The 71,502-nt window shown below is 43.5% G+C and overlaps 1 protein-coding gene and 1 long non-coding RNA gene across 4 annotated transcripts; one reads left to right on the forward strand and one right to left on the reverse strand.

Moving 5' to 3' along the window:
• Nucleotides 1–25,926: 25,926 nt before the first annotated feature.
• LOC140632944 (uncharacterized) lies at nt 25,927–36,913 on the forward strand. Of its 3 annotated transcripts, none has more exons than XR_012030589.1 (4): nt 25,927–26,063; nt 30,050–30,167; nt 31,201–31,301; nt 36,642–36,911. It is a non-coding gene; the product is annotated as an uncharacterized lncRNA (long non-coding RNA). The 3 variants fall into 3 exon arrangements; XR_012030591.1 differs by lacking the exon at nt 36,642–36,911 and adding an exon at nt 33,708–33,880; XR_012030590.1 differs by having other exon boundaries at nt 25,940–26,090; nt 36,642–36,913.
• Nucleotides 36,914–57,690: 20,777 nt separating this feature from the next.
• On the reverse strand, nt 57,691–61,086 carry LOC140632945 (uncharacterized). Its single transcript, XM_072825094.1, has 4 exons — nt 60,843–61,086; nt 59,596–59,701; nt 58,933–59,046; nt 57,691–58,192 (listed from the first exon to the last, which is right to left on the reverse strand). The coding sequence occupies exons 1-4, from the start codon at nt 61,035–61,037 to the stop codon at nt 57,909–57,911; spliced, it is 699 nt and encodes a 232-aa protein (XP_072681195.1). The 5' UTR covers nt 61,038–61,086; the 3' UTR covers nt 57,691–57,908.
• Between the last annotated feature and the right edge of the window lie 10,416 nt (nt 61,087–71,502).

Raw genomic sequence — 71,502 nt, forward strand, 5'->3', positions numbered from 1 at the left:
GCCACAGCATGTCATTAAACCAAAGCCTAACCCAGGGTAAGCCCTAACTCTGTTATGTTCTGTGGAGGCTGAGAGAGGTGCAGAAGCTTCAGAAGAAAAGTTTGAAGTGAGAAGTTGGTTCAGAAGTCTAAGGAAAGAACCTGTCTCCTTAGCGTAAAAGTACAAGTGAGGCAGCACATGCTGATGGAGAAGCTATAGCAACTTAACAGAAGATCTAGCTAGGATAGAAGGTGGTTTTACCAAACAGATTTTCCGTGTAGACCAAATAGCCTTCTTTTGAAAAAAGATGCCGTCTAGGACTTTGACAGAGAGGAGAAGTCAATGGGTAGCTGCAAAGCACAGACTGACTCTTAGTTGCTAATGCATTTGATGGCTTTAAGGTGGAGCCAGTGTTCATTAACCATTCCCCAAATCCTAAGGCCCTTAAGAATGATGCTAAATCTCTTCTGCCCCTGCTGTATAAAGGGAAAAACAAAGCCTAGATAATAGCACATCTGTTTACATCATGGCTTACTGAATACTTTAAGTCCACTGTTGAGAAAATAAATTTCCTTTCAAAGTACTACTGCTCATTGGCAGTGCACCTGGTCATTCAAGAGCTCTGATGGGAATGTACAAGGAGATTAATGTTGGTTTTGTGTCTATTAACATAACATCCATTCTGCAGCCCATGGATCAAGGAGTCATTTTGACTTTCATGTCTTATTCTTTAAGAAATAGGTTTCATAAGGCTATAGCTGCCATAGATAGATTCCTCTGGTGAGTCTGAGCAAAGCAAATGGAAAACCTCCTGGAAAGGATTCACCATTCTAGATGCCATTTAGAACATTTGTGATTCATGGGGAAAGGTCAAAATATCATTCACAGGAGTTTAGAAAAAATTGATTCCAATCATCATGGACAACTTTGAGGGGTTCTTGACTTCACTGGAGGAAATAACTACATATGTGGTAGAAATAGAAAAAGAACTAGAATTAGAAGTAGAGCCTGTAGATTTGACTGAATTGGTGTGATTTTATCACATAAAACTTTAATAAATGAGGAGTTGCTTCTTATGGATGAGCAGAAAAGTGGTTTCTCAAGATGGAATCTACCAGTGAAGATGCTGCAGAGATTGTTGTGATAATGGCAGAAGATTTAGGACTAATTGGGTAGCTCAGTTGGTTAAGCATCTGACTCCTAATTCCTCCTCAAGTTATGATCTCAGGTTGTGAGATTGAGCCCAGCTTTGGGCTCCATGCTGGGCATGGAGATTGCTTAAGATTCTCTCTCCCCCTCTTCTTCTGCACCCCCTCCCAAAAATATTTAGAATATTACATAAACTTAGTTGACAAAAGAGCAGCAAGGTTTGAGATGGTTGATGCCAGTTTTGAAAGCAGTTCTATAGAGAGTAAAATGCTGTCAAACAGCAGCACATGCTACAGAGGAATCTTTTTTTTTTTTTTTTTCCAGAGGAATCTTTTGTGAAAAGAAGAATCCATTGATGAAACAAACTTCATTACTGTCTTGAGAAACTGCTACAGCCACTGCAACCTTCAGCAACCATCACCCTGATCAGTCAGCAGCCATCAACATCCAGGCAAGACTCTCCACCAGCAAAAAGATTTTAAGTTGCTTATAGCTCAAATGATGGTTAACATTTTTTTGCAATAACTATTTTCAATTAAGATATATACATTGCTTTTTTAGATATAATAGTGTTGCATACTTAATAGACTACTGTATTAGTCTATTACTGTATTAGTCTTAATATACTTCCATGTATTAGGAAACCAAAAAATTCATTTGACTTGTTTTATTGCGGTATTTACTTTATTGAAGGGGTCTGCATCCAAACCTTCAGTATCTCTAAGGTATGCTTGTAGAGTGATAAGGTATCCATGTAGGGCCTTGTAGGAGGGATCAAGGTCCCAGCAGAGTGAGGAACCTGCTCACGTGGGTGGGGATTGTCCAGCACAGGAGTCAGAGGGTGAGAAGGGTATCCAGGGGAAAGGATGGTGATGATACCAGGAAGAGTGATCAAATAAGTAAATATATTAGGACTAATGAGAGCCAGTTTTTCTCACTGTGAAAGAAGAGAGAATTAGGGAGAGGAAGAAAACTGAAACCCTGTATTATTGGATTGGAATTGGAGTTATCTATTAACTCATTTCAAAACATAGTTAGCGAGATTATCTATAGTTAGATATAAATTTCAAGAGTACTCAGGAATAATGACACCTCAATAGAAATGAGCATATCTTGCACCCAGATCTTGGCTTCTAAATATCATTTTGCCCTAGAAGGAACTAGGGCTCCTTAGAGAAATGGTGATTCCTTGGTTAGGGCGTGGAAAGTACAAGAAGAGCCTAGAACATCTTGTGCCAGTAAACAAGGATGTGTTTGAAATATAATGGGGAAATGTCAAGTAGACACACAAGCCAGCTTGACGGGGCTCCTACTGGGCAAGTCTGGGACAATATGAACATCAAAATAAATGACAGGGATTATAACCCACTGACTAAATTAGGAAATTATGACCCCATACTAATATAATTTCATAAGTGAATATTTACATAGTTTCAAACATTCTTTCCACAAGATATTTTTAAATTTAAAGGAGAAAAGAGTAACTTTTTTTAAAAAATGTATTTTATTTATTCCTGAGAGAGAGAGATTGAGAGAGAGAGAGAGAGATACACAGGCAGAGAGAGAAGCAGGCTCCACGCAGTGAGCCCAAGGTGGGACCCGATTCTGGGTCCCCAAGATCAGGCCCTGGGCTGAAGGCGGCGCTAAACCGCTGAGCCACCAGGGCTGCCCAGGAAAGAGTAACTTTACAGTGAAGTCAGGTAGACATTACATTAATCAAATGATCAAAGTGAACATCATCAGAAATGGGACAAACTGAAATCACGCTCCACTGATAGAATGCAGTAAGAACACAGCCTCATTTCTCTGATATTCTTGCCAAAACACATAAGCAGAATTTAATCATAAGGACTAAATTAACATTCTACAAAATAACTGACCTATAATCTTCAAAAGCACGGAGGTCATGAAGGCTAAGGACCTGTTCCAAGTTGAGGAGACTTTAAAGATGTTACACCATGTGAGATTCTGAACTATCTCTGGGCCACCGGGGTTTGGGTGCTCGAAGCTAGGCTCTTTTGGTCTTGGCTCCATAGTATGGGTTGAGTCTAGGTCTGCACCACATGTCTCTCAATACTCCTAGAATCTGGAGATAGCTGAGGCATATTATTTTCTCTTCTTTTCTTTTCTTTTTTCTTTTCTTTTCTTTTCTTTTTTCTTTTCTTTTCTTTTCCTTTTCTTTTCTTTTCTTTTTTCTTTCTTTTCTTTTCTTTTTTCCTTTCCTTTTCTTTTCTTTCTTTTCTTTTCTTTTCTTTCTTTTCTTTTCTTTTCTTTCTCTTCTTAGATTTTATTTATTTATTCATGAGGAACAGAGAGAGAGAGAGAGAGGCAGAGACACAGGCAGAGGGAGAAGCAGGCTCTATGCAGGGAGCCCGATGTGGAGCTCGATCCCCAGACTCCAGCATCACGCCCTGAGCCAAAGGCAGGCACTTAACCAATGAGCCACCCAGACGTCCCATAGGCACATTCTTTTCATGGTCGAAAAGCAAGTCACCCTCAACTGCACAATCATATTTGAGATTTTGCTCACTTCACATATGAAATCTCTAATTGGCTAATGCAGGTCACAAGATTGAGCCCAAAGTCAAGTGTGGAGACATGTTCTGCCCTCTATGTAAACATGGCAAAGGTATGGATGTATGTTACTGCTACTGTACGTAGGTAAAGAATCAAGACTAATAATCCAACATACTTTGTGCCTGAACCTTTTCTTGGTGCACTCTGGTCTGGGAATTTTCTTTTTTTTTTTTTGGAATTTTCTTTTTCTTTCTTTCTTTCTTTCTTTCTTTCTTTCTTTCTTTCTTTCTTTCTTTCTTTCTTCTTTCTTTCTTCTTTCTTTCTTTCTTTCTTTCTTTCTTTCTTTCTTTCTTTCTTTCTTTCTGATTTTATTTATTTATTCATGAGAGACATACACAGAGAGAGGCAGAGACACAGGCAGAGGGAGAAGCAGGCTCCATGCAGGGAGCCCGACGTGGCACTTGATCCCCGGTCTCCAGGATCACACCCTGTGCCGAAGGCAGCGCTAAACCGCTGAGCCACCCGGGCTGCCCCTCTGGGAATTTTCATGTCGAGTATGTGTTAGTACCAAACATGCCACTAAACTCGAGGAAGGTATTTATCATGACTGATTAATTGTTGCCTAGTGTGTTTCTATGTTGGGAAGGAGGCCAAAACTACCATGTCACTGTTCCCTACCTGTGTTGGCTCCAGGCACAGGTAGCCTCCCTGCTAAAATGTGAAATGTGTCCTCTTTTGGAGTCATCAGTTTCATTTCTCTGTCCTGGATAAATAATCACAGATGTGGTTAAAAAAAAGAGAGAGAGACTTGAAGAAAGTTGCTTCATACAGCATAGTTTATAAGAATGATAAAATGGAACCTCCCAAAGGTCCTTCAATAGAAGAGCAAAGTAAAATGGTATTTCCATGTTAAAAAGAACAAAGAATGAAGTACAGTTATGCCTTTGTATCAGTTCAGTTAGAAAAGAGGAACCAGAGGGGGTACAACATACCTCTGCGCGGGGAGGGAGAGCAAGAGAGCGAGAGAGACCTGGGTATTTGACTTTACACAATTGGAAAAGCTAGTTGCAGTCTTTTTGTAAGGCTGTCTTTCTCATCTGAAGCTGCAGGTTGAAGTCCACAGGTAGAGAAGAGTGATGTAAATAAAGTGGGGGGAGCAGGGATGAGCTGGAACCCACTAAAACCCATGTCAGCCTCATTGCCTCCAACCATGAGCCTTCAGGAGAAGCTCACCAGGCCCAGGAGATGGAGGACACAGGGAAGGCGGGGCAGCTGCAGGCCAGCAGATAAAAGGCGGTGTGCACGCCCTGCAAAAGCACTCAGTGACCCTGCAGTCACCTTCCGAGAGTTAAAAGGAACATGGTGGCTGCTTCACATCTGCCCTCCACATCTCAGCAGAAACGTCTCCTAGCCCGTTCTAACTGGAAACATACAGGGAAGGGAAATCCGGAGACTGCTTGAGCCTTGCCAAATTGCTGTGTTACAAAGCCACTACACTGCTGTTGGGGGAAGATTTCCAAGACCTATTGATGTGTGAAAAATGCAAGTTTCGGGGTATTATGGACATATGTTTTAAAAAATACTTCCACAAAAATTATTTCCATCTGTACACATCTAGGTATGTGCATGCATTGAGACAGATTTGGAAAGATAAACACTGACCGTGGTCACCTCTGGAAGGAGATCGGAACTGCTGAAGGGGGTGTCATAGGGACTGAGTTTATCTGGATTCAAGTGTAATTGGAAGCAAACAAAAAGGAAAAATCTTCTGTTTTAGTCTTCTCAGATCTGGGATGGGAGACTTTACCTCTTTATGAGGGCCCTACTTTTTAGTACTTTCAGAATAGGCAATGAAGTAAATCTTTCAGGACACTCCAAGGTATATGTAAGATGGTCAAAGGGTTATTCTGGTACCCCTTTATTCTCTATTATGAGCACAGTGAGGCTTTGTCACCCTAGTTTTTTTTTTTTTTTTTTTTTTTTTAAGATTTTATCTGTTTATTCATAGGAGACACAGAAGAAAGAGAGGAAGAGACACAGGCAGAGGGAGAAGCAGGCTCCACGCAGGGAGCCCGTCGTGGGACTCAATCCCAGGACTCCAGGGTCATGCCCTGGGCCGAAGGCGGCACTAAACCGCTGAGCCACCCAGGCTGCCCCTGTCACCCTAGTTTGCTTCTGAGAGGTGGGGAAACCCCCAGGACTTCGACCTAGAGCCAGTCAGCAGTGCTGACATGCAATCATCATGCCAGGACTTTCTGCAGGGAGTCCAGGGGCATCTCCCTCTGTTTTTTCAGTAGTGCTATTAAATAGCAACCCAGCAACATTTCTGAAAAGAGATTTCTCCCAAGACTCTGGTAGTGTTCCAGGTTCTATCTGGGGAATGTCTGGGCGTCCTGTTTATGTAGACCATACCTACAGTGCTCTGTAGGGTTTACTCAAGAACAGTAGTCTCAACTATTCAAAACAGAGAAACAAATGGATGGTGAATGTCAAGAGTGTCTAATCTACTGATGGTGACTCTGTGCAGGGGACCTCCAGACCATGTCCCAGGCCCCAAGCATAGCTTCTCTGTGGGGTGACCCCCATCTCCTGTCTTCTGGAAAGACTTCCAGTGCTTTCTCCCAAAGAAAGTTATCTCCCTTCTCTTTTTTTCAGTTGAAATCCCAACCATGCTTCAGTTCTTTGGGTGAGAAGTTTGTCAACAGCCTAAATGGGTTTGATTTCTCCTTCATCACTCTCATCTCCCTTCAGGACTGGACTTGCTGCCAGCTGTTGGGCTGTCAGCAGGCAGTGTCCAGCTGTCAACTCTCTCAAAGTCTGTCTTAGCTGCCGGGATCTGTCCCTCCCAGGGTCATGTCCTTGTTAGGGCATCCACATCTGGTGGCCTGGTGAGGCGAGGGTGTAAAAGCCCTGCAGTTGGGATGCCTGGGTGGCTCAGCGATTGAGCCCCTGCCTTCAGTCCAGGGCGTGATCCTGGAGACCAGGGATCGAGTCCCACATGGGGTTCCCTGCATGGAGCCTGCTTCTCTCTCTGCCTCTCTCTCTCTCCCTCTCTCTGTGTCGCTCATGAATGAATAAATGAAATCTTAAAAAATAAAATAAAATAAAAAACAAAAGCCCTGCCGTTGCCGCATGTTGAGGACAGTCCTGGAATAACACTTATTCCAGAGCTCCCCACTGGGTTGCCAGGCATTTGAAGGGCCTGCATGCAGCTTGAGTTTTCCCTCTGCTCGGTTCTGCTTATGCCCTCTTCCTTTTACAGGCATTGAGCTGTCATAAACACCTTGCACCCCAAACTTGTTATCAGCATGTGCTTCTGGAGAACCTAACCTGTAATAGTTGGTACAGGAATGGTCCATGAAAGCAGGTGATAAGGTATGGTTTGGAGCTAGATGACTTATCACAAGACTCCCCATAAATGGAGGTGGAGCACAGACATCCCCTGGGGTGAGGTGGTGGCCTAACTGTTAATTCGCCTGTTGGTGAAGTGGTGCGAGATGCACTGGTAGACATAGGAGATGTTTCAGAGGAATGGAGTTGATAGAACTGTGTGGATAAATGTATAGGATAGCTTTACTAAACCCTACTGATGGTCTCCAGAAACATATGGACCATCATGGATCAGTAACAGGCGACTAAAAGGCTGGTGTGAAAGCCAGCAGGCTTCTTCCTTACATAGAAGTACTAACCTCTTTCAGTTGAGGGCAGACAAACATTTCTGTCATGTCAAGGTCAAGACCCTGGCGAGAAAAGCATAGGACTCTGACATGGAATAGAGACACTTATGTGGCCACTCCAGCATATTGTAAGTTCACAGACTCTGCTGAACCTTCAGAGCACATGTAAGTGGCTCAGCTCTGCTAGTAAGAGCTAGAGTTCTCCTTGTGTTGGAGAACGGTGAAAGGGCCTATCTACCAAAGGCTACAGGTACCTCTAAGAGCAGCCCTTACCTTCCTTTCCTTGGCTTGAAATTAAGGTTAAGTCACAACATAACTCAGCTGAGGATATGATAGGCCTGATAGGGGAGGAAAGGGACCATCCCTCGGAGGGCCACCTGCTAAATGGAGTCCTGACCAAGATTCAGCTTACAGTAAGTCTACCTGAGTGCCACCACTACCAGTGGACATATCCACCCATCCCTACCGCAGCTCCCTACCCTCTTGATTCATAGTTTCTTAAGAATAGGACCAGTGTCTTTAAATTCCCCCTTACTGCCTGGCATGATGCTTGGCACTTATCATGGGGTAGGTACTTAATAACTACCCATTGCATTAAGGCTTTTCTTGACCATTCAAGAAAACTGGATGGGATCCATACCTCCTTCCAATGCTTAGAGTTTCTAACGTTTATTCTGCACATCTGGAGTTTTAACTTATATTACCCTTACTATTTTTTAAAACTTTATTATTTTGGAATTATAGACTTAAAAGAAATTGCAAAATTAGTACAAAGGGGTCCTGCCCATCCCTTGTTCCCTTCATCCAGCTTCCCCAATGGTAGCATCTTATATAACTAAAGTATATTAACAAACCAGTAAATAGACATTACTACCATACTTTTTTATTAGACTCTAGAACTTGTTTGGATTTTACCAGTTTCTATGTGCACTTTTGTACATGTGTGTAGTTGTATTAAATTTTTATCAACCGTGGATATATATGTGTGACCACCACCACAGTCAGGATACAAACTCTACCATCACCCCCAAGGAGCTCCGTCAGCTACTCCTTCATGGTTGTAGCCTATCCTCATCCCTAATCCCTGGTGACTGTTCTCCATCTCTGTAATCTTGTCATATGAACATAAGCTTTCATTCTTAAATGAAAGGATAAACGCTCAGGAGTTTGATTGCTGGGTCATATGGTTAATGTGTTTAATTTTATTAGAAACTGCTAAACTGCTTTCCAGAATGGCTAGACCATTTCCATTTTTTACTGCTAGCGTCTGAGAGCTCCCCATCCTTGGAGCACTTGGTCAAGTCTGTATTTAGCTGTTGTAATAGGGTGTAGGAATGTCTCTAAGGGAATGTCATTGTGGGTTTAAAAAAAAAAAATATATATATATATATATATATATTTATTTATTTATTTTTTCGAAAGAGAGCATGCAAGTAGGGAGAGGGGTATGAGTGGCATGGGGTTGGGGGGGGCAGAGGAAGAGGGACAGTGAGAATCTTAAGTAGGCTCTATGCCCAGCACAGAGCCAGCATGGGCTTGATCTTACCACTCTGAGATCATGACCCGAGTTGAAACCAAGAGTAGGATGCTGAGCCACTGAGGCACCCCATCACAATAATTTTAATGTGCATTTCCCGATTTGTTAATGACATTGAACACTTTTCCATGCGCTTATTTTCCATCTGCATGTTCTCTTTGGTGAAATATCTGTTGAAGTCTTTTGTCCATCTTCTAATTGGATCCTTCATCTTCTGAGTATAAAGAGTTTTTTTTGTAAAAGAGTTATTTTTTTATTCTGGATAGAATTCCTTTATCAGAAATGTGATTTGCAAACATTTTCTCACATTCTGTGGCTTGTCTTTTCATCCTCTTAACGGAGTCTTTGGCAGAGAAAAACTTTAAGTTTTGATGAAGTTCACTGATTAGTTTTCTTTTATGGATTGTGATTTTGTTGTCAGATCTAAGAGGTCTTCACCTGACTCTAGTTAATGAGGATTTTCTCCCATGTTTCCTTCTAAAAGTTTTATATTTTATATTTAGGTCTCTGATCCATTTTTAATTTTTTTATAAGGTGTGAGATTTAGCTTGAGTTTTGTTCTTTTTGTTTATGAATGTTTAAGCAGTCATTCTAAGACCGTTTGTTGAATACTCTTATTTATTAATTTTTTCCACATAACTATCTTTTCACCACCTCAATAAATATTAAGACCAAAAATAGAGACCACATCTTTGCCTCTTGGCATTTTTTGTGAACTTAGAATTTCATTCATTCAACAGATATTAAATTTTTTAAAAGATTATTTATTTATTTGAGAGAGAGAGTGAGGGGAGGGGCAGAGGGAGAGGGAGAGAGGTAATCTCAAGCAGACTCCCTTCTGAGTGTGGAGTTCAACACAGAGCTCAGTCTCACGACCCAGAGATCATGACCTGAGCTGAGATCAAGAGTGGGATACTTAACCCACTGAGCCACCCAGGCACCCGACAAATATTAATTGAATACACATTATGTGCTGGAAATTAGGCTGGGTGCTTAGAATATATCTGTTGTCAAGGAGCTTATAACCTAGTGGAGGAGACTGACAATAAGCAATAAAAAAATTACCTAGTTAACATTGTGATGAAGTGCTCTGTAGGAAAAGAAAACCTTACAATGATATAGAACAGTGAGGAAAAAAAGCTGCCAGGGTGCCTGGGTGGCTCCGTGAGTTAAGCCTCTGCCTTCGGCTCAGGTCATGATCCCAGGGTCCTGATCAACCATTGAGCTCCCTGCTCGGCGGGGAGCATGCTTCTCTCTCTGCGTCTCCTTCCTGCTCTGCTCTTTCTTGTTATCTCTCTCTCAAATAAATAAATACAATCTTTAAAATATATATATATATATACATATTTATATTTTTTAAAAAGGTGGCTGCCAACATGGTTAGGGAGGTACACTCAGAAGAAAGTTATATCTAAGCTAAAACCTTGAGATCTGTGATATTGTGAACATGATGAAGCAAGAGGGGTGAGGAGAAGCCTTAACTATTGTTCTAGTCAGCTGCTCATCTCTACACCATCCAAATCTCATAGTGGAAAAGGTATTTGAAAATATTTACCATTTTATATTCTAAAGTTCAAAATGAGCTCAGGGCAACCCTCTCGGATCCCCTCCGTCTTTGGGAGCTTTGTATTCTGTCAGTCAGTAAATTCATTATCGCTCAATAAACCTTGCTTTGCTGCCCACCAAAAAAAAAAAAAAAAAGCTCAGCTTAGGAAGAACATGCAGGGGCATCCCTAGCATCAGCTTCCTTCATGATTGGTTGTCTGCAGCCCAGCATGGTTTTGTGGTTCCCCTTGGATTTTGGATGTTCATAAAACAAGCTGCCAGCTGCCTGCCTGCCATGTGGGTGAGGTTCTATGGGACAGGTGCCTTGCTGGGAGCTGGGTGGGCTGATAGGGTCCAACACAGCCAGACTGTGAGCCTCCTGGTTGGCTACCTGGAGCACTTCCCCAGGGCAGGGAGGGAAACCCTAACCACCAAACTACAAACTGCTCCTACTGGAAAATGAGAAAACAGGCAGGCAGGATTTCACAATCTCATCTATTCAGGGTTCTCAGCAGGCTTCCAAAGCCTACACCCTCCCTAGGCTCTGCCTTCGGCACCCAGATGTCCAGAAGCCTGGTGGCACTTAGCACATGCCTGGCACAGAGAGGCGACCTCCTACTTTTCCAGGGTGTTCTCAGCCCATGTGTGTTTTGGAGGGTACAGGAATCTGGGGAGTAAGTATCAAACAGATTCTTTTTCTCTTATGAGTATTGTTAGCCAGTAAGAACTTTTTTTTTTTTTTTTTTTTTTTTTTAAGTAGGCTCCATGCTCAGTGTGGAGCCCAGTGCAGGGTTTGAATCATGACCCTGAGATCAAGACCTGAGCTGAGATCAGGAGTTGGACACTTAACCGACCAGGCCCCCCTAGCCCATAAGAACTTTTAAGTAGGGCAGCCCCGGTGGCATAGCGGTTTGATGCTGCATGCAGCCTGGGGTGTGATCCTGGAGACCCGGGATCGAGTCCCACGTCGGGCATCCCTGCATGGAGCCTGTTTCTCCTCTGCCTGTGTCTCTGCCTCTCTCTCTCTCTCTGAATAAATAAAATCTTAAAATTAAAAAAAAAAAAAGAACTTTTAAGCAGAGACAAAAACTGTTGCTTTTAATATTAGAGGGCAATCATATTTTTGCTGGAGGACCTGGCAGGGTGGGGAGAAAACAGTGGAGTCCAAATGCCTTGGTCCTGGCCCTTTGGGAACATGACCTGCCAGCTCTGGAACTGGGGGTTCCTGTTCCAGCTCTGTGGTCTCTGGATGACTCCGTATGACCGCCTTGGTTACACAGGCTGAATCTCAATGAGCCCACTTAACTCATCACCTCTCCCTGGGCTTGTTCTGACATGAGTGGGCAGCCTTATCTCCTGGCATTTTGCCCCCCTGCCCTGACTCATTTCTCTGGGTATGTGTCCCCCAGTTTCTGAGCACAGCCTGGGGTGGGGGTCAGTCTCTTCTTGCACTTGACACTTTCCTCAGACTTGACATTTATTCCCTAATGCCTTCCTGTCTTGTCTGGCCCTAATGGCAGGCCCTTATCATCCTTGGAAACCAGAGACACTAGGATCCTGAGAATGGCTAGGGACGGGTGTGGTCTACAGGTTACCAGCTGTGTTCATGACACATCATCTGCCCATTTCCTTGTAGCCCCTCACTGCAGGGACTCTGGTCATGAGGATCCTACACTGGTGTACCTCCCAATGGCCTAGGTAGTACCCTAAGCCTCAAATAAGCTCAAGAGAATTGGCCTTAGGGGCTTCTGGGTGGCTTAATCAGTTAAGCGTCTGACTCTTGATTTCTGCTTAGGTCATGATCTCAGGGTCATGAGATCAAGCCCTGTGTTGGGCTCCTAGTTGGGTGTTAAGCCTGCTTCAGATTCTCTCTCTCTCTCTCCCCCTCTGCCTGCCCTCCCCCACCCCCACCGCTGTTGCCGCCACTGCTCCACTGAAGTGTGCTCTCTCTCTGAAAAAAAGAGAGATCATGACCTGAGCTAGTTAACATTGAGAGAGAGAGAGAATTGGACTTAGCACCAGACTACGTAGTTTCTAACCCTGATGCCATTACTTACCTGCTTTGTGACTTTGGATAAGTCACATGACCTTGCTGAGGTCTTCTTGTGTAAGAGGAATAATAATAACACCGCCCCTAAAGGACTATTTTAGAGATTAGATAGGGTAATGTATATAATATGCTTAGCACAGTGCCTTGTACATACTCATGAATGGTAGTCATCATCTTTGTCGTTCCTTTCAAAATGTCCTCATCTTGTGTTCTCCCTTAGGATTGGTCCTCCTGCTCAATAACAACTAGTAAATTAGCTAAGACATTAATAGGACCAGTAACAACAGCACATCTCTAGATACACTTTCTTTTGGTCAGACACTAAGCTTTTGGTACTTCACTTAATTCTTCTAACCCCTCTCTAAGATAGGTGGTGTATTGTGCCCATTTAAAGTAAGGAATGTGAGGCACAGAGAGGTCAAGTGAGTTGCCTGAGGATACACAGCTAGTGAATCACAGATCCAGGATTCAGACCCAGGGAATCTGGCTCCCAGTTACAGTCTTACTAACCTGGCGTATTTGATTTGCTTCCCCCAGAAAACATAGGACACTGAAAGAACCTGCCTCAGTCATGGAAGGAATGAGGGTCATTCTGGGTTGTTAGTGCTTTTCCTATCACCCCACGCAGGCAGCCACCATATCTGCTTAGTGTCTGGTGTGTCTATAGCGGCTCACTGTTGGCAAAGCATTTTGGGATTTGCAGGGCATTTTCATACACCTGCAAATTATCTGCCTCTACTAGCAATCAGGTGGGGCAGGCAGGAGAGAATAATTGTTATTTCTATTTTACAAGGCTCAAAAAGGTGAAGCAACTTGCCCAAGGTCATGCAGCTAACACCAAATTATAGGTCTTCAGTTTCTGGATATAGATTCTCTCTCTTATATTATCCTGCCTTTTGTTGATGTCACGACTGCATTCCTACAGCTAAAAACCATGATATGACAATAAAATCCTGGAACTAGAAGGTCTCTTAGAGCCATACATTTATGTTTGAATATGTTTGAACACCTCCAATGAAGGGAAACTCAGTACCTGTAATAGTTAACTAGACAGTGGGTTCTGATGGTATACAGGGTGGGGGTGGCCAGAGGCATGGCTGGCCTTGGAGATGTGTACCCCACAGTGAGGCCATGGGATTGAGCCTCTCTGAGGTATGCCCCTGCAGCCAGGCCCATGAGGCCTCTCTCTCTGTCCTGTCCCAGAGCCTCTCCATCCTTCCTCCCTAAAACCACATTCCCCTCCCTCGGAAGGGAGCCCTTTCTGCACAGACTGGTTAAGGTTTATTAGCCCTTAAAATTCCTTCAAGATGAGTTGGTATTTATTTCTCTGCAAAGCTTATGTAACTGTAAGAGGATACTGGGGCTGCCAAAGCTGTCTGTGGTTTGGATGGGGCTTGCAGTGGTTTTTTTCTGGGAGCTAAATATTATAATGAATGATCTCATACTATCATTTTCTTTGGAAGTGAGTTGTGCTTGTCCCAGTGATACCTGGAGCTACCTCCTAGGCCCCTGGTGTTTTGCTTCAGGCTCATCCTGTGGGTAGGGTAAAGAGGACAGGGAGAGCACAAATTCATTTCTTGAGGCAACTTGGGCACTTAGCTGCTTCAGGGAGGCTCAGATCTGGGTGGCTCATGGCGATTGGACTGCCGGGGAGATGAAGGGGAAGGCCAGCCTTCTGGCCACCATCTTTCCAATCTGAGCTTTTATAGAGGCAGACTGGGAACTTGGAACAGGAGCAGGGTTGGGAGGGTCCAGTTGCTGGGAAATCACAGGTCAGTGCTGAAGAGCTGTCAGAGCTGGGGCAGTCTTGTATTGGGAGCCTCCAGCTGCTGAATAAGAGATGCCATTTATGGAGCACTTACTGCACACCAGACACCAACTTAAGCCCTTGGCCTGTATTCACATGGGGGCAGATAAGGCCTTAGGTGGGAGGGTAGACTGTAATGAGGATGGCTTGGTCTTGTCCCAGTTCTACCACTTAGTGGCTAGGTGACATTGGGCCCTGGTATAACCTGCTTGCTATCATCTCTGAAAATGGGGGGATAACAGCTCTCCTGGTATGATTGTTAGGAAGAGTAAATGTGGTAATGCTGACAAGTCTTTAGCAAAGTGTCTGGCTCTAGGAAAGAGCTCAAAAAATGTTAGCAGTTACCATCATCATCATCTCATTTAAACCTCATAACAGCCGTATGGGGTGAGGACAACAGGCGTTGTCAGTGGGAATCAGATTTCTGAGGCTTGAGAGAGACCACAGGAAGGAAGGCTTGTTGGGAGCTTTGAAAGCCCTAGTCATGTGTCTTGAATTTATCTTATTTATTTATTTTTAAAAGATTTTATTTATTTATTCATGAGACATACACACACAGAGAGAGAGAGGCAGAGACACAGGCAGAGGGAGAAGCAGGCTCTGTGCAGGGAGCCCGATGTGGGACTCCATCCTGGGTCTCCAGGATCACGCCCTGCGCTGAAGGCGGTGCCAAACCTCTGAGCCACCTGGGCTGCCCTGTGTCTTGAATTTAGTGGGAAAATACTTATAAACCATCTACTGGGTGATTGTAGTGTGCTCGGGGACCTTAGATGCAGCCTAAGTAGATATGTTCCTACCTCTGGAAAGCCCAACCTGGTGGGCTAAGCATAGCAGGCAGAGTAAATCAAATGAGTCATTGTTAGTTATAAATGATAATAATTGCTATGAATGCTCTAGGTAAAGAGATGATTAATAATGGGGAGGTGGAATTCCTATTTTTAAGTGGTCACAGCAGGAATCATGGAGCAGGTGATATTTGAGCTCCTTCAGAAACAACGTATGACCTCAAATGGGACTCAGTCATCCGTCCTGATGGTCAAGGGGGAATTTGAGGCTCTGAGGCTTGAGTAAAGCCACACAAAGGCATTTCTGAAGACCGTGCTTGACTAGAATCTTGAGTAAACGTTCTGTTCCCCCATAGGAGGCTGGGAATAATTAACAATGAAGGGGCAAAGAGAAGAGCTTAATTAAAGAAAGAAGCAGATGGCTCTAGCCCATCAGGTTAGAGGTGCCATACATTCCTGTTCCCTGAGGGCATGCATGAGACTTGTTTTTCCTTGTTTATCCACTAGGTTTAGGATCTTCTTAAAATATCTAAGTGTCTGCAGCGAAGCAGGAGGCTGTGAATTTTTGTTTCACTTTTTTTGCAAAGCATTTTCAACCATTTAGTGCTCTCTCTTGGTCATCATAGCCACACTTAGCAGGTCCTGTGGGTTCTACTTTTAAAATATATTTTATTTTATTTATTTATTTATTTTTTAAATTTATTTTTTATTGGTGTTCAATTTACCAACATACAGAATAACCCCCAGTGCCCGTCACCCAGTCACTCCCACCCCTCGCCCTCCTCCCCTTCCACCACCCCTAGTTCGTTTCCCAGAGTTAGCAGTCTTTACGTTCTGTCTCCCTTTCTGATATTTCCCACACATTTCTTCTCCCTTCCCTTATATTCCCTTTCACTATTATTTATATTCCCCAAATGAATGAGAACATATAAGGTTTGTCCTTCTCCGATTGACTTACTTCACTCAGCATAATACCCTCCAGTTCCATCCACGTTGAAGCAAATGGTGGGTATTTGTCGTTTCTAATGGCTGAGGAATATTCCATTGTATACATAAACCACAGCTTCTTTATTCACTCATCTTTCGATGGACACCGAGGCTCCTTCCACAGTTTGGCTATTGTGGCCATTGCTGCTATAAACATCGGGGTGCAGGTGTCCCTGCGTTTCATTGCATCTGTATCTTTGGGGTAAATCCCCAACAGTGCAATTGCTGGGTCGTAGGGCAGGTCTATTTTTAGCTCTTTGAGGAACCTCCACACAGTTTTCCAGAGTGGCCGCACCAGTTCACATTCCCACCAACAGTGTAAGAGGGTTCCCTTTTCTCTGCATCCTCTCCAACATTTGTGGTTTCCTGCCTTAAAATATATTTTAAATTCAAATCCATCCTCTTCTCTCTAGCTTTATGCTCTTCCGACCCCATCCCGGGGTCATCTATATGAAAGGGATTATACTTCCTTTATTAAGGAGATATTTTCTGTTTACCTACTGTGTGCTTGACCATGTGCAGTGAACAGGTAGGAGACAAGACCTCTGCTCTCATGGAGCTTGGAGTGGGGTGGACAAACAAGAGATACAGCAACAGTAAACAGAATAATTTTGGCTAAGAGTCCGGTCCAAAGCCAAAGGGAGTGGAAAGATGGGCAGACAGAGCAGGCTTCTCCAAGGAGGTGATGTTTGACCTGAGACCCAGAGGCAAGAAGTCTGTTCTACACAGAAATAAAAGAAGAACATTCCTGGCAGAGAGAACAGAGAGTGCAAAAGCCTTGAGGTGGGGAAGTCTTGATATGCTTGAGGAACAGGCAGTGGCCACAGAATGTATAATGCTGTGAGCCAGAGGGAGGGTGGCTGGAGTTGAGGTGGGGGTAGTAGTTAGGAGACAGATCTTGAAGGGCTCTTGAGGTCATGATAGAGTTTGAAAGCCTTTGAAGCCTTTTAAGTTAAGCAGGGGAATGATGTGATTAGATTTGTATTTGAAAAGATCCCTTGGGGATCCCTGGGTGGCTCAGCAGTTTGGCACCTGCCTTCGGCCCAGGGTGTGATCCTGGTGTCCTGGGATCGAGTCCCACATTGGGCTCCCTGCGTGGAGCCTGCTTCTCCCTGTCTGTGTCTCTGCCTCTCTGTGTCTCTCATGAATAAATAAATAGAATCTTAAAAAAGAAAGAAAAGAAAAGATCACTTGAAATTTCTGGGCTTCATTTTCCCCATCTTTTATTTTATTTTATTTATTTATTTAAAAATATTTTATTCATTTATTCATGAGAGACACAGAGAGAGAGAGACAGAGACACAGGCAGAGGGGGAAGCAGGCTCCCCTCTGGGACTCGATCCATGGACTCCAGGATCATGCGCTGAGCTGAAGGCAGATGCCCAACTGCTGAGCCATCCAGGGGTCCCTTCCCCATCTTTTAAAATGGGCATAATAAAGCATATCTCCCAGGGTTACTGAAGGGATTAAAGGACATGGAAGCAATAAGGAAATTGATTAATATGAATCAAGTGTGCCAGAAATGTTAGGGCCACCTTAGAAGAGAGGAAGTTCTCTCCTTGGGAGGGGTTGGCTCCTAAAGGGTTAATCAAACCTGTCTTGGGGAAAGCAGTCCCATTCTGCTAATATAATGGTAAGGGATGCAATTCAGGCTGTTTATATTTTAGAGATTCTGTACTCCTATTAAGCAATCACCCTGTTTATGTCACTGCTAATTGAAGTAAATTGCTTTCTGCAATCAAATCGGGAAGTTCCTCTTTCCGATCATGAGGGGACTTGGACTCCGGTTCCTGACTTCCAGTATTTAGTCTGCTTTGAGACTTGCCCTTTAATTAATTGCATACATTCCACTGCTTTCCTTAAACATGCCTTTGGCTTGCTGTTGGGTTGGCCATGTGTTGATTTTGAAATTGCCCTCTGGGATGAGACATGTGTATCCTGTCTTGCCACCCCCACCCCCACCACAGCAGGTTTCCCACTGATGGAGCTAATGGGGAGTGGGCTCTGAGCAGATGTGACAGGTAGAGGTGAGCAGCAGGTATACCTGCTGGTGATGGAATGCTGTTGGTGCCACTTCCTGATGGACAGCTACTCCGGTGCAGTGGGACCAAGGCCCCCGTAAAATCAGCCTGGAGGCGTTCCTGTATTGGTGAGCTCAGGCTTCTGCTCTTCGTTCTTCTGCTCTACCTCTGTTCCTGTGAGTGGCACAGGAGGAAAGCAAGGGCAAGGCTGGCAGAAGATGTGCACCGTAGTGAACCCTGATTCTCCTGGCTGCCCTGCCACTACCACCATCACCACCATACACACACATACCCAGGCTTTGTCATGCACACAGGCCTGCATAGAATGGGAATCCTGGGGACCAAGGGCTGTGGGGGAGTTCAACACAAGACAGAGGTACAGAGGCTAGGGCTGGGGGCATGGAGCTTGGGTGGGAAGGACCTGACACTTAATTTAAGGAGGGAAGCAGTGAGTTCTAAGGCCTGTTGCCCAGCCCCATGGAGGGGTATCCCAGGGCCTGCTTCTAGACGTGGTGCGCAGAGGGTAGTGGGCCAGAACTGTCAGTTTGGATGCTGTTGGAAGTCCTTCTCCTAGCTTTTACAGGGAGCAGAGAAAATAGGCATAAAGCATCCCCCATTATTTTTCCTCTGTGCCAAAAGAAAATGAAGGGCGCCCGGATTCAGTCCCAGGTGAAGTATCCTGCCTGATGCACTCAGCTAGGACCAGTCAATCTCTCTCTCTCTCTATCTCCATGGTAATTTCTGCTTCTGGGACAGCACTGCATACCTTTTGCCCTAAAGTTGAGTTTCTGAGACTCTGCTGGGTCTGGAGATAAAGACTCAGATCAGATACATTCCTTGCCTGCTAAGGAGAATCAGTCAGGTAATCGGGTGCTCAGGACGCTAGCTATAGTAAGTGGCATGTATTGGGCACTTAACCACGAGCCAGGCACTGTGAAGTACTGTGCATACATTGACTCATTCAGACCTCACTACACACAGACACTGTGGGGACTCAGTATTTTGAGTCTGTAGATGGTAAAATTGAGGCAGAGTCCATTTTGGAAACCAGTGTGGTAGATTCTTAAGGTTTACCATACAACCCAGCAGTTTTACTCCAAGGTACATCCCCAAGAGAACTGAGACAATGTGTTCACACAAAAACTTAGACACAAATGTTGGTAGCAGCAGCACTATGTATACTAGCTCCAAACTAGAAACAACTCAAATGTCTAGCAACTGATGAATGGATAAAAATATACATATTGCATACAGTGGAATATTATTTGGCAATAAAAATGAATAGAGTTCTGGTATACGTTAAATGAAAGAAGCCAGACTCAAAAGGCCATATGTTGCATGATTTCACTTACATGAAATATCCAGAATGGCAAATCTGTGGAGACAGAAAGTAGATTAGGTGGTTGCCTGGGGCTAAGGGTAGGAATGAGGATTAACTGTTAATGGGCACAAGAGAAGTAATGAAATCATAGAAAAGTCCTAAAATTAGATTATAGTGATGGTTACACAAGTTGGTAAATTTACTAAAGATTATTAAATTGCACACTTAAAAGGGGCAAATTTTATGATATGTAAATTTTACTTTAATAAAGTTTTTTTTTTTTAATTGAGGCTAAAATCTCATAAACTGCCTGAAGGAACTGACAGTTACAGGGTCAGTTCAGATGAGATTCACAGGAGAGATTCAGATGTAGGCAGCCAGACCAGAGACCGATTCTTAACCAGTAGGCAGCACTGCTTCTGTGGGACAGCTTTTATCTCAGCCTAAGCAGAGGGAAGCTCACAGGCCTGGGAGGAGGCAGGCATTCTTGGAATGTTTTCTGGAAAAGGTGGCAACACTTGGTTTGTGTCTTGAGGTCTTTGCATAAATTCTTCACCAGGAAGCTTTCTGGGCTGCCATCTTTGACCCTGACTTCCTTTAAAGGGCTGAATCTCCTTGAGTAAACAGAAGTGTGAATGCCTGAAGGAGGAGGAGGACATCAGCTATCTTTCTTGCTGAGGAAAATCCACGATCCGGTGTTTAATGTGGCCTCTAGAGACGTACTTAGCTGGAGCTGCAGACAGGTAGATGACTCACGCTTTGCTCCTGCTGATGCGTGGGGGCTGAGCTTCCCATGGGCAGAGGCTGTCCTCTGCCCCTCTTCAGGCTGGCCAGAGGGAAATCTTCAGGCCTCTTGGGAATTCTTTTTGGAAGCTCCTTCCAGAAGTGTTTGAATTAAGGCCTAGAAGTCGAGGGAAACAAGAGCTTTAAACAGTCTTTCAAAAACCCTTCCGGTTTTGTCCTCTCTGACTTAGTCACAGTGGTGTCCAAAGAGCAGTGTGGTTTGGAGCCCTCCCCCACCCTGTGCAGGCAATAAGGGGGTGCATTGTCTGCAGAGAATGGAAAGTCAAGAATGAAACCGAGGCAAAGGACTGCTTGCCATACACCAGCAATTCTAAACAATGTCTGTGATAAAATATTCCTCCCCACTGGGGCAGACTATTCCTCTGCCCTGCCCTGGTATGCTACGGTTTGGTCAAGTCAATTTAGTGGCAGGTTACACAGATTCATTACAAGCTGGCTTAAACCAAAAAGATAATGTAGTGTAAGGAAGTGGGGTCTCTTATGGAGAAGCCTGTGGGCAGTGCCTCTTTCCTTTCTCCAGGACCCTATGACACACCTGTAACTTTTCTGTGTCAATGTCACTGTTCACTCTCTGGCTTTCTCAGGTTTACTGAAGTGACATGGCCTCAATTCCAGGAACTGGAAGAGACCTACAGTTCTATCTCCAAATTCCTGGGAGGTAGAATCTAATTGGAGCGGATTGGGTCAAGTCACCAGTCCTAACCCAGTGATTGAAGGGAAGGTATATTGAAAACCAGGCTTTTAGAACCCATGGGGGATTGTGTGCTGTCCAGTCACACCAAAACACATCTACTGTATTTATTTGGGTGTAGTTCGAGAGCAGCTGGACAGTTCTTCATTTGGGACTCCCATGAGCCTGAATGTTTATATACTCATTTCCTTATTTCCTTTTTCACTTGAGTTACCTGGAGTGGATTTTTATTTCTTGGAACAGGGCAGTCCTTGGCCAAAAAAAGAACCTAACTTGATGGGCAAAAAGGTGGCCACATAAAAAAGGCAAACATCCTTGGTTGTGAATAACGAATTGGTAGATTGGGGGCAGGTACCCTCTGAATGAAACACACATCTACATGTTCATGTTTCTCCTTTTGGAAAATGAGACATGTTACCACTGTGTCAAGACCAAAGGCAGGGCCATCTGTCTTCCCTTTTTTGTCCTGTTTCTTTTCCACAGATTTTCCATTCTCCCATGCAGACAATAGTCAATGAGGAATTCCCCAGTCTGGGTTTTTCTTTTTTTTTTTTTAAATTTTTTAAAATTTATTTATGATAGTCACACACAGAGAGAGAGAGGCAGAGACATAAGCAGGCTCCATGCGCCGGGAGCCTGACGTGGGATTCGATCCCGGGTCTCCAGGATCGCGCCCTGGGCCAAAGGCAGGCGCTAAACCCCTGCGCCACCCAGGGATCCCCCCCAGTCTGGGTTTTTCTAAGGGCCGGCAAGCTTCTCTCTCTGCTGGCTGGGGACTGAGTCCTTGATCGGCAGGTAAGAGTGTAGGCGCTAAGGGTCTCTTGCCATCAAAGGCACCCTGAGGGAGATACAGTAGGTGGAACCAGCATCCCCCAGAAAGCATTCTTACTAAATGTGTTTAATCTGAATACAATGCAGCTTCTCCTTCCAGTTTACAGAAATAAGAAGGATATGGGGACAATTTAAATGACATCACAAAGGAACAGACAAGGCAAGAATATGTAATGTTCAGTAAGATATCAGGTCTGGACTCTTCAAAAAGCCACAGTCATTTAAATAAAAAAATTAGGTGGATGGGAGTTCTAGATTAAGAGAGACTAAAAATATGCGATGACTGCATGCCGTGTACACTTTAATTGGTTCCTGGTTCAAATAAAGAACAAAAGTAAAAAGATATTTCAGGGAATACTAGAAAAATTTAGCTCTAAACTATTTTGCTTGATATTAGGAAATTGTTAATGTTCTTAGGTGTGATACTAGGCTGGTTATGAGAATGTCATTATTTTGGAAGACACCTAAGAGAATATTTTCCCCTTATTTTTTTGTTTTTTTCTAAATACAAGTCTAGTATTTGTATATACATGTAAAGTAAATATGATAAAATATGTACGCTTGTTGAATCTAAGTGGTTAATATAAGGATGTTCCTTGATTTATTCTTTCAACATTTGTTTCATTCAAAAATACTCATAATGAAAAGTTGGGAAATAAAAATAGAGGAGTAAGATTAGACTTGAATCTGTATTCCTTCATTTAATAAGTATGGGCCTTGAGGCAATTACAAAAACCTTTTGAGACTCATATTTCCCCTCTATAAAATGGAGATAACAAGGGGGCACCTGGGTGGCTCAGTTAGTTGAGCGTTTGCCTTTGGCTCAGATGATGATCCCGGGGTCCTGGGATTGAGTCCCACATTGGGCTCTCTGCTCAGCAAGGAGTCTGCTTCTCCTTCTCCCTCTGTAGCTCCCCCTGCTTGTGGTCTCTCTCTCTTGTGGTCAAATAAATAAATAAAGTCTTTTTTAAAAAATAAAATGGAGGGATCCCTGGGTGGCGCAGCGGTTTAGCTCCTGCCTTTGGCTCAGGGCGCGATCCTGGAGACCCGGGATCGAATCCCACGTCGGGCTCCCGGTGCATGGAGCCTGCTTCTCCCTTTGCCTATGTCTCTGCCTCTCTCTCTCTCTCTCTCTCTCTCTGTGTGACTATCATAAATAAATAAAAATTAAAAAAAAAACTTAAAAAAATTAAAAAAAATAAAATGGAGATAACAATAGTACTTACCTCATAGAGGTGTTGTAAAGATTAAGTAAGATCATTTATGTCATGCCCTTCATGCCCTTAATCCAATGCGTAGTGCATAAGGGCTCAGTGAGTTGACTTTGCCCACAAATAGCAACAACACAGAGGAACTTTCTTTGGCTTCATTCCCTATTAGCCTCATCCTTGGTCAGAAGCTGACTCCTCAGTCAGCCAGAAAATTTGTATGAGGGCTGGATGTCTTCTCTTTGCTCCTCCAAATCCAACCTCTCGCTTCTCTGTCCTGCTCTATGACTTGAAGTGCTGGCCAGGGTGGACCACTGCACCTAGGCTCCACTTCCCTCTGGTTTTTGGTTCTGTTCAGCCAATGGGAAGCATCAGCAGGGGACTGAAGAGAGGTGAAAGAGTGAGCTAGGTTGCCTTGGGTGGATACCATTCCTCCTCTGACCCCTTCAGGCCTAGGGACGTGTGGGATCCACTTTGGCTGGCCCTGGAATACTACACTACCTCTTGTTGTTCTTCTTCAGGTTTGTACATAGAACCTTTATTAAACTGTTATTGATCCAGTTTGAGTATTCTCCCTATTTCCTCCCAGAACTCTGACTGATACAGGGTCTACTATGTGCCAATCATCTTGCCAGATTCTGAGGGATATCACAATTAGTAAAACAGAATTAGTCCTATCCCTTCTGGAGGTCATTGTGTGTTCACCTCAGACCAGTCACCTTGGGGATTTCCGAGGTGATACTGAGCCCCCCATTCCAGTGGACTAGTGTACACAACAAGACAAGCACCACTTCCCTACTTCTACCCCCTCAACACACATACACGGAGAAATCTGACTTGTACCCAGGGATATCTTGGCCTGCCCCAGATCCTCAGACCAACAAACCAAGAGAAATGTTGGCTGTGCCCCCTTTTTCTCTACTCTGTGTGTCTGGTTGCCTAAGAGCTCAACAAAACCTCCTTAAATGTCAGAGGTATACTTACTACAGGCAAACAAATGTGGTAACACTTAGCAGGATGCTGTGTGCAGCACTAGGCTTCATTAAATCAAGTTTGTGGTAAAAAGAACTCAGAAAGCACATTTGTGTAAGACAATAGGATTAGATTATGTTCTCAGATGTTTCCTTGAGTCTTCTAATATCTGTGTAAATGATCCCCAGATGAGACTAGGATTTAACACCTTTGAGAAGCTGGGTGTATAAACTCAGGGCCTTGTGTGTCTACTCTGAGAATGGTTTTCCCACTCTCACTGCAAACATGAAGAGGTGGACATCATTTGTGGGCAAAATTTATTTGCAACAGTTTGGACAAGTAAATGCAACAGTTCCCACTCTGGTCCTGAGCATGCTATGCTCAATGAATCCTTTGTTCTCCCTTTTGGGGAGCTCCTCAAGATGGGACCTGTATTTTTGTCCCAACACAGTAGACTAGTACACAGCTGATGAGATGTGAATTATCTCCTGGTTTTGTAGCTCGGAAAGGATCCTCTCAGGGAGCCCAGTGACATAATGAAAAAACCTTCCTGGGTGGTGCTTCTCTAGGACCTCAGAAATCTGAAACATATGGAGAGTTTGTCTGCACTTGGGTCCCATCCCCTGGCTCCATGTGTTGGCTGCAAGGTTGCGATTATAACTCCTAAGTATGAGCCTCACCCAGAGGTTCCTCTGCATTTGTGGTGAGCATATGGACAAATGGAAAATAAACAGCCCAAGGAATTTCTGGTTTGGGAGCTGGCTCACAATCAGATGTTACAGAAAAGGGAGCATTCAGGGCAAGTGGAACTTTTCTAAGTATATTGTAAGCCAGGAGAGAGATTCCTTCCTGTAGACAGCTGCCCCCAGGAGGAATGGCCCCATGATGACACCTGATATTTATTGAGCATTTATATTCCATGCCTGGCTCTGGGCCAAGCCCTTGACACATTTTTTTTTAATTGGAGCCTCATAACAATCCCTGTGATAATTAACTGTTACCCTTAATGGTAATGGTTATCTCAGTAATAAAACCACATTTTACAGATGAGGATACTCAGAAGGCTAGGAAACATTCTACTGTGGTTATACACTTCGCAAATGGGTAGAAACAAGCCTTGAACCCAGTCCTAGTTAGTAGTAAAAATCTTCCTCCTAATTACTGTATCATACCACAGCACTCCTGGCTGCATTGCCGAAAGGGGCTTTTTTTTTTTTTTTCTCACATAGACCTGATGCACAGATAAGAGCAGAAAGCAAGGAAAGATCTACCTCTTAGGACATAAGCTTCATAAGGACAGGAATCTTTGTTTAATTCACTGCTGTATCCCCAGTAACCGGCACATTGTTATTGGCTATTTGTCGCCTAACTTTAGTTACCACACCTCTGGCCTGTGAGTGTGTGGGGGTGATGACTATGATAGAGGAAACCGATTTTGGTTAGCAACCTACCCTATGCAGCTGAGGCCCTGGGAGTCTATGAGCTGGGGTCGGGTTCAGATTTTATTTAAAAAAATTTTAAACATTTTATTTATTTATTAGAGAGTGAGACAGCATGAACAAGGAGGAGGGGCAGAGGGAGAAGCAGCTCCCCGCTGAGCAGGAGCCCCTATGAGATGCTCGGGCTATCCGGCTATCAAGCGGAAGGCAGCAGCATAACTGACTGAGCCACCCAGGCGTCCCAAACAGGGGCCCCGGGGGTTCAGATTTTAAATCTTGGTTGTGGCTATGGTGTGCAAGAAAGAATGCTACAGAGAGCTGAGAGGCAAGCAGGGGCTGGCCACAGGTGGTAGCCTTGGGGTCCCCCTGTCCCCAGTCTGCAGACTGAAGGGGTAGAGGGTGGGGACTGGAAAGAGAGGGGTGGGGGAAATCTAGGGAAAGGAGGGAGGGAGAAGACACGACAACTGTTCGGGAGATTGAAAGGCCCCAGTCAGTGCAGCTCCGGCAGGTCAGACAGACTCTCAAGGCGCCTCCTTCCTCCGGCTCCTTCTCCCATTGTTGGGCAGTCTGGGTGAGAACAATGGGAATGGAATCCTTTTCCCCTCCTGCCTGGCGGGGCTGGGCCCACTTCCTCCTGGCCCCCCAAAAGGAATGCTTTCTTGTCTGGCTGTGTGGGACCCTCAGGGAAGAATGGCAGTGGAGGCTCCCCAGGGATGAAGGCTCTGTGGCTTGAGCTGATGACAGTTGAGTTTGGAGCAGGGAGGAGGCAGGTGTGGAGGATCTTTTCAGAATTCCTCTTGGGTTTCTAAGGAGTATTTCTGCTCTTTTTCCTCACTCATTATGGGGGCTCTGTTGGGAGGTGCTAAGTCAGTTAGGGCTCTTGCTGACTTAGGGAGCACGCCACTCAAGCAAATCTGTGAATCAGAGGGAAGGGGCCAACAGTCCCAGTGAAGCCCTTTGAGACAGGTTAGCGGGATCTGGGTGTCATCCTGGGTAGGACCGTGAGCCACCCGAACCCTATTCCTGGCCTCCCAATAGTCTGGAAGCCACTGCATTTTGTGTGAAACAGTTTCATTGCCATACCTCTTAGAAGGCACTTAGACACAGTTGCATTCTAATTTCTGCTGGTGTTGGCAGCAATGGGTTGGCATGAGCAGAGGACACTGAGGTTTGCATTTCAGATTTAGAAAACACAGAAACTGCTCTTGCTTTTTCTCCTCTCTTTTGACAGTCTCAAAGCAGTTGTTTGATTTCTCCCTTGCTTGGGGGAATGGATACCCATCACCTATATACCCTGGGTGTGACCAACAAGATATCAGGAATGGCCTGTGAAGATCAGACTCTGCCCTGGTTCCATTTCTCACTCCAGGGTTCAGGACCCTTGGGGACTTGTCATATCTCCCCCAACTTTCCAGAAAACCTTCTTCCAGTGTAAGGCTAGAAGAAGGTGAGAGAGGAATCCCCTGTGGCCCATAGTAGCATCAGCGTGGGAGTCTGAGTTGAGCCTGAATTGAGCTAACCAAGGGGAGGGAAGGGTAGTCAGGCCCTTAGCCTGTCTGAGGGGATACCACCTAATTTAACCAGTATATTTTATTGTTGAAATTAGGAAAGGGGGGTCGGTGAGGATGGGGTCAGAGGAGAGTGTCTCCCTGAGTTGGGGGAACCATTGGGAAATATGGAAGAAAATATGTTTGGAAGGTCTGGGTGAGTGTCTGGGTACTCAGCTATGGAACCCAGGGAAGGAGACATACTAATGACACAGTAATGAGAGCTGACAAGTATTGAGCTCTTTAGGGAACTAATTACTACACTTAGCTCGCCTGGCTGCCAGCCTTCTGGGGAACCCATGCAGAGCAGAGGGCTAGGGTGTGTCTCTGCACAGGGTATATAAACATCGATTTAATCCCACTGTTGTCTGCTGTGTTGCTGCCCCCAGGAAACAGACACTCTGTGTTTCCTTCTTCAGAGAGTAAACCTCCAGTGTCCTGTGGGCCAGCCTCAGGGAGGGCAGACCTGGGACCTCCCGGGGAATGGGAAGGAATGGGATCTGGCTGCACTGTCAACAGCCTTTCAACCCATTCTCCTGCGTGTAGGCTCCATCTTTGCCCCCGCTTCCAGAGATACTTGGTGCTGTCCCTCCTGAACCTACACCGTTGGCTTAGGGCTCAACTTTCTGGGGCCTGCAAAATTAGTGACCACTAGTTCATCTGCTTTCTAGCTTTCATTTTCTTTCTTTTTTTTTTCTTTTTAAGTCTTCATTTATTTTTTTTCCAGTATAGTTAGCATACAGTATCATATTATCTTCAGGTATACAAGGTATTGATTCAACAATTCTGCACATTACTCAGTGTTCATCAAGATGTGAATATTCCTTCTTTCTTTTTCTTGGTGCTAGGATATTTTATTTCTTTTTGCTGTTGTCCTTCAAGGTTTATGTATTTCAAAAAAAAAATCTGTTTTGTTTTGGTGGGCTTTGGTATTTTTTTGTTTTTTTAAGATTTTATTTATTCATGAGAGACCCAAAGAGAGAGGCAGAGACACAGGCAGAGGGAGAAGCAGGCTCTATGCAGGGAGCCCAACGTGCAACTCGATCCCCGGTCTCCAGGATCAGGCCCTGGGCTGAAGGCGGCGCTAAACCGCTAAACTGCTGAGCCACCGGGGTGCTCTTTGGTGTGTTAAATACATGTGTTCAATCCTCCATCTTTTGCTGGATGGAATTTATCCAGTTGGTAGATTTATCCCTTTATGAGTCATCTAAAGCTTTCAGGCTTTGAGTAGCAAAAATGTCCTGGCCCTTAAACACATTTCAGTTTGCAGGTTAATTTTGCAAGTAAGTCAGTGTATGTTCTTTCTCTTGGCTCAGCTCTCACTATTTTTCCCTACAAATTTTGGAGCCCCAAGCCTGGTTTGCCATCCTTAGAACTTGGTACAGATATGTCTATGTCTATGCCTGACTGAATGACTTTTTTTTTTTTTAATTTTTAAAATTTTTTGAGAGAGAAGTGACCCAAGGGCAGGGGGAGAGGCAGAGGGAAAGAGAATCTCAAGCGGGCTCCCTGCTGAGTGCAGAGCCCAATATGGGGCTCAATCTTACCACCCTGAGATCACAACCTGAGCCAAACCAAAAATGGAAGGCCTAACTGCATAAGCTACCCAGGCATCCCTGGTGGCATGACTTCTGAATTAGCCCATATCTTTTTTTTTTAATATATATTTTATTTATTTATTTGTGAGAGACACACAGAGAGAGGAAGAGACTTAGGTAGAGGGAGAAGCAGGCTTCCTGCAGGGAGCCTGATGCAGGACTCCATCCCAGGACCCTGGGATCACGACCTGAGCTGAGCCACCCAGGTGTTCCTAGCTAGCCCATATCTTAAGGAAGCTTTCATCTGAGAAGAACCAGCACATTGGCAAGATTAATTTTCATAAGCCTATACTTTATTTGTTGATTTTTTAAATTAAAGATTTATTTATTTATTTATTTATTTATTTATTTATTCATGAGAGACACACATAGAGAGGCAGAGACATAGGCAGAGGGAGAAGCAGGCTCCATGCAGGGAGCCCAATGTGGGACTCGATCCCGGGTCCCCAGGATCATGTCCTGGGCTGAAGGCAGGCGCTAAACTGCTGAGCCATGCAGGTATCTCTCTTTATTAATTTTTATTATAATTCTATACAAAGATGTCACAAAATCTATACAAGTTTGCACTCTACACACAAAGAAGAAATACTGCTTTACCCAGCTTTAATCCCACAACCTTATATACCCTGAGTACCTTCTTCCAATCACTCCCTCCCAGAAATAATCACTATTTTGGTTAATCACTTGCTTTTCTTTATAGCTTGACTATCTGTGCATGGAAACCTAAATAATACATTGTTTCCTTTTGAAATGTATATAAAGTGCTGGCTTCAGCAGCACATATACTGAAATGTATATAAATAGAATCATATTTATAGTTTTCTCTGATTTGCCTCTTCACTCACCATTTCTTTGAGATTCATTCAAGTTGACCCATGTTGTTGCAGTTCATTCATTTGATTATAATGTTCCATTGTAAGGTAACTCCACAATTTATTCTACTGTTGATGAATATTAGGTTTCCTCTTTTTACTCTTTCAAACAACAGAGGTGGGGCTATAGTGAGGCAAGAGAGACACTGTTATTTTCCTGTAGCTGTCTTAGCAAATGACCACAAATGGGATGGTTTAAAACAACAGAAATTTATTCTCTCTCAGTTGTGGAGATTGGAAGTCTGTAATTAAGATGTCTTCAGGGCCACATTCCATTTAAAGCGTCCAGGAGAAGATCCTTTCTTGCTTTTTGTAGCTTCTGATGGCTCCAGGTGTTGCTTGGCTTATGGCTGGTGGCTCTATCACTCCAGTCCCTGCCTCTGTCTTCACATGACCTTCCCTTTCTTTCCGAGTGTCTCTGTTCTGTGTATTTCCCATAAGGTTGCTTATTACTGAATTTGGGCCCACCCATATTATCCTGAATGATCTCATCTCCAGATCTTTAACTTAATTACATCTTCAAAGACTTTTTTTTCCAAATAAGATCTCATTCAGAGGTGTTAAGACATGTGCCTGTCTTTTGGGGAGCCACTATTCAAGCCCTACCCCCGTAGACATCATGGGTGCAATATTAGAGGCACCAGGCTTTAGCAACCTTGAGCCGAATGCCACCTTTCCTTTTGTGCCCTCAGAGCCTCTCTTCCTCCCTCAGGCCCTGGATCTGCCTAACAGCTCTGCTAAGAACCTCTGTATATGTCGCCTGGAACCCTTGGGCAGGAGTTTATCTGGGATACCTAACACACAAGTGGAATTGCTGAATGATAGAAAATGTGCGTATTAATCTTTGTTAGGTAAGGCCAAACTTTTTTCAAAAGGGTATTACCAGTTTATGTTACCATCAGCAGTAGATGGCAGTTCCTGATGCTCCACATTTTGTTCAGGACCTGGATTGACCAACTTTCTATTTGTAGTCAGTGTAGTGGGTACAAAGGAGTAGGAGTGGTAAGACCTGGTGAGAGGGGCTCTTGGATGGCTCAGTCAGTTAAGTGGTTGACTTCAGCTCAGGTCATGATCTCAGGGTCCTGGGATTGAGCCTCACATAGAGCCCTATGCAGAGCCGGAGCCACTCCTTGACTCCATGCTCAGCAGGGTGTCTGCTTGTCCCTCTTCCTCTCCTTCTGCCCCTCCTCTCTGCTTGTGCTCTCTCTCTCTCTCAAATACATAAAATCTTTAAGAAAAAAAAGAAAATGTGATGTGAGAGAGTATCCCATCCAAGCTTTAATGTGCATTTCTCTGATGACTAATGAGGCTGAGCATATTTTTACATGTTGATATGCTGTTTGTGTTTCTTCTTCTGTGAAATACTTGCTTAAGGCTTTTGCTCATGTTATTTATTTATTTATTTATTTATTTATTTATTTATTTATTTATTTATGAGAGAGAGTGTGTGTGTGAGGGTAGGGAAAGAGAAAATCTTTAGCAGGCTCCATACCCAGCAAAAGCCCAACAAGGGGTTCAGTCTCACAACCCTGAGACCCTGAGATCATGACCTGAGATAAAAATGAAGAGTTGGATATTTAATCACCTGTGCTATGTAGGCACCTCTAATTTATTTTTGATTTTTCCTTTTGATTTATAGAAGTGCTTTATATACTCTCTAAATTAATCCTTAAATCATTCCTATTATCTTTTCTCTTTTTCAAATGTGGTTGTTTTTATTAGTTGTTTCCTTTATCATTTGGGTGTTTTATTTTGTTTTGTTTTGGTTTTTTAGAGAAAGAACACACGCATACAAATAGGTGAGGGGGCAAAGGGGAAGAGGGAGAGAGATAATCTTTTTTTTCTTTTTCTTTTTTTGAATAGAGAGAACCTTAAGCAGGCTCACGCAGAGCCACACAAGGACTCAGTCTCACCACCCTGAGATCACAACCTGAGCTGAAATCAAGAGTCTGGTGCTTAACCAAGTGAGCCACCCAGGTCCCCCTGGGCTTTTTGTTCTTTGTTAGAAACTCCTCTCAATCCTTGAGCATATAAAAATATTTCATTATGTTGTCTTTTTAAAAAGATTTATTTATTTATTTTAGAGAGTGAGAGTGAGCACGTTTGAGAGGGAGAGAGAAAATTTCAAGCAGACTCCCTCCTGAGTGTGGAGCCTGACATGGGGCTTGACTGATCTCATAACTGGTGAGATCATGTCCTGAGCCAAAATCAAGAGGTGGGGATCCCTGGGTGGCGCAGCGGTTTGGTGCCTGCCTTTGGCCCAGGGCGCGATCCTGGAGACCCGGGATCGAATCCCACGTCAGGCTCCCGGTGCATGGAGCCTGCTTCTCCCTCTGCCTGTGTCTCTGCCTCTCTCTCTCTCTCTCTCTCTGTGACTATCATAAATAAAAAAAAAAACAAAAACAAAAACAAAAAAAACAAAATCAAGAGGTGGATGCTTAACTGACTGAGCCACCCAAGTGCCCCTCTTTATGTTGCCTTTTAAGGATTTTATTTTATTTTTTTTAAGATTTTATTTACTATTCATGAGAGACACAGAGAGAGGCAGAGACTTAGGCAGAGGGAGAAGCAGGCTGTCTATGGGAAGCCCAATAGGGACTCAATCCCAGGACCTGGGATCATGACCTGAGCCAAAGGCAGATGCTCAACCACTGAACCACCCAAGGGTCCCAGGATTTTATAGTTTTATCTTTCAGATTGAAGTCCCAGGATGGATTTTTTGGTATATAATATGAGGCAGGAATGCAATTTCACTTATTTCTGTGTAATTAACCAGTTGTCTCAGCACCATTTATTAGTCCAGGATTTATCTGCTCTCTGAAGTATCTTCTTCTTGGTCAATAAATCAAACTTCATGTGAACATGAATGTTGTTCTAGGTTCTCTGTTCTGTTCAGTTAGTCCATTCGTCTGTCCTTGTTCCAATGAACACTGTCTTTATTACTCCATTTTTAACCATAAATCATGGTATCTGGTTGAATAAGTCCGCACCAACTTACTTGTTTTAACAAGTGTCTTGGCTTTCTTGGATAGTTGCTCTACCATATACATTTTTGAAACAGCTTTTCAAGTCCTTAAAAGTATTTGTTGGGGTTTTAATAGGCATTACATTAAAGGTATAGGTGAGTTTTGCTAGAATTGATGTAATTATGATTTTGAATTTTCTTATCTGAAAACATTTTGTCTCCATTTATTTAGCTGTTTGTGTCATTTGAAGTTTAATTATTTTCCACAGAAGGTTTACATATCTTTTCTTGATTTATTCCTACATATTTAAAACATTTTTAGCGGCCTTTAGAAATGGGTGTCTTGGGCAGCTTGGGTGGCTCAGTGGTTTAGCGCCACCTTCAGCCCAGGTAGTGATCCTGGAGACCTGGGATCGAGTCCCATGTCAGGCTCCCTGCATGGAGCCTGCTTCTCCCTCTGCCTGTGTCTGTGCCTCTCTCTGTGTCTCTCATGAATAAATAAATAAAATTTTAAAAAATAGGAATGGGTGTCTTTTTCAGAAAATGACTTTCTTTTTTAAAAAAGATTTTATTTATTTGAGAGAGCTTGAGAGAGAGCATGAGTGGCGGGGAAGGGCACTGGGAAAGGGAGAAGCTGACTCCCCACCAAGCAGGGAGCACAACATGAGACCATGAGACTCAATTCCAGGACCCCAGGATCGTGACTTGAGCCAAAGGCAGACACTTAACTGACTGAGCCATCCAGGCACTCCACATTTCTTTTTTTTTTTAATAATTTTAAATTTTATTTAAAAAACATATTTATTTTAGAGAGAGCAAGCCTATGTGAGAGTGGGGTGAGGGGCACAGAGAGAGAATCTCAAGCAGATTATACCCCCTGAGCACAGAGCCTAACACAGGGCTCCATCTCATGACCCTGAGATCATAATCTCAGTTGAAATCAAGAGCTGGGACACTCAACTGACTGTGCCACCCAAGTATCCCAAGAAAATTGTATTTCTAAGTGATTATTGCTGATGAAATAAAATATATGATTTTTAAATTTAGCAATAATTACAGATCTCTCTTATTAGTTCAAATATTATATCTCTATATTATTTGGAGGTTTTAATGTAGCTCTTCATCAAAGAAACTTCCTTGAGACAAAAAAAAAAAAAAGATCCTTATGCCTCAGTTGAAAAAAAGAGCTAAAATTGGTGGAGGTTCAACCAAAGTGAGATATAAATGATCAGGAGTCTCATCTCCTCAGTCTGTCTTTGCCCAGCCTTCGAGGCACCCCTGATATACCACTTACTCCACAGAGCACATGTTCTGTCTACTACCTTTGTATTAGTCTGCTCAGGCTGCCATTATAAACTACTACAGAATGGTTGGCTTATATGACAGAAATTTCTTTTCTTCACAGCTCTGAAGGCTAAGACCTAAGATCAAGGTGCCAGCAGTGTTGGTTTCTGGTGAGACCTCTCTCTTCCTGGGCCTTTTTGATGTGTCCTCATATGGTCCCTTCCTCTGTGTAAACACGAGAAGAGAATGAGCTGGTGTCTCTTCCTCTTCTTATGAAGACACTAATTCTACTGGTGTAAGGTCCGACCCTTATGACCTCATTTAACCTTTTTTACCTCCTGATAGGCCCTATCTCCAAATACAGTCATATTGAAGGTTAGGACTTTGATGTAAGAATTGGGGGGGGGGGGGGGAGACACGGTTCAGTTCCTAACATCTTCCAGTCTTCCAGATGGAGTCACTGAGTCTCCTTAAAGGTCGATGATTCCTCCTAGCACATGTTGAAATTGGGAGCTGAAATTAAACCAGAGGCACCGACACAGATGTTCTGGTGACCTGCTGGCTGAGTGATGTCTAGAACTTAGCAGGGACCTCCTGGGCTCTGCTCAGAACCGAGGACTCCACCTGTGCCCTGAGATGGATGGGAAGCTCCAGGAGCACCTGTGTGAAGCACTGCTTGCATGGACAGTACCATGGATGTTGGCCATTTTTTACAAGGGGCTTAATGAGCTGAAGTAGAAGAGCTGAGCTGACCCTGTGTGGTGACCATGGTCCATGCATGTGGGACTCGGGAACACGCATGGGGGTCAGGGAGCTTTATGACTGCTGTTGCAAAGCAGAGGAGTCTCAAGGTAGCAGGCCTTTGGGGTTGGCTGTAGTCCCTCACTTTTATCAAGTTCTTTCCGTGTCCCGGCTGTTCCAACTGCTTTATAAACCTATCTTGTGGGACCCTCTGCCTCTCCTGTGAGATAGGAGCTCATGTCAGCCCTTAGTGTGACACATCTAGGAGTGGTGGGGCTGCCAGGCCTGGGGTTATTTGGCTCCAACGTTCGTGCCCTAATGCTGTGCCCTACTGCTTGGGTCCTCCCCATCTCTTCCTTGAAGCTCTTTTCTTCTTTGAGGAGAGAGAACAGCTTCTGGGTGATGCTGCTGGGCTGACCAGGCATCTTTCCACAGCCTGGTCAGGTTTGGATGTTTCTCATCTCCAGGAGGAAAGATTGGGAAGTTAAATGTATGTCATTGTTCTTCAGGCCCATCAGGGAGCCAAGCAGATCAAACTGGGTGGGGGCAGGGGGCTGGAATGTCCCAGGCTGCCTTTTCCCAAGTTGAGGAGCGGAAGCCATGACAGCTAAGAGGATTTGTGGAAATTCCTCCGCACATTGTTACCAGGCAGAGGAAGTGTTTTAGAGTGGAGTTCTCAATTTCTGCCCTGGGGAGCCAGAGCTAGTTTCCGCTTCTGAAACTTGTTTGTGGGAACGTGAAGGGGCTGTTTCAGATCCTCAGTGTGGGGGGTTCCACATACACTCCCCATAGGTGAAGGGGGCAAGGGGGTGCAGTGAGCTGGAGTGTGTTCCTCTTCCTTTTCCTTCAACTTTGAGGTGGATGGCTCAGAGCCGAAGCAAAAGAACAGAAACATTTTTTCCAGGCCTGCTGGTATTTGTTTCTGGCAGCATCAGCACAAGCAGATTAGAGAAATAAGTTGCATTTTTTAGTCTGTGTTCACCCTCTGGACTGGACCTCCTCACACTCCGTCTGTGTGGCCCTCCACACCCACTAGTCCATCCTAGAGAGATGGTTAGGCCTAACATCCCTGACATGGCTGTCCGAACTCTGCCAGCTGGTGAGTCAACTCCCACTGTCTTGGGAAGGTTGTAATGAACCCACCAGGAAAGATCTACATGCATCTCTACATGTGTCTACATACAGGGACACCCAGTTACAGTTGTACATGCGTGTGCTTAAGTGTGTCCAATGACTGCTTGTTCCCTTTCTACAGCTGTCCCTGTCCCTGCTTCCTCTGGCTCTCCTCTGTGATGCAGGAGCACTCTGGGAGGGTTCTCAACAGGACCCTGGAGGAAGGGGAGGCTAGCATGGGTTCCCCCTGGAAAGTCTTGCTGGAAGCCAGATGCTGAGGTCTGTACCTGGCTGCTCCACTCAGGCCCTGCCAGGAATGCACTTCTCCAGAAAATCACTTTTGAGAGATGACACAGACCTGGAGGGGAAGGAGAGGCTTGTGGGGCTACAAGGTCTTTCTTAGCCTCTGCACTCTCTCTGGTTGGGAAGTGAGAGTAGTCCAGCTTGGCTGAACAAACCAAGTGGGAGTAACCAGACTGTGAAAGAACTTTTACAGGATGAACTAACTGAGCAGGTGGTGCTTGCTTGTCTGCCTTTCTTTTTCCCTCCCTCTCTTCCCTCTTTTGTCCTTCCTCTCTTCCTTCCCCTCTTACCCTCCCCTCCTCTCCTTTCCTTCTCTCCTTCCCCTGTCTTCTTCCCTTCCTTCCTTTCCTCCTCCTTCTACCCCCTCCCTCACCTCCTCTCCTCTCCCCTCTTTCCCCTCCTCCTTCCCTTCCCTCTTTCCTTTTTCAGCTTTCTTTCTTCCTCTTATCCATCTTGGAAAAAGAGCACCACGCACTCCTCCCTTTTAATTTCTCATTGTATCTGGCTCAGTGTAAGCACCAAGATTAGAGGATATGACAAGCCACAGCCTGTGAATCCAAGGACTACAAAGTATCTCTCCCCTTCATAAATTCCACCTCTAGGTGAAGGCACCTATGTGGCTCAGTGGTTGAGCATTTGGTTCAGGTCGTGATCCCAGGGTCCTGGGATCGAGTCCTGCATCTGGCTCCCCATAGAGAGCCTGCTTCTCCCTCTGCCTATGTCCCTGCCTCTCTCTGTATCTCTCATAAATAAATAAATAAATAAATAAATAAATAAATAAATAAAATCTTAAACCAAACAACAACAACAACAAAAAACTCCACCTCTGGGTAAGACTTTAGGATGGCTGGAGATGAGCCTGTCCTTTCAGCCTGTCATCTCTTTCCTTCTCTTGCAGTGAGGAAAAGGCTATTGCAAAGCCCAAGCAACAGGCTAAGGACTGAGGATGCCTAAGAGAAATGGAATTTGCGGTCATATGTCAAGCAGCATATTCCATTTGGACGAATTATTATTTCAGAGTTAACAGAGTTGTATGTATGTGTGTATGTGTTTTAATGGTTTACATCCATAAGACTTCTGGGAAAGGGACAGTTTCCCAACGTGTAAAATATGAATTTTTCAGAGTCAACATTCCTAATGCTTAAATACACTTTAGGACTATGAAAACTTCATGTACAATGATATGTTGTTATGAACTAAATCGTACTGAGCAGTTAGTTGTAAGAGGGCATTTTATGTTTTATTTTTATTTCCATGCGTGGTTTATTTTTGCACTGACATTTTATTATAATTTCTTCCTACAGTAGGTGAAGTGCTTGGGAAGTTAATTTAAACCAGCCTGACTCTCTGTGTGTTTTTTAATATTTGTTTAAGCTTTTATTGAGCTTGTCAGGCCAGTCAGTGTGCAAAAATGCAGCCGAAAACCCCTTTTTCCTTCTGCGGTGCCTGCCCATTAATACTAGGTGGTGACAACAAGATTCGCGCACACTTCAAATGGGGGATTATTCGGGGTTTTCAAGGAAATTTGAGCCACCTGTTTCAGAAACCTCTTAGTGACTTAGCAGGATTTTGAAGAGTGTCTCCCTCCTCAGCTGTCACTCAGAGTTGCAGCTCCTCTGGCCCCCTCTGACCCGGCTGGGCCCTGCAGGGGCAGTTTGCCTCACTGGTTGGCAGCCTGTGCTCGAGATGTCTTCCCAGCTTGTGGCTTGGCCTCAGCCTGGGCCAGTGAAGCAGCTGCCATCTATCTGCCTCTGGGGAACTTTCCAGATCCACAGCAGGCTGGCTTCCCCTCCTTTTGGGCTGCCCAGTCTGGATCTGTTTATCATGGACAGCAGAACGACATGGGATCACCTTGAGGAAGTGGGTTGTGAGAGCCGATTGTGTGGCCTACGTGTCGAGGAGCCACGCTACCCACAGAATTTGGCCAAGGGAGAAATAGAAAGTCAACATTTTCCAGCAGGCTGAGGAGCAGCTGGGCATTTCTGGAGCCCACGAATCACTGGTGAAAGGGTCTTTGTGGTGGCAAAAGCAGAAAGGTGCTCAAGGGGGCACAGTGTGATCTTGGCCAGGCTTAGGAAAGACCCCCTCCTCAAACAAGAAGTTTCCTGGCCCACAGTCCAAACTCTTCATCCAATGTAAGCTAAAGAGTAGGCTAAACTCACAGCATGTTACGCTGGAAGGAGCCTTAGTGAAGAGCTAGACCAGTGCTTCTCAAAGTGTGTTGCTAGGTCAGCAGCTGAAAACTTGTTAGAAATACTAATTTTCAGACGCCTTTCCAGGCTTGCCGAATCAGAAACTCTGGGGGTGGGACCTAGTGGTCTCTGTTGTTTGAAGCCCTTTAGGTGATTTTGATGTAGAGGGCAGTTTGAGAACCGCTGGTCTAATTCAGCCCAATCATTTGATTGGGAGGACTGAGGCCCAGGGATGATTAGGAAGAAGGAGAGTAACATGTATACCAGCACTCAGTTTGTGGCAGAACCAGGACAAGTTCTCCCAGGCTGGATTTCTTTTTGCCCCTTCTTCCCCTGATGGTTCAGATAGGACAAAGCTGTGATTTCTGAAATCCCACCAGTTTCCATAGTTGATCTGTCCTCCCTCCCTGGGATGGCTTGATCCTCTGCTGACCATATACCCATCAGCAGGCTCCAGGTGGGATCTATTCTTCTTCTGTCAGACATGTTGATCATTCAGATTTTGGCTTTTTGGTCAGTGTTGTGAACCAGAGAGCTAGAATTCTGACTTTAAGAAAAGACCAGTCCCTCACAAGTTGAGTTGGCTAAGTTCTGATTCCTGCCTTGTTGCGTTCTCTTCTAAAGGAGGGCTCTGGGGATCCCTGGGTGGCGCAGCGGTTTGGCGCCTGCCTTTGGCCCAGGGCGCGATCCTGGAGACCCGGGATCGAATCCCACGTCAGGCTCCCGGTGCATGGAGCCTGCTTCTCCCTCTGCCTGTGTCTCTGCCTCTCTCTCTCTCTCTGTGACTATCATAAATAAATTAAAAAAAAAAAAAATAAAGGAGGGCTCTGTGCCTATCACTTCTACTGAGTGAAAAGCACATTTTGTTCCATGTGACAGTGTCCCATGGTCACTGGTAAGGATCCAGGAACAGGCCTCTGACTGAAGGGGAGGGGGCCGGCCACAGACTGGTCAGGAATCTGTAAGAATGGTAGACTTGAAAAGATGGTCTGGGCCAGTCAGAATCATTCCATGAGAGTTGAGAATTGGAAAGCTTTGAAGCCAGGGCCGTTAGTAATGGGGACCAAAGCTGAAAGGGTGTTTGAGATTGCAGGATGTAGAAGTCTAGGTAGCCTGGAGGAGCCTTGTGCAAGCTGAGGGGAAGCAGAGCCAGTTGAGGACAGCAGGCAGTGGAAGGAGGACAGAGAGGAGACAGGGAGAAGCAGAGACCCATTAGAAAGATCTGCACTTATAGTTTTAGTTCTATAAAGGCCTGATTTCTCTGCGACTTACATCTCTGGCATCCAACACATTGCCTGTTCTGTCCTGACCACAAAAATCCTTTGCTTGAGCTAACCTGGGTGGGTCTCTTTTCCTTGCCACTCAGGGTGCTAGATCAGGGATTGACATCATTTTCTATAGCGGGCAGATAGTAAATATTTTAGGTTTGCCAGCCTAATTTTAGCCTTGCAACATAGTCTGTTCAAACCACTCACTGCTGCCTTTGTGGAGTGAAAGCAGTCATAGACAATATGTAAATAAATGGGCATAGCTGTCTGTGTTCCAATAAAACTTTGTTTTCAAAAACTGCTAACCAGCTAGCTCTTAAGCTGAAGTTTGTCACCTGCTATGCTGGATTAAAATTTCAGTGTCGCATCAGGGTGCTTGGGTGGCCACAGTTAAGCATCTGACTCTTGGTTTCAGGTTAGGTCATGATCTCAGCGTTGTGAGGTGGAGCCCTGCATCCAGCTCCATGCTCAGTGTAGAGTCTACTTGAGATTCTCTCTCCTTCTCCCTGCCCCTCTTGCTTGTGTGCTGTACATGCTCTCTCTCTCTCAAATAAATACATAAATCTTTAAAAATAAAAAATAAATACAATTTTAGTGTCACATGGACTTGGGGTAGAAAATCTAATTCTTTACAAAGACTAAAAATGTCCTCCTATCCCTTTGAATTCAGCCCAGATCTCCTTTGACTGTCGGTTAAGAGTGAGTGGAATATGGGCCACATATTCCACTCTGTATCCTCTTTTCTCACAGGGCTCTTTGCTTCCCCAGGCTGACCAGCTACCCCCTGAGTCATGGTAGGAGCCCCAAACCCCAAAGTTGGTAGGAGTCAGGATTACCTAAGTGGCAGACTAAGCATATGCATAAGGTACCTGCAAAACAAGTACTTTCTAGACTCAGCTTCCGTGAAATTTCACAAAATGAAAATCTAGGAGGAAACCTTGTTATTTCAACATATTTATGAGTGTTGTAGTATTCTGAAACATCAAATAAAATATTTAAATTACATTTCCATAATTACTAACATGGCACAGGGTTTAAAAAATAGGCAATGGTTGAGATGCCTGGTTGGGTCAGTCAATAGAGCAGGTGATTCTTTATCTCAGGGTTAGGAATTCAAGCCCCACACTGGGCATAGAGCTTTCTTTAAAAAAATTAAAAACAAAACAAAACAACTGGGAGTGGTGGAGACTGGCAAACAGGTATGAAGAGGTAATGGATGCCCTGTCTAAAGTCGGTGACAGCCAGTACTCCGCTCTGGTTCACTGTTCCCTTTAAAAATACAAGCCATCTGACACTGGGTTTTCAATTCTTGGATATTTGAATTATTTCTTTCTTTCTTTTTTTTTTCCTAAGATTTTGTTTTTCAGTAATCTCTACACCCAGTGTGAGCTCAAACTCAAAACGCTGAGATCGCATGTTCTACTGATTGAGTCAGCCTGGTGCCCCTATATTATTTTAAATTTGAAAACTTCTGGCTTTTTACTATTGGTAACGAATTTAAATTTGGAAATAAAGGGCAGCCCCGGTGGCTCAGCGGTTTAGCGCCACCTTCAGCCCAGGGCCTGATCCTGGAGACCGGGGATTGAGTCCCACGTCAGGCTCCTGCTTTTCCCTCTGCCTGTGTCTCTGCCTCTCTCTCTGTGTCTCTTGTGAATAAATAAATGAAATCTTTTTTAAATAAATAAATTTGGAAAAAAAGTTGTTCTTAGCTAATAATATCTGCAAGTCAGATTCAACTCATGGGTTTATCCTTTCCCCCATGTCCTTGTTGGATTGAGCTTCCTTTGACCCGTTCACCTCACCCCTTAGAGAAGGAAAGCCCTGCATTTGTGTCTGAGCTCTGGGGAAGGAAACTGAGTCCAGAAAGAATAGGTGACTCGCTTATTATTTACTAATAGAACCAGAATTGAGCTGTAACTATACAGGCTCCCAGTTTTTACTTGAAACTTGCCCTGTGCTTCAAGCTGAAGCTGGCCTTTCAGACACTTTTCTCCACTCACTCACGCTTCCACTTCTGGCTGTGTTCACCGTGGTATCCGCCTGTGGTTGCTGTAGTTGGCAGGAGGGGCTCTGAGAAACCAGAAGAGTTGGTAGGATACATTTCATAAGTCAGAACATGAGCTGGGATCTCGTCCTGAGACCTGAGCTGCTCTCTGTTTGCCCTTTAGGGACATTTTGGGGAACAGACCTTTCCCTGGTCCTCATACAGAGTCACTCCAGGGTGAATCATAGGTTGTTTTTTTCAAATCCAAGAGTATGTTTTCTTCCTAAGGCCATAACAGGAAGAGATACTGTTTGCGAAACAAAAATTGTTAGAGTTTAATAAGACAAGAGACTAAAAAAACATGGACACAACTTCTGGAGGTGTGTGTGGACATTCTTTATCCAGAGAATCGTAAAGATACACTTTAAGATGAAATCAGGGCAGTTTGGAGGCCAGGGGATAGATCCTTTGAGGACCCCTTCCAGATAATGTCAGCTCTGGGTACAGGTTGGGGTCAAGTCCATGTAGACTGATGTAGCTACTCTGAAAGCATGTCTCTGGCTGTACACAGGAGCCAAATGAAAGTTTTTGGATTACCCAAAATGGTTGGTTTGTGTTTTTTTTACTATTATTATTTTTTAAGTGATCTTCATGCCCAGTGTGGGACTTGAACTCACAACCATGAGATCGAGAGTCACGTGCTTTTATGACTGAGCCAGCCACGTGTTCCTTCAGTGTTTGTTTTTTATTTTTTTAATCCTACTGAGCAGTGAACTCTTTATTTAGATATTTAGTCTTCAAGACTTATAAACATCTAGATTTTTTTTTTTTTTAAGATTTTATTTATTTATTCATGAGAGACACAGAGACATAGGCAGAGGGAGAAGCAGGCTCCCCACGGGGAGCCCAACACAGGACTCAATCCCAGAACTCCAGGATCACACCCTGAGCCGAAGGCAGACGCTAAACCGCTGAGCCACTGGGGCTGCCCCAGTGTTTGGTTTTAATGCAGGCGTCAGCTTCCTTCCATTAGGCCAGGTCAGCCTGTTATTATCAGTATTGGTTCAGTAACTGCAAGTCATCAATCTATTTCTCTGTGGCTGGTATAAGTGGTGTTTGGAGTCAGATAGTCTAGGTTCTAATTTTAACTCTACTACTTTTAGCCTTGTCGCTTTGGCAAATTATTTCAGCTCCCTGTACCTCAGCTCTCCCATCTGTAGAATGGGAACAATAGTATCTACCTCATAAGGTTCTTGTGACATTAAAGTGAAAAATGCATTTTTTCAATCCTAAGTAATTATTTAGCTTCTGCTTCTAGGTGCTGGAAATTTAGTAGAGAACTAGACAGGCAATACTTTTGCTCTTGAGATGCTAACATTCTCCCGTGTGCTCAGCAAATATTAGGGTGCCGCTCTTATTGATGGTGTTATGTTGATGCTGCTGCTGTTGCTGTTCTCACCACCTCAGTCATAGAGAGAGGGAGAGATAATCCCATTCTCTGACTTGTTAGTTTTCCTAAATAAGTGTTCTCTGGAAGATTCATTCTTCACTGTGACTTCTCAGTGTCTGCTCGGTGTCAGAGACAAGCTCCCAGAATACTTGGACATTGATGCTTCTTTGTTCAGGAAGTACAGTTTAACTAAAAAAATAATAATAATAAATAAGAAGTAAGGTTTTACTCCCCTCCTTTTGAGTGTGGGTTATTAAGTTATTTCTAACAAACGGCATGTGGTCTGAAGTCGGTGACCTCTAAAGGGGTGTATAACCTCTAAAGCAGATTCTAAAAGGCAATGTCATTTCCCTGTTGCACTGGCTGGGCTCACACCCTTGGTGGGGAAGCTACTGGCCATGTTGTGAAAAGGATACTTCAACAGCCTTAGGGAATAGCTCACACAGTAAGGAACTTAAGCCTCTGGCCAGTATCTAGCGAGCATCTGAAGTCTCTTGATAACAGTTTTGTCAGTGAGCTGTCTTGGAAGAGCACCTTCCATCTCCAGTCAGGCTGTCAGATGCATCATAACCATAACCTCAGAAGAGACCCTGGATCGGAACTGTACAGTTTCAATTGCTTCCAGATTCTTGACCCACAGAAGCTGCAACAGAATAAATGTTAATTGTTCTGGCCACTAAATTTTGAGGTAATTTGTTATGATAGCAGTAGATAACTAAACATTACCTTTACCTAGTACAGACTTTGGAGGAAGATTCTTTCCAAGTATTGGGATGCAAGTGTATTGAGTTATTTATATATCAGAATCTCAGTGGATTTCCACATTAGTACAAAGAGAAAATAAGAGAGTAGCAGAAGCTAGAAGATCTTGAGTGTAGTTGCAGACCTCATAATTTCACTGGCACGGAAGTCACCCACTCAGATTGAAATCAGAATGCTACAGAGTTTGTGCAGCATGACAGATTGATACTAATTGTATATTCCTGAGCATATCTGCATGAGCTGGAGATGTAAAGGAAAGGATTTCAAAGATTCCATTTCTGTGTGAGGAGATGGTGCCCAGTGTAATCGAGTTTTGCACTGATTCTGTTTGCTTGGTGATAATGTTGTCATAGCCAAAGGACTCCACCATCAAGAGAGGAAAGTGCCTCCGGAGTTGGCAGGGAAATACTTTTCTAGGGATGGGGGAAGATAGAAGCTGCAAGAAAGTGATAGATGAGTGCTGAAGCAATGACTCAGCTTTTTCTCCAACTGGGCAGCATCCACCAGCCTCTGGCTTCTCTAAAGCCTCCCCTCTCCGCCTCTGCTATTTGGTCCAGAATTAGGCTACTCAGCATCAATCTCTTCCTGGAGCAGGAGACCCCCTTTTTTCCCTTCCTCTGTCCCTTACTCCTTATCTGTGATGATCAATTTTATGTCAGCTTGACTGGGCCACAGGATAACCAGATGTTGGCCACAGATCATTCAGGGTGTATCTGTAAAGGAGTTTTTGGATAGGATTAACATTTGAATCCTTATACAGCAGATTGCCTTCCTGAATGTGAAGGAGTCTCATCCAATCAATTGAAGATCTGAATAGAACCAGAAAAGCCAGATAAGAATATCCTCTTCTTGCCTAACTGAATGAGCTGGGATATTGCTGTTTTCCAAGCCTTTGGACTCAGACAAAACAAGCAGCCCTCCTTGGATCTTGAGCCTGCCAGCTTTGGGACTAGAATTTATATCACTAGTTCTCCTGGCACTCAGGCCTTCTTCAGATTCAGACTGGAAATACACATCGGTTCTCCAGAGTCATCAGCATGGCGACTGCAGATCTTGGGACTTTTCAGTCTCCATAATCATGTGAACCATTTTTTTTTTTGTAATTAATCTCTTTCTATATAAGTATATACATCCTACTGGTTCTGTTTCTCTGGAGAAGCCTAAAATACTACCCATCTAGACCATCTACTTTTCTCCATCTCTGCGCTCACTTCCTGCCCTGGTCCACCATGATCCCTCATGTGCATCACCACTTTAGTCTCCTCGTTGGTCTCTGTAGTGGGGGAATTGTGCCCCCCCCAACTTTCCTGACCCCTGATACCTGTGAATGTTACCTATATGAAAAACAGGTCTTTTAAAATGTAATGAAAGTTAAGGATCTCAAGATGAGATCATCTGGATGGCCCTAAATTCAACAAAAAAGTGTCCTAAAAGTAAAGGAGAAGTGCAGGGACACCAAGGAGAAGACACAGAGAGAAGAACATGTGAAGACAGAAGCAGAGATGGACATTATGCCAGCACAAGCCAAGGAGCGCCTGGGGCCACCAGGTACTGGGAGACGAAATTCTCCCTTGGAGCTTCCAGAGAGAGTACAGTCCTGCTGACACCTTGATTTTGGACGTGTGCCCTCCAGACTGTGAGGGAATAAGTTTCTGTTGCTTCAAGCCACCCAGTTTGTGGTAATGTGTTATGGCAGCCCTGCAAACTGATCCGGTCAGTCGCCTCCTTCTGCTCTTGACCCACTGTGATCCAGCAACCAGAGTGATCTTTGAGAAATACAAATCCCATAATTTCTACTAAAAATACCAGAGTGTGTGTGTGCAACCACATTTAGAATAAAATACAAACCCCTACCCATAGCCTACAAAGCCCAGCTAGGCCCAGCCCTTACTGTCTCTGGGCTCTGACAGCTCTCACGACAGCCAGCCCCCACCACTCCCCCCCCCCACTCCCCCCCCCCCCCCCCCCCGGCCCAGCCCACTCCTGTTACAGTCCTTGTCCTAAAGCTTACTGAGCTCTCTCCTCCCTCAGGTCTTTGCAATGGCCCTTCACACTTTGGTTCTTTGTCACCCTTCAGATCTCCATTTAAATGTTCCCATCCCAGAGAGAACCTCCCTGCCACATCTAAAATGCTTGTTACCATACCCCTGTGCTACCCATATTGTCACCACGTTTGTTTCCTTTGTACTTTCTTGCCCTGTTTGAAATTAACTTGTTTATGTTAACTGCCCTCACCACGGAAGCAGGGACCGTGGGTGCTCTGATTCCCAGTGGGTCTCCCGCATCCAGAATAGTGCACAGAGTAGCTTTTGACAAATTCTTGTAGATGCATGCTTGCATGAGTTGCTTCCTTCTGTTCACTCATTCACTCAATAACTGTATATTGAGCACTTACTTAGTGCCAAGCATGTATCAGAACCAAGTTCAGTGACAACTGTCAGGTGTTTTTTCCTTTTAAACTTAAATTTTAAGTATTACTCTCTTCTTTTTTTAAAGATTTTATTTACTCATTTGAGAGAGAGCACTAGTAGGAGGGAAGGGCAGAGGAAGAGGGAGAAGCAGATTCCCCACCAACCAGGGACCCTGAAGTGGCTCGATCGCAGGACCCTGAGATCATGACCTGAGCTGAAGGCAGACACTTAACCTACTGAGCCATCCATGCACCTCAATGTTAAGTATTTCTTAAATTAGGTAATAATTTCAATGGAATAAAATTTCAGAAGTAACCCAGCTATTCAGCTAAAGCCTCTGTGCTAGTTACTCAGGTATTATCTCTCAGTTCCAAACTTTTCAGTTTTTGAATGTGGTCACTTGGGCTCTGTGTAATGTGTTTCTGCTTTGGTAGCTGCCTCAGGTGAGACTTTCCCAACAGCAGTGTCAGGGAGATTGTAAGGCCAAAGGTGAAGAAACTTACTCCTTCTGTGGCCTTCCGACTGCTTCCTATACTGTGAACATCCCCAATCCCCCAGCCTTACTTATTCATCTTGGCATCCTGAAGCAGCAGCTGAAACCAATTTGAAGTTTTTCTACCCTGAGCTTCATTGCACCCCTCTGAGAGACAACAGCACCAGACATGAGTGCAGCTCCTCAGGTAGTGCATGACAGGAGGTCCCTTCCCCCCTTGGCCAACAAGTCAGTTTCTTGCGTGTCCTCTAGAGAGTAACTGTGTTTTTTGAGTCAATCTTTCTAAATATGAAGATAAAAATCACCAAACTTTGTCAATAATTAAGGTAATAGTAACTGACTTTGTGATTAGTACCAGACTCTGGATTAAGAACTACTTCATTAGGGATCCCTGGGTGGCGCAGCGGTTTGGCGCCTGCCTTTGGCCCAGGGCGTGATCCTGGAGACCCGGGATCGAATCCCACGTCGGGCTTCCGGTGCATGGAGCCTGCCTCTTTCTCTGCCTATGTCTCTGCCTCTCTCTCTCTCTCTGTGACTATCATAAATAAATAAAAATTAAAAAAATTTTTTTAAATGTTTAGGGCAGCCCCGGTGGCCCAGCGGTTTAACGCCACCTTCAGCCCAGGGCGAGATCCTGGAGACCCGGGATCGAATCCCACGTCAGGCTCCCAGTGCATGGAGCCTGCTTCTCCCTCTGCCTGTGTCTCTGCCTCTCTCTCTTTCTCTCTGTATGACTATCATAAATAAATTTTTAAAAAAAATTAAAAAAAAAAAGAACTACTTCATCAAATGGGAAAAGTTAGGCAAAGAGTGATTAAATATCTCATCCAGGTCACATAGTTCCTGCATGTCAGAGCCAGTGTTTGAATCCAGGCTTACTGGCTCCAGCATCCTCACATGGGTCTGCTCCACAACATTGCCTCCACTGTGGTGGTGGTGTCCCGAGTGTAGACTAGAAATCTTGACTCCTATTTCCTGGCTTGTATCCTTGAACACATTATCTAATGTCTGGGCCTTATTCCCAACATCTACAAAATAAGTAAAAATAAATACCTTCCCCATAGGGCTTTTCTAAGATGAAGCAAGACAATATGTGGAAGCATCTAATATAGTTTGCAGCATGTAGTCCTTACCCCATAAACGCTCTTATAATTAACATTATCACTTTTCTTTGCTTATTTACTCAGTCTGTATCTGTTTTCCCCTGTTTTAACACTTCTAGGCAGTGGTGTGCTGGTGAATGTTCCAACAATGGGCTTTCTGAAAGTAAAACAAAGGCCTCATTAGTCATTTTTACTGATTTCTGTAGCGTTAATGCTCCCAGCACAGCCAATTTCAAGCTACCATTATGATGGCAGCTGGCTTTCCAGTTTCCTGAAAAGTTAACATTCTGCTTTTGGGAGCTGGTACAAGGAGATCTCCCACTCCACCCCATGTAGGGGTCTTGGTGAGAAATCTAGAATTGGAACGTTCTTTGATGAGAACCTTCAAAAACATCCACATTGCCAAACAAACAAAAGCATCCACAATTACCAATGCTTAGGGTTCAGGAAGGTGAATCTGAACTACTGAGAAGCTCCTGACTTCTGTTCATGTGTTCATGCATTCAGTAGATACTGTTGAGCTCCTGCTGTTTGCTGCCTCTGGAAGCAAGAATGAAAACCTGCAGCTGCCCTGTTGAATGGGCTTTGTCCTGGGCTGTGCTCAGGTTCCTGTCCAGGGAGCGTCCTTTCCCTCCTCAGCCCACCCTTCCTTCCTGTCCACACACCAGCATCTGTACAGGGAACTGTCCCCTGAAGCTGAACTTCTGTCCCCTGTGGGATCCTCTGCACACGCAAGCTGTGCCTCTCCACTCCTTAGTGCCCAGGTGGTTTTGGGGACTCTCATATTTGTCTGATGAACTGTTTGTTTACCTGACCTCTTTCCTTCTGTCTTTAAAACCTTTCATTTACTGTGCCATTGATCTCTCTGCCCCAAGTACAGTATCACTCACCAGACAGCAGGTCCACAACAGACCAGATGAGGACCCAAGAGGCTGATGTGGTGATGTGTAGTGATTTATAGCAAGTGATTTATAGCAAGTTACATGAAACTGGGCTCAGAACTCAGCTCTGTCATTTGCCAGTGATGTGCAGTTGGGACTAGCAAGGTGACTAATTTTTTTTTTTATGAACGTTTTTTTTTTTAAAGATTTTATTTATTTATTTATAGAGACAGAGAGAGAGAGAGGCAGAGACACAGGCAGAGGGAGAAGCAGGCATCATACAGAGAGCCTGACGCGGGACTAGATCCAGGGTCTCCAGGATCACGCCATGGGCTGCAGGCGGCGCTAAACCGCTGCGCTACCGGGGCTGCCCAATTTTTAAGTTTTTATTTTTAAATAATCTCTACACCCAGTAGAGATTACCCAGTGTGGGGCTCAAACCCACAACCCGAGATCAAGAGTCACTGCTCCACTGACTGAGCCCGTCAGGCGCTCCACAAGTTAACTACTGTAAAGCTTTTCTTTCTTTTTCTTTCTTTCTTTCTTTCTTTCTTTCTTTCTTTCTTTCTTTCTTTCTTTCTTTCTTTCTTTCTTTCTTTCTTTCTTTCTTTCTTTCTTTCTTTCTTTCTTTCTTTCTTTCTTTCTTTCTTTCTTTCTTTCTTTCTTTCTTTCTTTCTTTCTTTCTTTCTCTTTCTTTCTTTCTTCTTTCACTTTTTCTTTCCTACTCCCCTCCTCCGCATCACCTTTTCTTCCCCTGAGTTGCTGGCTGTTGTAGTCCATTCAGACTATTATAACAGAACATAACAGATTGGGTGGCTTATAAACAACAGACTGTTGTTTCTTATGGTTCCAGAGGCTGGAAGTCTGAGATAGGCCAGCATGGTCAGGGTCTAATGGAGGCCCTCTTTAGGATTGCAGATTGATGGCTTCTTGAGTGTCCTCACATGATGGAAGGGTCTCGGGAGCTCTCTTTGGGGTCCCTCTTTTAAGGGCACTTCCCATTCCTGAGGGCTCTACACTAATGACCTCATCACTTCCCAAAAGCCCCATCTCCTAATACTGTCACCTTGGACATTGGGATTTCAACATCTGGATTTGAGGGGTAGGGGATACAATCATTCAGAATACAGCAGTGGTTGTACCTTTATGTTTTGGTTAATTTTTTGAGTTAGTTTTTTCAAACATGGTTTCAAGTCAAGTACTTCTACAAAAGTTTTTTAAAAGGACCAGGTCTTCCTTAACCACATTTTCTCTTCCCCAGAGGCAACTACTTTGAAGTTCTTTATTTATTTTTGGTAATTACCTCTGCATATCTGAATAACATAATTAGACTGCTATTTCTTGATTTTTCTATTTTAGGTATTATCTTTGGCTTCCTACCATGGAACAGGACCATATGTATCATAATATAAACTGTATTTTTCTATTAGGCAGTATTTCACATGGAATAAAATCAAAAGGTCACATAGTTAGCTTAGCTTTCTGGATTGGAACATGAGGATTGCTCTTCAGGGTCTTCATCCCTTCCTACTGTGTCTATACTCCCTGCCCCCTTCCTGTCACCCAATATAGTTTTATTTAATGTTTATTAGATCAGTGTTCAGCGTTTATTATAATATAAATGCTATGGAATGCTGTTCACAGCTCAGCCATATGTAGTATTTTATGAATATTTTTGCTTTCTTCTATAATTGCTGTTGTTTTCCCTACTGTTAACACGAGGCCAGATTTTTGTTTGTTTGTTTCTTTGCTAAGTATTTGATATGATTATCATAAATTCAATTCAAAGAATCCCTAATATGAGTCTCCTCCTCTCAATACAGTAAAATATACAAGACATTTTGTCAACTTCACTTCAGAGAAATCCCTGCAAGACCCTCTGACCATGGGATCTGGCCTTGTTTCTTTCTGGGCTTCAAGCACAGCTGTTGTCTTGAGTCTTTCTGTATTGTCATCCAGTGCTCCGGTCACCTCCCTACTGGGCCCACCTTTAGCAGAATCTCATGCCTACTGGTAGATCCCATCATTCAGCAGCTTCCTCAGACCTTTCCTGTCTGAAGGGGCCTTATTCTACCCTTCCCTTTAAAAAGTGACAGTTTGGGTGAGGGATTTTAGGTTAGAGATCATGTCTTTTCAGAATTTTGAAGACAGGGCGGGGGGTGGGAGTGAATGGGTGACGGGCACTGGGTGTTATTCTGTATGTTAGTAAATTGAACACCAATAAAAAAAAAAAAAAGAATTTTGAAGACATGGCTTTGTTTTTTTCTGACTTTGCAAGTTGCTGTTGAATGACATCATGTCATAATGATTCTTCATCTGAAATCTGTTTTTCCTTATTTTCTCTTTGTCCGCAGTTTTCTGACATTTCACAGCAATGTGCCTTGATGTGAGACTGTTTCATCCATTATTCAGGGCACTCTGCAGACGCTTTTCATTAAAAGCATCTTTCCATTATGGTAAATGTTACTGAATTATTTCTTATGGTTGCTTTGTCCTATGTCATCTTAGCTAAGCTAGAACTATGTCTCCTAGAATTCCCTTCTTTACATGGTGTCAGGCTAGTATTGGCCACAAAGGACTTTTTGTTCCAGATCTGGAAGGTAGAAATGAAGCAGGAGCTGTACCTGCTTTATATCTACCTACCACTCAAGTTTGGTATTCAGTGCCAGGCACTGGGGCTTCTGCTAGCTCACGTGCTTGGTTTGGGACATCACAGGGACGCTTAACTCAATTAGCTCCCACCATATCTGTTCCTTCAGCCATTTCAAGCTTCTTTAGCTCTTTGCTGACAAAATGGTGCCAGATTCTGCTATCAGTCACCCATGACATACAGGTTAGAAGTAGTGAGAGAAACACAGGGTTCCGGTTTGCTCTCTTGGAAACTCTAATTCACATCCAGCTTTCTTTCCCAACTACCTGAGTCTCTAGAGATAAAGATTGGAGGCTGGATTTTGGAGTCATTAAAAAGCCTTCTCAGACTCATTCAACATCTGTAGCAGAACTCACTTTCTCCTTCTATGACCATCCATAGGCATTGAAAGGAAAGATGGATCTTTCTAGATGCTAGAGGTTTTAAACAGGTCCTAGCATGCCTTTGTTGAGGCACCCTCCAGAATGTTAGGTACAGCAGCTCCTGTTTCTATAATGATGACTTGAAAGTCAGATTTAACGGCCCTATTTCAAAGAAAATTGGTTTTGACTTTTTGTAAACTAGAAGCAGCACTTTGTGAGATGTTTATGCAGCGTTCAAGAGCCTGTCTTTCTACCAAACAATAAACTAGAAAGAACCATGAAAAGAAAAAAAAAAAAGAGAGACTTTGTAGAAACTTTTGGCTCAACAGAGTTGCAAAGCCAACAGTCTGCATAGACAATACTACCAGCTCCACAACTGTGTAAGCTCTAAGCCCTGTAATACCCCTTATCCTGTGTCACTTGTAGTTGTTCTGCATCTCTGCAAACCGTGACTGATTAATTTCTTTAATGATTTGCTCTCCTCCATTCCCCTATTCTTTCTTTCTGGAACTCCTCTACAAAAGATTGCCCTTCTGGGGATCCCCTCTACTTTTCATACCATTTCTCTCTTACTCTCCACCTTTGTCATTTTACTCTATGTCCTGGGGTGTTCCTTAGTTTTATCTTCCAGCAAGTGTATTGAGTTTTAAATTTGTGCTATTTGTAATTCCAGGAGCTCTCTTTTAGTCTCTGGATATTCCTTTTTGTAGCATACTGTTCTCTTTTCAGAGATGTAAAAATATCTTAACACTCTAAAAATAGTAATGATAGTTTTTAAAAGAGATTGCTTCTTCATGCACTATTTCTGTTTCCTCCAGAATGCTTTTTAAAATGTTTGTTTGGGTCTCTACCTTCCATTTGCCTTTCCTCAAATGTCTAGTGACCTTTTTCTGTTTATATTTAAGAATGAGGTGCTGTTGGAAGTTCTGAGCGTGTGGTACTTACTGACTGTGATCTTTGCTGTATGCTGATCTGGCTGGCTCCTTCACTGGGAAACTCCTGATTTTAGTATGTTGTATCTTTGCTCTTGGGCTAGTCATATGCCCCAGAGAAGGAGTTTTCATCTCCTGCCAAGAAAGCCCTAGACTGGCTGCTAGTTCTCTGGGCACAAACGTAGGAAGGAGAATGGGGGTGGGGGGGAATCTCAGCTTTCAGTATGTCAGTATCACTTGATCACTCTGTTTTTCATGGTATCCTTACCATCAGTTGTAGGGTTTTCTCTAATCCAGACTCCTCCTATTCTGCCCTCTCCTGAGAACACAGCTCAGTCTTCTGTTCAGTTGGGGAAGTAAGAGTCACAAGGCTGACAAATGTGTTAGGGATTTTGGAATCCATCGCCTTCTCTCTCTCTTTTTTTTTTTAAGATTTTATTTATTCATAAGAGACACAGAAAGAGAGAGACACAGAGAAATAGGCAGAGAGATTGGCAGGTTCCATGCAGGGAGCCCGATGTGGGACTCCATCCTGGGACTCCACGATCACGCCCTGAACTGAAGGCAGACACTCAACCGCTGAGCCACCCAGGCGTCCCTCCACCACCTTCTTAAATCAGTGAATCGCCTGTTTTTACCTCCATCCCACTCCCACTTTGGGGGATAGCTAGTGCTCCCTTTCCCAGCCGCTTGTGCTGAAGTCTGAGTTAAAATCTGGCATTTGTTTTGGCTTTCTTCTCTGATTTAATATTCAACTTTCTCAAGTCTGTAAAGTCCATTAGTATTTGTTCCATCTTTCAAAGTTTTGTTAGTGTGAGCTCAATGTCTATTTTATTTACCATATAGGTTTTTAGATTTTTTTCATTCATCTCTTTATTCATCTATTCCACAAATATTTATGAACCCATAGTATGTGCCAGACACTGGTTTGGCTTTTTAAAAAATCAATTTACTCTTTTAATGGAGTTTTGGATGGGAACAAACACATTTATGTGTATTAAATCGCTCATCGTTACTTGTAAGTCAATTTTTTTCTTTAATAAGTTAAAAAGGAGTAACATTATTTACCCATGGGGTTGGTAAAGACTTGAAATAATGCATGTGAAGTACCTAGCATAGTGCCCAGCACATAGTAAGTACCCAATAAATTGTGATCATTATGGTTATTTTAGTTTTTACTGGTCTAAGGTAGTCTCAGTCTAGATGATTAAGAATTATATAGACATTTTGTTTTGTCAAGGGCAGTTATGGTCAAGTAGATTATGTACATTATGGATTACCTTGCAAATTATTAATTTCGGGGGGACACCTGGGTGGCTCAGTGGTTTAGCACATGCCTTCAGCCCAGGGTGTGATCCTGGAGTCCCGGAATCGAGTCCCATGTTGGGCTCCCTGCATAGAGCCTGCTTCTCCCTCTGCCTGTGTCTCTGCCTCTCTCTCTGTATGTTTCTCATGAATAAATAAATAAAATCTTTAAAAAATTTATTAGTTTTTGGCTGATCTCTCCTTAGTCCACTACAAGTGTGCCTAGAGGACACAGTCTCAGTTTAAGGCACACAAGCCCCCAAGCAATCTTTCTTTTTTTTTTTTTCCTGCTCCCCACCACCTGTTCCTGGCGGCCTCCAACCCCCAAGCAATCTTGATGGTGACTATGCAGTTTGGGTGGAAAGAAAATCCTATGTAATGGTCCAAAGTCAGGTAGACATGAGTTCAGAATTTTCACTACTGGTCCTCTCCATTAACATGACACTTGAAAATTGCTTCAGTAAGTGATAATCCATGAAACACTGCCACAACTATTCTCATGTTAACCCTGACAGGTAGGCAGAGCTTGTAGTGCTATTCCATTTTACAATGTGGAAAACAGTCTCTCAAAAGTGATGGGCCTTGCCTACTGATGTATATCCAACAAGCAACTAAGCCAAGATTAGAACACAGTTTTGTTCCCTTTTTTTTCTCTTCAAATCTAATAAATGAGAAAAATCTCTGAGTCCTGAATTTCCACTGCATAGTCATGATGAGGTTTTTGTTTGTTTGTTTGTTTTCATGATGAGGTTTAAGAAATACATGGTTTCTAGAAGTCAGGAATTTGGGAAAGGCTTGACACTTCTTGGGATCTCTTGTGCAGTTGCAGTCATGTGTCAGCTAGAGCCGCAGCCATGTGAAGGCCTGCTTGAGGCTGGAGGATCCAACATGACTGATTCACATGCCTGCCACCTGGTGCTCACTACTAGCTTTGGGTCTATGTATGGCTCTTGTTTCAGCTATCTAATGCTGCATAACAAATGACCCTGAAATTTAGCCACTTGCAACCAATTACCTCTTAAAAAAAATAAATAAATAAAAATAGGTTGGAGGAATAAGGTGGTTTGTTTGCAGAATAAAACCTTTCTTGGAAATAGCCTGGATGTCTTGAGGTCACTGACAGCAACAAATGCTGACAAGGGTGTGGAGCAACAGGTGCTGTTGTTCACTGCTGGTGAGAACAAAAAGGTACATCTGCTTTGGAATACAGTTTGCCAGTTTCTAACAAAGCTAATATACTTTTACCACCTGACCCAGCAGTTACACCCTTGGTATTGATCCAAATGAATTGAAAACCTGTTGCTATACAAAAACCTGCACATAAATGTTTATGGCAGCTTTATTCTTGACTGCCAAACCTTGGAAACTGCCAAGATGTCCTTCAGTGGGTGAAGAGATAAATAGACTGTGGTACCTCCAGACAATGGAGTAGTACTCACTGATAAAAAGAAATGAGCTATCAGTGGGATGCCTGGGTGGCTCAGTGGTTCAGCACCTGCCTTTGGCCTAGGGCGTGATCCCGGGGTCCCAGGATGGAGTCCCACATTGGGATCCCTGCAGGGAGCCTGCTTTTCTCTCTGCCTATGTCTCTGCTGCTCTCTGTGTGTCTCTCATTAATAAATAAATAAAACTTATATTTAAAAAAAAAGAGGGCAGCCCCGGTGGCTCAGCGGTTTAGTGCCGCCCTCAGCCCAGGGCCTGATCCTGGAGTCCCGGGATTGAGTCCCACGTCAGGCTCCCGGCATGGAGCCTGCTTCTCTCTCTGTCCGTGTCTCTGCCTCTCTCTCTCTCTCTCTCTCTCTCTGTGTCACTCATGAATAAATAAGTGGAATCTTTAAAAAATAATAAAAAATTTTAAAAAGAGCTATCAAGAAAAAAAAATATATAAATAAATTTAAAAAAAAAGAAATGAAGTATCAAGCCATGAAAAGACATGGAAGAAACTTAAATGCCTACTACTTAGTGAAAGAAGCCAATCTGAAAGACTGCATACAGTATGATTGCAACTGTGGTATATCACAGAAGAGGCAAAACTATAGAGACAGTACAAAATCAGTCAGTGGTTGCCAGAGTTTTAGGTAGAGAGAGGGAGGGATGAAGAGGTGGAATACTGGATTTTTGGGGCAATGAAATTATTCTGTAAGGTATCGTAATGGTTGATGTCATTTGTTAAAACCCATAGAATATACAACACAGAGAATGAATCCTAATATAAACTATGGACTTTAATTAGTGATGATAATGTGTCAACATTGGTTCATTTGTAACAAATGTACCTCACTGATGCAAGATGTTACTTATTGGAAGATAATGTGGGAGAGAGGAAGTAAGGCATATGGAAATTCTCTGTACTTTCTGCTCAGTTTTTCTGTAAACCTAAAATTGCTCTAAAAAATAGTATCTATTAAAAAAAAAATGATGGGAACATGAGGTGGGTTGGTTACAAGATAAAACCTTTCTAGGAAACAGAGCCCAGATGTCCCTGAGGGCTTCATGCTGCATATTCTCTGAATACATCAGTCCTGAGCTAAAGATGCCTTAAGGATAATGATGTATTTAGGATAATATCTGCACCTTTCTGAGGTGCAGATGAGGGCCTGATTTAGATGACTTTGATACTAGATTGTTTGGAGATCTATATTTTTAATACATTTGAGCCAGAGGAAAGAAGAGAAGCTGTTCATGTTCCTAAATTTTCTCTCTCATTCCTCGTTCTCTTTTTAAATTCCCATTACAATGTTTTGTTTTGGAGCCTGTGCGGTGAAGTCCCAGAGACCCAAAGGAGACTGCAAGCCTGTTCTAAAATTGCTCAACGAATAGCAATTGTCACAAAAGGACATTATTCTGCAAAGCCAGTATTGATAGCCCCAGCCTCCACACCTCCTGTGACGACTCATGCCATCACGTGTAAGATTAGAAGTGCAGCTGAGGGTATGGATCCCATAGAGGTTCCTGGGAAGCATACTCCTCATATAATCCAACTGGCCATTCACAGTTGACACTGTCACTTGTAAACCTTGGAGGAACTGTGCCTTGCAGTGGCAACAGGACCAGTCCTTGGCAGGGGCAAATCTAAACCCGCCTCCCTAGACATAGTGATCAGTGGTAAATCTCATATAGAATCCTTTTAGTTAAAAGTCTGTTTCTCACTTGCTGAAAACTTTCTTGTCCGTTAGGCAGATGGACCATGTGCCTATATATCAAAAGTTGTGTTAGACATTAGGGTGCATAAATTGATAAGGAATGTTATTATCACTAAGGGTTCATACCTTTTTGATGTGCTTGCAGAGATAAATGGAGCCCCAGAGCTGGCATGGGAATAGTATAAAACTCATTGCCAATAAGGTGGATATTTTCTGCTTATGTCTATAGCATCTATTCCACTACAGTCCCCTGATAGTCCTTTGGTCCAGTTATGTCTGCCCATGCTCAGATTTTGGTGGAATTGACTTCTAAGCCTAGCTCCAAGGGTATATACTGACTGGGCCAATCAATCAATGTATCTCATCCCATGACCATGGTCATTGTGTGGAGAAAGGCATGTGTTGCTGGCTTAAACCAAAAGCAGAGAAGTAATCTCAATTTATGCATAAGCCCCTAGGAAAACCCACTTCCTTCTCCTCAAATGAGAGGTATAAAGGCATATAATTTGAAACTGTGGTGGTCATTTGGCTACTGTGATAGGATAAAGATGACACTGTGAGAGGCAGAGCAGAGAGACAGAAAGAAATTAAGTTTTTCATGGTAGCCCTGGAAATGCTGGGTCAAACTTCACCTGAAGGCAAATTCTCTATGACTTTTTAGCTTCCTCAGCCCATAAATTGTCTTTATTGTTTCAGCTGGATTTTCCTAGCATTTGTAACAAATGTGTCCTAACTTATGGTGTAAAAAAAAAAAAAAAAATAGAGGAAAAAAAATAGAGGGATGCCTGGATGGCTCAATTGGTTAAGTATCAGACTCTTGGTTTTGGCTCAGGTCATGGTCTCAGGGTTGTGAGATCAAGCCCCACATGGAGCTCCATGCTCAGCGTGGAGTCTGCTTGAGATTTTTTTTTTTCCCTCTTCTCTCTCTGCTTGCATGCATGCATGTGTGCACACAGTCTCTCTCAAATAAATAAAATCTTAAAAAAGAAATAAATAGAGGGTACAGGATAAGAAAATTGGTAGGTGATATTCCATATGTCTCCAAGAAGCACAGAGAAGTCAACAATGTATAGGCAACCAAGGAGAGGGAAAACCAGTGTGTGAAAGTGATACAGCTCCCTGAGGATACCCAGCATCTGAACTGCTTCCCATGCTTGGGGATCTCCCACTATCAGAAGAATCCTGGTGGAAGGATATACCTCCCACTCTAGAAGCTTCCTCCATCCAGATTAGGGTGGGGCCGAGTGATTGATGCTCAGCAAATCATATGCTCCCAATGGGCTCAGGATGCAGGACAGGCAATGCAGACCAGTAGGAAAAGCTGCAGGAGCTAGTTGGTGCATTCCAAAAGTAGTAGAGCTGGTGCCATTGTTCAATGATGTAATGATAGCGTTGGTGTCCTCACCTGGTAGGTGCCTGGTGTTCCTTGATTCCAGCTTGTTTTCCAAGCTTGATTTTTTGCCTTTCTGGCAGTTTTCTGAGCTATGTAAGAACTGCAGAATAGATCTCTTTTCTGTCAGAACAATGTTTACAGGTGAGGAACCCCACTCTCCCAACTGAATAGCCAAAGTGAAGAGCAGTACTACTAGGAAAGAAGAACTTGTCAGGAGAGAAGGATATGAATGTCTCTTGGAAAGAAATAGCCTCCTTATCAAGTGCAAGGGATATGGGAACAGACATACCAGGATTGAATCCCAGCTCTGTCACTTACTGCATGAGTGGCTGTGGGCAAGTAGCCTAACCTCTCTGAGCTTCCATGTCTCATCTGTAAGAGGAATGTGGCAGTAGGACCGAATGTCCAGGACCTTTGGGCTGGCATTCTTAGTCCAGGTTCTGGCACAGACCTGGTCTCTAGGGAATAGTAACTATTGTAAATACTGTATTTTATGAGGTGACCTTGCTCACAAAGAGCCCCATCACACCTTTTGTAGTATACTTGTCCTCACCCTTTACTCTTCATTCACAGCAGAAAATACTTCTGTCGGGCTCCCTGCATGGCATGGAGGCTGCTTCTTTCTCTGCCCCACCCCCCACCCCACCGCGTGTGTGTGTGTGTGTGTGTGTGTGTGTGTGTGTGTGTCATGAATAAATAAAGTCTTCAAAAGAAAAAGAAAATACTCCTGATGTGCAGGAGGAGAAATTTAAGTTGGATCCAGGCAGATGTATGCTGGTAAATGTTTAACAACCAGCTCTCCAGGGAAATAAAAGCACTGATTTGTAGCATTTACTGATTTCCACGGTGTAAATACTCACCGTGACTGATTTCAAGCAGCCAACGTGATTTTGCTAAACAGGGAGGTAGGAAGAGATGTGCTCCATCAGCTCTCGTGAGCCAGCGCTGGTATGCCCGGACCCAGGGAAAGCTATCTGCAAATGTCGGGGAGTGGGGAAAAAGAGGTCCTTCCTGAGCCCTGGGCCAAACTGTCAAATAAAAGTCCTTAAAAACTGTCGACAGAATAGGGGTGGCCACACAACTTGAAAGTTCTGTTTAAATGATAACCTTTAACAACCCCATACTTCCAGCCAGTCAGCTTCCAGGGCCTGGCTATTCCCTTTTTAAAATGTCTCCTGCATTTATCCCTCCCTCCTTCCCTCCCTCCCTTCCTCCCTCCTCCCTTCCTCCTTTCCTCCCTCCCTCCTTTTGTCTTCATGTCCACCATGGCCTCACCACCCATGGGCTCAAGATGTCCACTCTGAAGCTCGATTCCCTTCATTCTGTACTATAGTGGTCCAGGTGTGCCCTCCCCACTCAAGGTTTACTGTCCTATGGCTTCAGGTTTGCTGTCCTGTGCACTGTAAAGGCTGCTGTCTGGCAGGCTCCACTCAGTTAGGAAGCAGTCTAAGTTTCATATTTACTTCCTAACTATAAGTTCTTGGGCAAATTACACAACATTTTCTGAACTTTAACTTCTTTACCTCTGAGATGAAGAACTTGCTCAGGGCTGTTTTGAAGATCAAACAATTCTGTAAAAGGCTTAGGATAGCCCACGGTCCATTGTAGAAGTTGAATTGGATGCTGGCTCTGTGGTGATGATGATAATGATAATGATGATGATAATGATGATTTCTGCTACTCCTGATGGTAAATGCTAGCTAGTGGAAGGATGATCTTTCCTCCACCTGGACCTCCACCCAATTCTCCTTTGCCATTCCTTCAGCTTTGTTTCTTTCTTTTATCGGACACACTTTTTCTCTGCACTTATTATTAGCTCCTTTTCCTCTGAGTTTCTGAGGCAATTACACCCCATCATGGAATATTTAACTCAGAAGTGTCCCTTACTGTTCTCTGTTGATGTGCAGCCTGTTTTCCTGGCTCTTCTCTAATGGGCTTGCTGGGAGTGGCCTGTCTCCTTCACTGTCTTCCCTGAAGGGTCTTGGATCAGCAACCACAGAGCAGCAGCCAAAGTGACGGATGCTGTTAACGACCTGGGACTGTGCCTGCTATTGTACCTGCATCATTCCATTTTAATCTTTCCACTCAGCCAGTATTGATTTGAGCTCCAGCTACATGGTAGGCCCTGGGGTTATATGGTGGATGAGACAAGAGCCTCTATCTTCCAAGAGCTTACCGTGTACTGAGGGGAGCTGCCCTCAAACATGTGATCACCCAAATGAAGTTACATGGTGGATGGTGACAAGTGCTAGGGAGGGAAAGAGGAGGCTATGAGAGAAGAATAAAACAGGAGCCTGATATGGATAGGCACAGAGGTCAAGGTGGGAGCAGCTAAGTTAAAACTGGAAGGAGTTATTCAAGAGAGTTTCTAGGAAGAGTTTCTAGGAAGCTGGCTCACTAGGTGATGAGTACAGTGGTTCAGAGTGCTGAGGACAATGGAACAGCTGGAGGTCCTATTAGGAGGGACAGAGCAGCCCTCACTGAGGGATGTGCAGGTAGCTCAGGGCCTCCTAGGCTTCCAAGGCGGTTTGGATATTTTGGTCTCTATCCTAAGGGTGGGAAGCCTTTCATCTTCTCAGAAATCTTGTGAGGTAGCTGCTATTATCAACCCTAGTTTACCACAGAGGAAACAGAGGCCCAGAGTGATTAAGTAACTTGCCCAGGGTCACACAGTTAGTTAGCAGCACAGCCAGAGTGCCAGCATTGCCCAACCTGGCCAGGATGCCTCTAGTGTTCAGCAGCCACCCACCAAGTAACTGCTAGTACCTACCGGTCCTATCCTTCTCGCATGCTCTTTGGAAAGGGTTCCGTTAGTGAGACTTTTCTCTGGGGATGGCCAGCCTGGGGCCTCCAGGAAAGTGAAAAACCAGTTTGATGGGAGTGAAGATGTCAGCAATTCTGATGTCATAGCTGGGTGTTTACACTGCGTTGTCTTCCAAACACTTGATCCCATGGTCACATCCATTCCCAGCCTCTGCAGAGCTCAAAACAAACTCTGTGTTTTGTTTGTCAGAAGTCTGAGGCTGTTGGACCAAGAAAAGGAGGCAAGAGTTTATGATGAGCAGTACAGTCTTGAGGGGTTTAGCTGGGATGGTGTTGGCCAAGAAGCCTAGGCACAAAGGAGCCTGAGGAAGTCTGATGGAGACAGGATGTGCTCAGGAATCTGAAAAGGCAGCATTTGTCTTCTCAACAACTCTGAGCCCCCTTCAGTCTAAGACCTCCTTCCTTTCTCAGTGACCCCTGGGGAGATTAGGTCTGGAGCCCCTTCCTTAGGCCCCCTCATGGTTCCCAGCCTGCCTCCAGTGCCCCTCCCAGAACATTAAAACTTACTTAAGATGCTAATAGGTGATAATGACACCTCCCAGGGCTTGGGACCCAGGTGGTAGTTAAGGGTGGCAATTTCAGGCACCAAATGGAGGTGGCCTTTTGGCCCCCCTCAACTCATCCTGTCACTCCATGGAGATAACTCCATTTATTTCCAGTCTTCTATAGCAGGGAGATTTCTTTTCATCTGTCATTAAACCCTGCTGCATGTTTTGTGGAGAGGAAGAAGCTTACAGCTCAGTGGGAAAGAGGGGCCATCGGACCTGTGAGAGGAGGGATGAAAATGAGGCAATGAAGCCTCTTGTTCCCTTCCTGCCAAGGAAGGTCCCTTTGTTCACCCAGAGCCTAGCCCTTCAGCCACAACAGAGGCCCTTGGGTCAGGAGGCTTGCCCTCTTTATGGCCTTCTAATGAACCTTTCTTCCGGCCACTTGAGCAAATGCCCCTGCCTGCATGGGAGGGGCAGCCCCATAGCTCTCCTGTTGGTTTGCCCGAGGACCCCTGCCCCCAGCCTTACCAGTGAAGAAACTAGCACCTCGGAGCTGAAGAGGAGGATGTGCCCAAATTCCCACCCACTCTTTTGTGTGAAGGGACAGAAACATTTCCTTACTCCCCAGCCCTAAGGAGATACTCTCAGTGCCTTTCTCTTTGTTGTTTGGTTATCTGTAGGGTCACAGCTTTCCCAAGATGTGTGTTTTAAGCTCTACCATCATTTTGTGAGGGAAGTGGGCCTGAGGTTTCTATAATGCAGAAATGGTGTCAGCAGGTGCCAGGAGCCACTGGGTCTCCCCGCCCACATGAACACACAAGAGCCACTGGGCCCTACATACACATAAACTCAGTCAGATGCTGGATGCAGAGCCTAAACTCCTAGCCGTCACTAATGTGGAATTTAAAAATGTTTTTCCTGAGGTGCCTGAGTGGCTCAGTTGGTTAAGTGTCTACCTTTGGCTCAGGTCATGATCTCCGACTCCTAGGAGTGAGTCTTGCATCAGGCTCCCTGCTCCGTGGAGAGTCAACTTCTCTCTCTTTCTCTCCTTTGCCCCTCCCCCTCATGTGCTCACTCTCTCAAATAAAATTTTAAAAAATTTTTCCCTAATTGTTTATTATGAAGAAAGCCCTAGGGTAGGCACTTAGGGCATTTAAACAGGAGTAAATGAAACCTGTTTCCTCCTCATTTCCTAACTCAGGGAGTTAATGATAGCAAGGGCCGCCTGGGAAGATGAGTAAGACAAGTCCAGACATGACCTAGTGCTGGAGAGGGCAGAGTACGTGCCATGGAGAAGATACGCAGAGGGCCTTCAGTACAGAGGACGGAGAAGCCACATCCGTTTGGGAGACTCAGGAAGTCAGGAAGCATTCTACGGAGTCTGTTGGGTGGGGGATGGTTTGCAAAGACAGATCTGTTTGTGGCAAGGTCCTAGGGGATAAGGAAAGACCAGATTGGAGCAAAAAGGTGCATCTGATGCCCGAAAACTGCAAAATAAAGACAGAATCAGAGCCAAGGTAAAAGCACCTGACCACAACACACAAACCCTTGATTACTGAACCTTGTAGTTTAAGACAATGGGCTCTGGACTGCATGAATTCTAATTTCTTTTCTAGCATTTAACCAGTACTATAATCAAGACAAATGGCATAAACCCTCCACCATATATTTGTTTCCTTATCTGAAAAGTGGGTATAATTCAGGGCGAGGACAAGGTAAGGTGGACAAGGCATTTTCCTGGAGTATGACACAGGTAGGCCAGGTAGAGAGGTGCCCCCCCAAAAGCTTAGTGATCATGATAAATGGGAATTTAATGCAATATTTTCAGAGTCAAAATCAGTGCAAATAATCCATGATGAACAAAATACCAAAAAAAAAAATTTTTTTTTTTAAGATTTATTTAGGAGAGAGAGAGTGGGAATGGGGAAAAGGGGGCATAGGAAGAGCGAGAATCCCAAGTAGACTCGCTGCTGAGCTCCAAGCCCAATTCGGAGCTCAATCTCATAACCCCAATACCATGACCGTGGTGTCTGGCAAGGGAGTACTATTCCTATATGGCTCTATTTACTGATGAGGATCTTACTGAGGATCTTTTATATATATATATATATATATATATATATATATATATATATATTTTTTTTTTTTTTTTTACTGAGGATCTTTATACTTAGTATAAATCAGTACAATTGACTTCCAATCAATTAGTTTCAGATTAATCCTGAAAAGAAGTAACAAACATAATAATAACTTTAATAATTAATGTATCTCTAGCATCCCTACTTGTAATAATCGCATTCTGACTTCCTCAACTAAATATCTATGCGGGTAAAGCAAGCCCTTACGCGTGTGGTTTTGACCCTATGGGATCCGCATGCCTACCCTTTTCCATAAAATTTTTCTTGGAAAAATTAATTGTAATGAATAAGGCTTGGAGTATGTGTTTGTGTTTTCCTGGACCCAGTCCAGAATTAAGAGTTAGACACTTAGCCAATTGATCCACCCAGGCACCCCCAAAATGTCAAAGATTTTAATATAGCGGGGCCATACCGAGCCATATTGGAGCCTAAGGAAAAAGGGAAAATCTATAATAATGATTCTATTTTTATTAAGGTAAAGGCTTATCCTGGTCCTGGCTCTGATAATAACACTAGGCATTGGGTATTGGGGGGATTAAATGAGATAAATGCATGTTGAGTGGTTAGCATGGTGTCTGGCAAGGGAGTACCTCAAAGAGTCTAGGGATCCAAGGCCTGTGGTTGGGGTAAGTTGGAGCTGCATGAACACCTGCTCTGTGACTTTGCAGCTGTGAGAACTGGGCAAGAGCCTGCGTCCCCATCTGTAAACAGTGGGTGCATCTTTTGGGTAGCCTGAGATAAAAGGTGCCTCATACAGTGCTGGCGTATAAAGTCAAAGACTCATGCTTGCAGCCCCTACCTGTGTTAGCCAGCCAGTATACCTGTACACAATAGGTTTTCTGGTTATTTCTGGTGAAGTATTATGTTTGCTGGCTGTTTTTTTTTTTTTTTTTTAATGTTTCATTTTATTCAACATTGAGGTAAGGGAGTTAGCTCTATTCTATGTTCCTAACTGCCAAGCCCTCACTTCTAGCTCTTCTTTCTCTGTGGCATTCAGTGCCACAACCCTCTGTGTTGCTGCTCCTGACCAGAATGTGAGAGATTTCATACCCCGCTGACTGTGGCCCTGTCTACCCCTACCCCTTTTCTGACCAGGCCAGTATGGGTTAATACCAGGATTATTTGGTGGCATTATCATTTGAATGACATGACAGGGGACCTTGCCTGGCCATTGCTGGCTCTTACTCTCCCTTAGTCTCCATTTTCCCACCCTGCTATCCTACCTGCCCCTCCAGTAGAAATGCTGCCTCCCAGATGCTGGCAGCCCACCTTTGATTACTTGTGGTATGTATCCTTCCCTGGTGCTTAAATTGAACCATTGTCATTAAATGACTACTATCATAAAAGTGAGACCTTTGAAAATGTATCCCTGCCACTGCCTGCATTCAGCAGAAGGTCCCAGAATGTTGCCTGTGAGATCAGCAGAGCCATTTCCCATTGTGTGACCCTCAGTCTGTCTCAGAAATGTTACCTGATACTTGAATGAGAAGGTAACATGGCTTCTCTCCTACGTTATACTGGTTCCCAATAGGCCAGTCTAGGTTAGAATACAGGCTCCACATTTTAGTGGTTGTGTAACTCTGAGGAAGTCACTGAATGCCTCCAGCCTCAGTTTCCTCATCTGCAAAGTGGTGCGGATCTCAACGGCTTGCTATGAGGATCAAATGGGAAATCAGTATTGGCTCCCATATTATTTTTAATAACTCATTTGGCTAAGAATTGAGTTAATGCATTCACTCATGCAACAAATACATATCTGAAGCATGCTATGTGCACGGTAACATTCTAGGTTGTACGAGGAGATACAAAGATAATATACAATCTCTGCACCTAAGTAATGATCAAACAGAAGGGAAGAGAAAAATGAGCAAAAGACTGTACTGCAAAATAGAATTGTGAGGTGTCTTTACACAGTAGGCACTCAGTAAACATTTTTGATTGAATCAAATAAAGAACATCAGGCAGACATTAAAATTTAGGAGATATTTCTATGGGGCAATCAGGCAAGTGTTCATGGAAGAGGGTGGATTTAAGCTATCAGTATATCAACATACTTATTAAGACATCTTTTTTAGCAGGCACCAGAGAGAGAGTAATATGTATGACAGATCCTACTCTCACCTTCAAGGTGTTTATACTTTAACCTGGAAGAAAAATAATAACAAATACTTGAGATTAATCGATCAGCATGAGTGTAATCAGTGCCAGATAGAGGTACTGAGACAGTATCAGCTCCGGGAAGACAGGGACCGTACACTGGATTTTTCTGTCTTTTCTGCTGTATTTGAATAAGCTAGACCTGAAGGATGGAAGTTTTTAAATTTACAGATAAATTTTAAGCTTTATGTTATTTTTGGATAAGTATTACTTATGTATAGTATAAAATCGAAAAAACACTAAAGAATATATCATGAAAACTGTCTGTGCATCCCCTCCCAGAGATGAGTGATGCCATGCTGTCTTGGGTATCATTCCAGAGACAGTCTAGCTGTAGTCAAGCAAACTCATGAGTAATTACCTAAGTAAGGTCATGCCATCCACAGTAGCTAGCACTTACTTTTTTCCTGATGGTTTTTCTATATTGGTATATATACTTATGGCTGCATAGTACTCCACTGTGGGGTTCTGTCAAAATGTATATAACCAATAATATCCTATTGGTGGACACATTGCTGGCATTTTTTCCCAACTAATACACTTTTTTTTTTTAAAGATTTTATTTATTTATTTATTTATTCATGAGACACACACACACACAGAGAGACAGAGAGAGAGAGAGAGAGAGAGAGAGAGAGAGAGGCAGAGATACAGGCAGAGGAAGAAGCAGGCTCCATGCAAGGAGCCTGACATGGGACTCAATCCCAGATCTCCAGGATCAGGCCCTGGGCTGAAGGTGGCACTAAACCACTGAGCCACCGAGCTGCCCCACTTTATTTTTTTTTAATTTTATTTATTTATTCGTGAGAGACACGAGAGAGAGAGAGAGAGAGAGAGAGAGGCAGAGACACAGGCAGAAGGAGAAGCAGGCTCCATGCAGGGAGCCCAACATGGGACTTGATCCCGGATCTCTAGGATCATGCCCCGGGGCCAAAAGTGGTGCTAAACCGCTGCCACCCAGACTGCCCAAGCCTATGGTTATTAATGAAGATTTAAGTCATTGCCTTCTTCACTGATAAGTATTTCTGGATATTTGGTCATCTCCCTCTTCCTGGTACAGCAAGGAAGACACAGCCTTATAAATGGAGGTTTCTTTTATCCATGTAAATATCTCTTACAAAAGGGTAACTTCTGTTCAATTTTTATATCTTCTCCTCTATCCGTAGTTTCTTAAAAATAACCAGTTTAGAATACTCCTTATGCCAAAGAAGCATATTTTGGGGTGACAAATTCTGCTCCCCCTCAGTCTTGCCTTTGAAACTTTGAACAAGAAGTTTCATGGTCTAGGAACGCCTGAGTGGCCTAGCAGTTAAGCATCTGCCTTTGGCTCAGGGCGTGATCCTGGAGTCCCAAGATTGAGTCCCACGTCAGGCTCCCTGCATGGAGCTTCTCCCTCTGCCTGTGTCCCTGCCTCTCTCTGTGTGTGTCTCTCATGAATAAATAAAATATTAAAAAAAAAAAAAAGTTTCATGGTCCAGAAGTAAATTGATAGATTGCTCCATATCTGACTAAACCAGTCACTTGTTCCTGAGATTAGGCCAGTAGAGTCAAACAGTTGTGTCTGATTTCAGGAGGTGATAATGCAGCGAGGCTCCCAAAGTTTGGCATGTATTATGTGAGAAATCAAGTATTTAACAAGACATTTCTGTGGACACAAAAGAAAAACAAATGTTAATGATTGGAGCAAATTAGACACCCAGCCTGAGTCCTGAGATCAGCCAGTCAAAATTTCTAGATGTTAGGCTCAGAACATCTCTTGCAGTCTAAATGTCTGCAATGGTCAGTGGGCGTTCAGGCAAACTTTCTGAGTGGCCAACACAGCAAGCATGAAAGTTGTCTAAACATGCTGTGGTATGGCCTTCTCTCTGAAGTGTACATCAGGTCATTCACATTCAGGTTGCAGGGCTTTGAGAAACAGGGAAATTTTTGTTCTTAGTGATTCTAAGTCAAAAGAGTAAGAGAAGGTTCAAAATGTTAATTTGGAGGTTCGTAGCTAGATATTTGAAGAAACTAGAATTTGGAAGCTGGTCCAGTTTACAGGTAGAAAACAGAAACCTCAGACAATTATTTGAACTAGAATGTGATGACCACAAATATGTATTATAGTTTCTACTGAAATATAAATTTTTTCTCTAAAAATACCATCATTTCTACCAAAGATGATCAAATTAGGACTGATTTGTTTCCAAAATAAGTCTGGTCTCAGTCGACTTTGGCCTAATGATTTACATCGTGCAATAAGTGTAGTGATTGACCACATTGGCTTCCTTCAGTCTCTGCTTTGCTGGAACTTTTCACAAGGAGTCTCAGATTGAACTTTTAAAAGCCTCTCCATGCTAATAAACCAAATCAAGGACCCACCATCAGACTTTGCCTGTAGTATCTATAAATTTGGGTGAATTTTTGTCTTCTCAAAGTCCCCAAAATATCTTGAGGTTCCTGCATCTGTTCGCATGCGACCTTCCTTACTCACATACTTAGGCTGCCAGGATCCCTATAAGCAGGGTTCCAGGCTGTTTTTCAAGGGGCTTTATTGGCTCCATAAAGTCAACCTTAGTTCCTTAAAACTTCTGGCATATATGATTCTATGCACATTCTCAAATCTGACATTGCATTCAAAGTTTTGATAATACAACCAGTGTTTCTGATTGTGTCCTGTTATAAGGAAAGCAGATTCTTATTATATTGTCATGAAAATAAGAATTCTAAGAGTTTCCAAATTCTGGAGGGGTCAGGTAGTGAGAAAAAGAAATTGTTTCATTCTTGTTTACAAAGGTATACTTTACCAAATTGCTATAAGTCATAGTTAGCTTAAGAGAAAATAATGTCCTTAAATCTGGAAAAACAAAATAGTAAAGAACCAGCAATATTTCCTACAAAAAGTTATAAAAATTATAATCACCCTCATTAGTTCATTCAGTCCCATGTTACTAATTATTGTTCTGTTTGGATGCAGTTTTTCCATTAGTGCTAGAAATTTGTACCCAGTTTATTTATTTTTTCTTTTTTTTTTTTAAAGATTTTATTATTTATTCATGAGAATACACAGAGAGGAGACAAAGAGAGAGGCAGAAGCACATGCAGGGAGCCTGACGTGGGACTCGATCCAGGGTCTCCAGGGTCACGCCCTGTGATGAAGGCAGGCGCTAAACCGCTGAGCCACCCAGGCTGCCCCCCAGTTTACTTTCGTGATCATAAAGGTTAGCTAAAGCTTATGCCTGCCAGAGCCCTTTCCATGAATCTCCTTGCAGATGAGGCACTTTTGCAGGAACACTTTTGTGAAAGTTCCAAAATAAAACAATAATTGTAAATGACAAGACTTAAAAATTTCCATGCTTAAAGATCTGATGAAAACTCATTATAATGCAATTGATAAGGAAATGTGCTGATTATTTCAAGATAATAACTAGAATTATGACTGATAGCATTATACTAGGACAAATCAGAATTTTAGAAATTTCATACAATTTCTGGAATTCTTATATATCTATGCAGAGACAACATAAAGAAGCCTTAGTATTAATTTCTTAATTGTCAATGCTTTCTCTATAATTTAAGATATTAAATAAGAATAATTAGTTTTAACATCTCCTCCCCCTTTTTAAATAAAGAGACCAAATCTTTAGAGATGGTCTAAAGACCTTCTGAAAAATCCAAAAATTAGGTCAGCAGTTAAGAAGACTTCATTTAGAATTTGATTTGGGGAAATTTATCAAAAATAACAAAAGGTTTGGACACTTGACTAAATAGAATTACAGATTGTTATGAAACAGTAATTATCTATTTATCCAAGTGACAAAAGATTTTAAAGGCAAATACAGAAGATTCCATAGTTGTAAGTAAACCTTAAGCTCTTTTAATGTTGAGAAGACCCAGTTTTCCTAAATAATTAAGGACCTAATTTTTTAAAGATTTTATTTATTTATTTATTCATGAGAGACACAGAGAGAGAGACAGAGACATAAGCAGAGGGAGAAGCAGGCGCCTGGTGGGGAGCCTGATATAGGACTCGATCCTAGGATCCTGGGATCACTACCCAAGCCAAAGGCAGACACTCAACCACTGAGCCACCCAGGTGCCCCTTAAAGACCTAATTATGAAAAATGAAGCACAGAAAATAGTTTTGGGGAGCAGCCCGGGTGGCTCATCAGTTTAGCGCCACCTTCAACCCAGGGCGTGATCCTGGAGACCCGAGATCGAGTCCCACATCGGGCTCCCTGCATAGAGCCTGCTTCTCCCTCTGCCTGTGTCTCTGCCTCTCTCAATCTCTCTCTGTCTCTCATGAATGAATAAATAAAATTTTTTTTTTTTTTTTAAGAAGTCTATCTAAAGCGTTTAACAGGGCAGCCTGGGTGGCTCAGCGCTTTAGTGCCGCCTTTGGCCCAGGGCGTGATCCTGGAGATCCGGGATCGAGTCCCACGTCAGGCTCCCTGCATGGAGCCTGCTTCTCCCTCTGCCTGTGTCTCTGCCTCTCTCTCTCTCTCTCTCTCTCTGTGTGTGTGTGTGTGTGTATGTGTCTCATGAATGAATAAATAAAATCTTAAAAAAAATAAAGCATTTAACAAAGTCGTCCTTTCTGAGCACATAGTTCAACCTTGAACCAATTTACGAGAAAGGAAAAACCTCTGCTATTTCTTCTATCAGTCTCTCAGTATTGGTTCCCAGGTGACTGATTTCCTGAAAATTTATAGTTAGGCCTGAAAAAAATTCTGATCATCTGTATTCTTTGTAAGGGATGTGGTTCCCCAGAGAGCTGATTTCTCTGATAACTACAGTATAAATCATGAATGGCAAGAACACTCCTTTGTAGTTAGTTGAGGTTGCTATGAGTGGGATTGTTGATGTCTACTGCTCTAACTCTTCTCTAAATTTGGTAGAATTATCTCAAAGTGAAGGCAAACAGGCTTTCTTGTTTCATATGGTTAAATAATGCATTAAGGCTTGCCACTATACCTCTTTGTGTCCTTATTTGTGTACATGTGTATGTGTATGTATGTCTTTTTTTCAGTTTGATTTTCCCATAGGGTCCAATAATAAAATTATTGAGAATGAGAGCTCTCCACATTTTTTAAAATATAGAAGTTTGTTTAATTCAGAGGATGCATCATCTGGCTGTTGATGTAGGATCTTATATTAATCTCAATAGCATTTCAAACCAGTAAACCTTTTTATGGCTTAACCATGGATGCAAGAGGCATCCCAAAAGGGAATGTAAAATATGCAGCCCTCACAAGATCCAGAAAGTTCACTCCTAGGGTCACCTGAGTGGCTCAGTCAGTTAAGTGTTTGACTTTTGATTTTGGCTCAGGACATGATCTCAGGCTCGTGAGATTGAGCCCCACATCAGGCTCCGAGGTCAGTGGGGCGTCTGCTTGAGATTCTCTCTCTCCTCTCCTTATGCCCCTCCCCCACTGTGCACGTGCACACTCTTTCTTTCTTAAATAAATCTTAAAAAAGAAAGAAATTAAGTTCACTCCGAGAGTTGGTCTGAGAAGCAAAAGATCTTTGTTGTCGCAGGTGTTAAGAATGGTGTAGTTCGGGCAGCCCTGGTGGCTCAGCGGTTTAGTGCCATCTTCAGTCCAGGGTGTGATCCTGGAGACCCAGGATTGAGTCCCACATCAGGCTCCCTACATGGAGCCTGCTTCTCCTTCTGCCTGCGTCTCTGCCTGTCTCTCTCCGTGTGTCTCTCATGAATAAATAAATGAAATCTTAAAAAAAGAAAAAAAAAAAAGAATGGTGTAGTTGACACAGTGTCTCTGGTTTCCCATGAGAATATGAGATACTTTCAGTCACAGACCCACTAATCTGTGACACTGGACAGGCA

The sequence above is a fragment of the Canis lupus genome, chromosome 5, assembly GCF_048164855.1.
Source record: "Canis lupus baileyi chromosome 5, mCanLup2.hap1, whole genome shotgun sequence".
Classification (NCBI taxonomy): Eukaryota; Metazoa; Chordata; class Mammalia; order Carnivora; family Canidae; genus Canis; species Canis lupus.

Bases quoted from the DNA above. Each gene is read 5' to 3' on its own strand.
- LOC140632945 (XM_072825094.1), bottom strand. From the start codon at position 61,037: ATGGATGTGACCATGGGATCAAGTGTTTGGAAGACAACGCAGTGTAAA. The intron at 59,702-60,842 runs GTAGGTACTAGC...TCATCACCACAG, and splicing joins ATGCGAGAAGGATAGGACCG to AGCCAGCATCCAATTCAACT. The intron at 59,047-59,595 runs GTAAAGAAGTTA...CGACATTTGCAG, and splicing joins GCAAGTTCTTCATCTCAGAG to ATAGCTTTCCCTGGGTCCGG.